The sequence below is a fragment of the Musa acuminata genome, chromosome BXJ3-8 (assembly GCF_036884655.1).
Source record: "Musa acuminata AAA Group cultivar baxijiao chromosome BXJ3-8, Cavendish_Baxijiao_AAA, whole genome shotgun sequence".
NCBI classification, from domain to species: Eukaryota; Viridiplantae; Streptophyta; class Magnoliopsida; order Zingiberales; family Musaceae; genus Musa; species Musa acuminata.
Genome location: NC_088356.1, coordinates 8,067,009 through 8,119,172, shown reverse-complemented (window position 1 = coordinate 8,119,172; position 52,164 = coordinate 8,067,009). Strand labels below are relative to the sequence as shown.

Sequence of the window (52,164 nt, the reverse complement as noted above, 5' to 3'; positions counted from 1 at the left end):
TATTAAAAAAATTACCCTAGAGAGATAAAGACTTTACAATCAATCAATGATGCATATAAATTAACAAAGGAATTCATATAAATCAACAATAGGATTGTTGACTAGATGTTGATATTTGAAGATGAGTAGTGTGTCACTAGGTGTGGTGTGCAAATTATGATAAAGAATATTATCCGGAGGTGTTGAAAGGTGTTAGGATAATTTAGTTGGTAAAATTTTTGACAGATTATCATAAAATCATGGGTCGAATCAAAATTCTATTGTTGTGGATAGGAAAGGTAATAGGATTGCTAATCTTTTGCCAGTTTGCTATGTTACCAAGGTGAAGTTTGTATCATTTTTTGATAATAATATATTTTGCTCTGAATTTTTAGTTAAAAAAAAAATAAATCATCAAATGAACTAATTTGATTTGATAAAGTAACAATTCATCAACTCGACGAGTAGAAATTATTGATACAAAATGTTTAAATTCAAATTAATAATATAAACTATTTCAAGTTCTTTTTCATTTTTGACATGAGATTAAATTGAAGGTATTGCATTATGACTCTAATATTTCTGACCCAAGGAGAATGACTAAAAATTGCATTCCAAACACACAGTGAAGCCAATGACAAATTTATGTGGTTCTCAGGAGAACATATTCGAGAAGCAGAATATTAGATTACCTGATAAGGGAGCAGAGTATCAACAGACAGTATCACTACGCTAATAACCAATCCCAGAAAGCCGATAAACAAAAGGCAGAATCAACCAAAATAAGCACTCCCACTGCAACTGGGTAAAAACACATACTAAGCTTTTAATCCTAAAGATGAATACCCCGCAATACGTTGAATAGTTGAAAGGAAGGATCAAGCAGTGGCAACTAGCTCTGGTGCCTTGATCACCTGTCCTGTTGCAGAGATATCTATCTTTGGCAAGGCTGTAGCACCCTTAGCTTTGGCATCGTCTGCAGATGATGCTAGCTTTTTCCCTGCAGCTGCAGAACTATCTTCGGCATCTTTGGCTGGTGCAGAGGCAGGTGGTGTTGGAGGTTTCATGTGTGGTGGGGGAGTATGCTTCAGCTTTATCAAAATCTGGCGCATCCTCGAAAGATCAGTGGGCTTTCCAGGCTTTGGTCCCCGGATTACGACCATCGAAGGCTTTTTCTCCTGTTCTTTCTTCCCTCTCTTCTCAATCTTGGCTATCTCATGGGGGATAAGCTCAGAAATCGCTTTCCAGTATTCTTTATCAGCACTTGCATGGAACTTCTCCTGGTTGGCAAGATACAGCTGCCAATAACAAGGAAATTTAGATAGGATTCAGATGATAATTCTTTTGATGCTAGTAGATGGATCAATTTAGGGGTACTATGATTTCTTACCTTCTCTCTTTCCCTGTGTTGCAACTTATTTGTTTCACAGTTCAGTTTCCTTTTCTCATAGAAAGCCTGCTTGTATTCTTCAGCTTCAGCAATGAGTTCATTTCGACTCTCCTTTTCCTTCCTCTCCTTCTCCTCAAGAAAAATAGCATTTTGGCTGGGCATGTCCAATGCATCAATTGAAATTACTCAAAGCTTTACTGATTGGAAAAAACAAAATCTGCTATAAGATTAAACAAACAAAAACTTCTTAAATAAAAGACCACCATTTTATTATTTGATCCATGTGCAAAGCCCAAGCCATTGAAAGGTGAGATGAACGGACCAAACTACATATGTCCAAAACATGGTCTACAAAAGCGATCAACAAATAAGGTCAGTTTAATATTGCGTGTCATCCTGAACATGGGTCATAACCACGAAACTAACTTAATTAGCATGTCATATCCTAAGCAGAAAAACATGTTGAATGACCTATCTTTATATTTTCAAGAAGTGGTTACAGCTTGCAGCATACTGGCACGCTGACGGCTGCACGGTCCTTAATTAGATGCAGGTGTTTAATAGGGTATTTAAAAATATAGAAATAGTAAATAGTTATATCAAAATATAACATCAAAACTTAAAAGAAATAAAACATTAATACAAGAATGTCAACAACAAAAAGTCATAATGTCCCAACCATTTAAACTAAAAACATTGAAGCTCCGAAAAAGGCAATACCTCTAGTTAAACTAAAAACATTTACATATCTATTTTCTCATTTCCAGTAAAGTCTTCTTAAGTCTTGTAGTATCACTCCTGATACCACTAGTAATAGTCAACTTACCTTATTTAAGTATAGCATTTATAGATCTCCTTCGAAAATACTACCGTCTTAATTAAAGTGGTACCAGTCAACTTACCTAATCTAAGTACCATTTATAGATCTTGAAAATATTCATACCACTTAGATAATTTCTCTTATTTTATTCGCTATCAAACCTACACTTCGTTGTTTATTAACAATTGGTTTTATTTTTTTATGAAGTCCATACAATCATTTTAGTATTCTTTTCTCTGCCACACAAATTTCCATACATGCTCCTCGAACATCCAACATTAGGATTCATAAAGCACCGCTGACCTAATAATTGTTTTATAGATATTTTTAACCTAAGGGGCATCCACTAATTATACGAAACTCTCAGCGCCCCTCTCTACTTAACTTTTATTCTATGAACAATATCTTCGTTAGTCAATTAATATATCTAAGATAGCTAAAATGCTGGGCACTTTCGGTCTCTCTATCATGTTGAATAATAAATCTAAGACATCTAAATTGTACATGTCATGATTGTACCTAGAAAGGAAACCAAATCCTCAAAAAGCATACATAATACTTGTCAAAATCATCAAAGGTTGACATACAAATTCCACACACTGTGGCATATATGTGTATGAACTTAGCAACGAGATACACTTATGTACGGAATGGCATATGTGTGTATGAACTAGTCTCGTAACCATGTTTTAGATGAACAGGTAATCACGATTACCTGGATTATTCAGATAGATTCTCCACCTACTGTGGCCTAGGATTTCTGATAACTGTCACCATTGTTTCACTCTGTACCTGGGAAATTCCAGGGTGCTTGGCTAACAAGAAGGTGATATCAGAAAGAGTTTCTTAAAATGAGACAGTCATACAATTAAAGCTAGTAATTGATGATATTTCGAATCATGTGACCTTCAAAGGATAATATGATTGGAAGATTTATGACATGGATCAATGAAACAGAGCTACCTACCTAGAAGAGATTGGAAATCCGGAGAATTGAAAAAGAAATCCAACTACAAGTTACATTAGACTAGATCTATGCATCAAAAAGACCCGATCTATAAATATCCATAACAAGTATAGAAGATCTCAGGAATTGGAGGCAAAAGAGAAGTAAAGAGCATTGGATCACCGGCACGACCGGATCTGAAGGGAAAGGCCCTCACCGGCGCCACTCCCGCAGGACGAACACCTCGTCCCGCTGCATCTGGTCCGGATCGGGAAGGATCGGGCCATCCGAGGTGAAGATCTCGCCGTTCTCCTCCACCCCATACGCTGGCGTGCCGTTGGCCAAGGGCACAGTGAAGGAAGACGCCCCCGACGAGAAGCCGTACGCCTCGGGAGAGGCCGGAATGCTGTCGCCGCCGCCGACGGCTGGGTGGTGGTGGTGGACGGGGACGTCGTCGGTGTGGAACCCGAAGACGGCGCCGCCGCCGCCGGAGGCGACGTCGACAGGAAACCCGGGGGAGTGGTCCATGGCAGGGTCGGCGTCGTCGGCGGGGGAGAAGGAGGAGAAGGCGTCGAAGCGCTGGGAGGGGAGGCGGGGGTCGTAGCCGAGGTAGCCGTCGTCGAAGGGGCGGGACGCGGCGGATCCTCCCATTACCACCTCCGCGTCGCCATCGTTGCCGAAGGCTTCGAAGGCGGACGACATCTCGGGATTCGGATCGGGTCCCTCTCGCGCCTCCTCTCCTCTCAAATCAAGATCTCGCGTTGGGGTATTCCTCTGCAGCAACTGCGTCTTGGTTTCTGCAAGGGAAGAGCTCCATCGGTAGTAGTTCATTCTCGGCGAATTTGCAGAAAACACCCTGTAAATTTAATAATTTCTTAAATAGCATCCAAACTTCCAAAAATTTTTGCAGATTTTTTTTTTTTTTTAAGATGCATTCGATCTTTCTCAGCCATCATTCTCTCTCGAACTCTTGATCACATCGATCGTCCCTCTCCATTAAACCCATCCAGCGACGGAGACATAAAACATGACTAGCGATGTGAGAATTGTTTAAAATTAAGATGTTTTACGAAAAATTCTCAAACTTAGGTTAAGCGAGGTTCGACAAGATTCATTATACCTTGACCATTAGGTCTAACAAGGTCTGATGAGGGATCTACTAAAAATTATGAACGATTGACGGGCGGATGTGATGATGATCTAACGAAGATAGAGATAAAATAATTTTTTTCAAAGTTTACATGTTCTACCAAAATTTTTTAAGCTTAATAGTTTATTTTACTAAAATTCACCTTTTTTTTTTCTCTAAAGGAATAAATAAAAAAAATATTATTTATTTTATAAAAAAAGAAGTTGATGGAGTTCATAACATTGCTTAATTTCACGATGGATGATGATTAATCCAATATCAATTATATGTTTCATTTTTATTAAATAATGAATATGTAACTTAATAAGCAAAATAAAAAGGATTTTTTTATTTATTTTATAGACATGAAATTTAAACAAATCAAGACACTTCACATTGCCAACTGTCTACGTTCGTTTCTGCTTCGCTTGGTCTAAAAGCCGAGGGAGGGAGGGAGGGGCGGAGAAAGTAGAAGGTTTGCGATGGCGAACAATAAAGCGAAGAGAGAAGAGGGGAGAGCAAGAAGGTCATCTCCACAACTCGTCTTCATCATCTTGCAACAACGGTGAATCGTGCTCTCCCCTTGCAACGGTGATTGGTGCATGTCTTAAATGTTCCTCTGTTTATCTTATTCTTTTGTTCTCTTTTCATCGATTATATAGTTTCAATTGGGGATGTGGGGTTTCTACAACTCATACAATATGGTTGTTTTTGTCCCTGTCTCTGATCTTTTAGTCATGTTTATGTTCTTCGAATCTTGACTAAAACCCTAAACCTATACTAGAGCCGCGCTTGAAACTCTGGATGAAGTCTAGTGACAACCAAGTTACATGGTATTATGGATGAAGTCTACATGTGGTCGTGATGCATGTCCTCATGAGGTATATTTGTTAGAGAATTGTATCTAAAGCTTTATAGTGGTCAATTTTGTGCGCTCTTATTTGTAAGAGAAGTGCGATAAGATGACAAACTTAATACCCAAACCTTATGACTTGCTTATCATGTGAAGAACTTGTTACATCAAATTGTTGTTGAGCTTTTAAGTTGTAGAAAAACGTTGATGAGCTAATTATAGATTATCCCCTTTAGTTTGACCTCCTTAGCATTATGGTCCCTAGACTTAAAAAATTTATATTGAAATTTCTATAGTTATGAACGTCTAGGTCCATTTATCTTAGCGTCATCGGTTTTACCGACGAAAACACGAAAACACTGAGCAAAAAGATAATTTCAATATTCTAGTTGATGGTGGTGAACGACATCAGTGGTGGCAGATGGCGGCACCGCTAGGGGCCACGAGTGGCTGCTATGGATGGGGAGAGCGATGGTGAGAGATGAGGGTTGCTCGGGAACTACATCGGCATCGATGTCGATGAAGAGCAGCGAAAGACGTAGTTGCATAGCAGTGCCACTCAGCAACTACATCGACGCCAACGTAGTTGCCAAGCAATGAAAGGGTCATTGATGTAGATGTCAAGCGACCCTTTCGCTACTCGGCAACTGCGTCGACGCTGATGAAGTGAGCGACCTTTCGTCGCTCGATAACTACGTCGATGCTAATGCAAATGTAGAGCAACGAAAGAGTCACTCGACAACTGCTTCAGCATCGACACAGATGTAGAACGACTCTCATCTCTTGTCACTGCTCTCCTCATTCACACCAACCACCCACAGCCCCCAGCGGCATCGTCGTCCATCATCACCAATGTCGCTCGTCACCACCAACTAGAACGTTGAAATTATATTTTTGCATATTGTTTTTGTGTTTTCATCGATAAAACTGACAGCATTAAGGTAAATGGACTTAAATGTTTTATATTCATAACTATAAAAATTTCAATATAAATTTTTTAAAATCTAGGGACTAGGATGTTAAGAAGGTTTAATTATAAAGAGTAATCCATAATTTGCCCAATGCTAATAGTAATGGAAGTGTTACTTGATTTTTAACCATATACTTCCATAATTTTTTGTCCCATTTGTATATCCAAATCTCAATCAATTGAAAAACAAACAGGATGCAGTTGTTTACATGATGTGATATACATAACAAGCTTTGCACAGTTGTGGTAAATTGAAGTATCAAATCTTATTTAAATCATGGCAGTATTTTGCATTTGAAAATTTGTTATGATACTTTTGGTGCACCTACAACCTATTTAATATGTATCTACTTCAAGTTCAAGATTACTTACATTCTTTATAAAAGATTAAAAAGACAATAATATCAAGAAAAAAAAGTTCAAATTTTTTACATGATTTTAACCCAGAGTTATCTTCCTAAGTGAACAGGATTTCCAAATTGCATTTCTTGGAAACCTTCTTTGTTTTCGTAGGATTGCTTCTTTGGTAAAAGTTTTGCATGATTGCATATTCATTTTTTCATTTTTTTTCATTTTTTTTGTAATAATAGGAATGGCAGAGACATTTGAAAAGCCCATATGGTCCTTAATGTAAGGCCCGATTCACATCGAAAGAGTCTAAAGATTAGATCGACTTATATGGTCCAATTCACATAGAGAGAGTCTAAAGACTAGATTGACTTATATGGTATATGTGAGTTCTAGCCAAGTGGGGGCTCTGTTATCATGACCCGGTCTAATAGTATAATTGTTAATTTGTTATATTAACTTCTTTGAGCCAATTATACAAGTCCAAAATGTTTACGGCTAGGATAATAATAATATACTCATTAAATCCTTCTTAGTCAATTTAATCTTTAAATACTCTTATTAAATGGAGTGTTACACTTAGACCTTTTTTGTTTAGAGTCAGTTTTGTCTTTAAACACTCTTGAGATATTAAACGGAGTGTTACACTTGGATCTTTATTTTTTCAGATGAAGTGCTTTTTTTTAAAGAGCAGCAGTGAGGTTAGTGCATCTAAAAGTTGAGTCAATCTTATAATTTTAAATGATAATTTAATACTATAAATTTTTGTTTCAATTAATATATTTTATAGATCAACCAATGGAAAGCAAGGCTAGAAGTAGAGGACAGAAAAGACTTCATGTCAAAAACAACAACGATAATAAAATCGTAAGTCCCAACTAAATGGGCCGACTCAAAAATGACTTTACGTACAAAGACCAGAAAGTTTGGGGCTTGAAACTATACTCTGATTTTTCGATCCCTCAAGCATTTCATTCTTAATGCCTACTGCTTATTTTCATGCTAAAAACTCTAATTCTATTTTCATATATCTGCTGTTCGTTTTTTGGGAAATTGTAATTTCCTACATTGTAATGTGCAGCATAAGTTCATGTGTTGATCTTCATAAACTTCAATGCTAAATTTGCATCTGTCATGATGAATGTAGCACTTGTCATTTCAATATTCAATAATTGGACCAATATGTATTGTTTCATACTTCTTTGTCTTTTTATTTGATTATATGCAAAAAGGTCATGGACCTGCATTATTTCTTGTGGTTAAAAAAAAAAACAAATACTTTGCCTTGACTTGCATACAGAACTTCTTCTAGGACACTACTGATTAAATTACTGAAAACCTGCAGCTAAGTTGTCTTAGTTGCAGATACCTGCATTAGGTGTTTGGTCTACTAAAAGGAAAACCATTAATCTTGCATTTAATTAGTTTAGACATATTATTGGAATGTATTATACAAAAGAAAACTTCCTGCAATTGGAAAGGGACAGAGTTAGGTCACACCATTGACAATGTTATGATTTGCTAGTATTTCTAGATATTATGACCATTGTGTCATCCTCATCTGATCAAATCCAACTAGTAGGTTGTAGCATATTTATGTGAAGTGCACTGGCAATCAAATAATTTATTTTCATGTTGATGAACACAATGTGATCATGCTCCACAAATAATTGCTCTTTTATATATTTCGTCAAGCTATGGGATGGGTTGGCATTGATGAGCTTTTGATAATTGAGCAAGAATCACTCCCAGGCTGTTCAAGTTGGCAATTTTATAACAGGAAATTTGCTGGAGCACATAGTAATGGACAAAGGTATGTCCCCATATGCTATTTCTTTTTGTCATACAACTTGTGGGTCTTCACTGTCTAGATTTTGCAAACAGGCTTTTCCACATCTGCTAGTCCTTAATAAACACAAGCATATTAGCTAGTTTGAGCTGGCTCTTGGCAAACATTTTGTGGAATTGGGGTTGAGCACTAGCTAACTTTAATTTCTTGCTGTTTAGTTGAGTAAAATAAAGCTTCTGTAAGTTGCTATGCTATCTATCATTGAAGGCTCTAAATCATGACTGCTGGACTTATCTGAAATCGAAACTTTAACTCCGATTAAATTTATTAGACATTTGACTGAAGTATAGCTAACATCTTTTCATGAATTGTGTATGGGAGTATACATGCAGAGGATTGTGATGCTTATGTCAACCCTATAAATGGTATATTGGCAAGTAGAATTTTCAGGGAAAGAACAAGAAATATGGTATTAACTATTAAGATTTTCTTTTTTATCTGTAATTTGATACTTTAGATTGTTGCATGAGAATTTTCATAGTTAAATTTCAAATTTAACAACAGAGTCCCAAAGGTAAAGACATGATGTTAAAAATTGGAAATGTCTACAGGTTAATGAGATTGTTATAGAGGTCTTTACATGGTTACATAATTAGACTTGTACACTTTTGGAAACAGAGAAACATCAAAACATTTATTCCAAAGTATTATTTTGCATTGATACAATCTAAATACACCAATGAGAAAGAATTTTAAAGAAATCACTAAATAAATTCAAGTGTAAAATAAGACATATGAACTGCTGAAACCTCTTCACCTCATCTTGAGCTGATGCCCTTAATTACTTATCTCAACAGTTCACCATGAACACATTACAGACCAATCATCTTCAATTAAACAAGCAAGGGAACTATTGCTTTGATTCATTCTCAGTTTACTTCTTTAGATGGCTTCAGCTTTCAGCTAAGAATTGTTTTCTTGTTGTTGATGCAGGAATCGACGATACTATATCAAGCATTATGAGCGCCCTTCCACCTTCTTCCTGAGCTAGAAAGAATCCAGTAGGCAACACCAGCGATGAAGAAACTCACGAACCAGGCGTTGTTGTAGGCCACAACGAATGCCCCCGAAGTGCTTGCCAAAATGCCGACTTTGTGAAGGAGGCCCGGCAGTATCGGTAGGATGCCCGCAACCAGAGCGGCCATTGCCGCGACATTGAATCCTTTCTGATAGTAGTAAGGGCCTCGCGGGTCGTTCGAGTACAACGCACTCATGTCCAGTTCCATCCGCTTCACCAGGTAGTAATCGGCTATAATTATGCCTCCGATTGGTCCCATGAGCGCGGAGTACCCGAGCAGCCAAGTGTAGACGAAGCTCTCGCTGGAGCTCAGCAGCCTCCAGGGCTGGAAAGCGATGCCCAGCAAAGCAGTCAAGAGGGCGCCCTTACGGAACGTGAACGCCGACGGGCTAAGATTCACGAGGGCGTTCGCGGGTGCGACCACGTTGGCGGCGATGTTGGTGGTAATGGTGGCGAGGCTGATGCCGAAGATGGCGACGATGGTCGTGGAGAGGCCCCCTATCTGGCCAAGGAGGTGGATGGGGTCGGAGATGACGCGGCCGAAGATGACCTCGGTGGCGGAGGTCACCGCCAGGCCCAGGAAGGTGAAGGCGCCCATGAAGACGGGGAGGCCGGCCTGGCCGAGGATTTGGTCCTTCTGGCTGCGAGCGTAGCGGGTGAAGTCCGGGATGTTGAGCGCCAGCGTCGCCCAGTAGCTGATGTTGGCGGTGAGCGAAGGGAAGAAGAGATTCCAGAACTCGGCGGTGGAGAGGCGGGAAGGCGTGGAAAGCATGCGCCCGAAGCCGCCGGCCTTGACGTAGGCCCAGCAGAGGAGGGCCGACGAGAGGACGATGAGGATCGGCGCCGAGTACTTCTCGAGCTCCCGAATCCCGTCCATCCCCCGCAAGATGGTGCCCATTTGGGCCAGCCAGAAGACCAAGAAGCAGGAGAACTCCAACGGTGAGGTGCCCAGCCAGGGAATGACGGACAGTGCGGAGGCGGAACTCTTGAGCGCGGCCGGGAGGAGGAGGAACACGGCCTGACCGCCGATCCAGGTCTCGATGCCGTACCATCCGCAGCCGACGAGGGCGCGGAGGAGGGTCGGGACGTGGGCGCCGCGGACGCCAAACGCGGCGCGGGCGAGGACCGGGAAGGGCACGCCGTACCGGGTGCCGGGGACGCCGGTAAGGACGAGGGGGAAGAGCACGACGAGGTTGGCGACGAAGACGGTGGCGACGCCCTGCCACCAGGCCATGCCGAGGTTGACGAGGCTGCCGGCGAGGTAGTAGGCGGGAACACCCACGACGAGGCCCACCCAGAGGCTGGCCATGTCCCAGGCGGTGAAGGTGCGGGCGGAGACGGGGACGGGGGCGAGGTCGGAGCCGCCGGTAGCGGCATCGGGATCGGAAGAGCACTTGGGGACTACAAGAAGGGAGGAAGGAGGGCGAATGGGCGCGTGCTTAAAGCTAAGGGGAGGCGTGGCGGTGGCGGGAAAGCATCGGCGGTCGAGTTTGATGGGGAGTGAATAGGAGCCGCGGTCTCTGGTAGTGGCCTCGGCGGAAGAGCGGGTGGAGGGATGGAGAGGAAGGTTGGAACGGAGACGGAGGCATTTGGACTCCATGGGAATTGGGCGTGTGTCCGTAAGAGAGAGATGGAAGACGCTGTGGAATCTAAAGTATGGGAAGTACCGCTGCGGCTGGAGGAATCCGAAGGGGGAGAGAGAGAGAGAGAGGATGGCGACCGGGAGATGTGGCTGACTCCCCTGTCAACGAAAGGGAACATGACAACTCATGGGAAGTTACGGGAATTCTTTTATGTGACGTAAGCACCAATGGAAAAAGCAGGAATAATTGGATCTGAGAGGAAGTACGGGAACGCTTTTCTCTAACCATGTGTGTGACTTCCAAAGTCATACCACGTGTTTTTCCACCATGCTGGTGCCACGTCTCAGCATACGCGTACGCCGAAAGGAATTCTACGGTAAAATGGAATCCAGGAAATGGAATCCAACCGACGACGGAAATGGAATCCATCGCCTTTTTACTCTCACTTCCGTCGTATCAGCGTCCTTCCACGTGTCAGCATGACGTTCTAAGGGGACTCGATACATGAAGTTCAATAATAGCAATACATCAACTAAATATATTTTCTATATTTTAAACTCTTAAATTCTCTCCGATTGTTTTTTTCGCCTTCGATCATATATTTTGAATGATGGAAGAACCCTATTCATGTAATACTAGAGTCTCACATATATTAGATTATAATTAGTATATCAATAGAAATATAAATAATATGTATATGTTACTCTCAGTACTTACGATACTATCCCAAGTGCAAAGATCTACTTATCCTAATGTGGAAAGAATTATATGAAAAAATATCTTAAAGGTAAATGATTATATTTTTAGTGTGAAAAGTCTAAATATTTAACAAAAAATTACATAATAATCTTATCAAAATAAAGAAGAATACTAAGCAAAATCTTTATGATGACTAAGACAAAAGTAAAGGTTAGTCTATGAGTAATCTCAAGTGAGATATTTATTTATGATATTTTTTTTATATGCATTAATTAATTCTGGTATCATGCACACTAGCTTGTATGGAGAAACTAGACAAACTATTTAAATTACTTAATGGATGTAATGTATTATATAGTTGTTCTAATAGGGGATATAATATATTCGGGTCAGGGTTTGAGATTTTATCTAATTCAGACTATCGATAAAAAATTAATTACATATATAATAATAGTGAATATATAAGATTTTGATGTTATACTGGCCATGGATCGATTGTCTAAATATCATGATTTTATTAACTACAATAAGAAGAGGGTAATATTTCAACCTCTAGGATTAGCAGAGTTTGTATATGCTGGTTTTGAAGAAAAGACATCAATGCTCGATAATAAAAGCAATAAGACTTTTAAATGATGGATGCACAATATATCTAGCAAATGTGATTGATACTAAGGTAGAACCAAAGTTTAAGCCAAAGGATATGTTGATTGTGAACAAATTCTTTGAAATGTTTTCAGATAACCTCCATGGATTGCCATTAGATAGGAAGGTTGAATTCATCATAAACTTAATGTCGGACACTGAATATACTTTCAAAGCATATTATAGAATGATTTTAGTATAAATGAAAGAGTTAAAGAGAATTGTAGGAGCTCCTTGATAAATGATTCATTTGCCCTAGTTTTTCGTCACGGAACACTAGTCCTATTTATAAAGAAAAAAACATTGGACAATGTGTTTGTGCATAGACATAGAGAGTTGAATAAGGTAATTATTAAAAATAAATATCTACTCTTAGAATTGATGACTTGTTTGATCAATTGTAAGGTGTATTTATATTTTTCAAAATTTATTTGAGATTAGAATATTATCAATTGAAAATCAAGGAGAGCATTCCTAAGGTCGCCTTGAAGACCATAAATGGGTACTAAGGCCGCCTTGAAGACCAAATATGGATACTTTGAATTTTTAGTGATGCCATTCGGTTTAATAAATGTACCAACCATTTTTATGAACTTAGTGAACAAGGTATTTAGGGAATATCTAGATAGATTTATGATAGTTTTTATTGATGATATTTTGATATATTCACACTCTAAGGAGGAACATACAAAATATTTAATAACAACTTTGAGTATTTTGAAGAAAAAATAATTATATGCAAACTTTAAGAAGTGTAAATTTTGACTAAAAAAGATAATGTTCTTTGGGCATAATATATCTAAGGAAAGGATCTCAATGAATCTAACTAAGGTAGAAGCAGTTAGCTGACCTAGGTTGACTACTATAATGGAGGTAATGAGTTTTCTTGTAAGTAGTTATTATAGACATTTTGTATATGGATTCTTCACGACAACATTATCTCTCACCCAATTGATAAGAAAGAATATTAAATTTGAATAGATTAAGGCTCTTGAAAATAGTTTTCAAAAACTAGAAAGAAGATTGATTTTAATTCTAATTCTTGCAGTACCATTTGGCTCAGAAGGATTTATGATGTATAGTGATACATCCAAAAATGATTTACGATGTATTTTGATGCATAATGACAAAGTTATAGCTTATGTCTCAAGACAACTAAAACATTATGAGGAGAACTATCCAACCCATGATTTAGAATCGGTAATGGTAGTGTTTACCCTAAAAATATGGCGATATTATTTTTATGGGGAGAAATATAAAATATATATTTATTATAAGAGTTTGAAATATTTTTTTACTCAAAAGGATTTAAATACAAGGTAGAGGAGATGAGTTAGCAAAAGATTATGATTGTGTGATCAATTACTATCTTAAGAGAAAATGAATGTATTTGCTAATGAATTGAGTAGAAAGTCAACCAATTTAGCTACTTTATCAATAGTTCAAAGACCTCTCCATATTAAAATACAAAAAATTGAATATGAGATGATCCTTAAAAGTTTAATGGGGAAATTAGCAACACTATCACTATAGTCAACTCTTTTGGAAAAAAAATAAAAAAGTTATAGGTTAACGATCCTTATTTGAATATATTGAAGTATAATATTAAGGCAGAAAAAAAAAATATATTGATGAAGGGGTAATCATATTTTGAAGTAGATTATGTATACTAGAGGACCATGATCTAAAGCAAGAAATTTTAATGGAGGCATACTCATCTCTATACTTAATACACCATAGAACAATTAAGATGTATAGGAATCTAAAAGAGCATTATTGGTGATCAAGAATGAAGAGAGATGTGATCCAATTTGTTGATAAGTGTCTTACATATCAACAAATCAAAATCAAACATCAAAAGCTAGCAGGTACTTTAAAATCATTACAAATACCCTAATGGAAATGTGTAGATATCAACATGGATTCTGTCATGTGTTTGCCTAAGACCAGCAAGAGACATGATGAAATTTGGATTATTGTGGATCGATTGACTAAGATAGTTCACTTTTTACTTATTTATGCTAATTATTTCATGGATCAATATGCTTAATTATATACCCGGAAGATAATTAGACTCCATGGTATGGTAGTATCCATTGTGTCAAATAGTTATTCTAGATTTACATCAGGATTTAAGAGTCTACATAGAGCACTGGGATAAAGTTAGCTTTAACATTGCTTTTCATTTTCAAACAAATAGTCAATTAAAAAGAATTATTCATATATTAGATGATATACTAAGAGCTTGTGTCATGAACTTTAAGAGTTCACGAAGTAAATATTTACTTTTGATTTTACCTACAATAACAATTACTAGGCAACCATTAGGATCACACCATGTGAAGCACTATCTAATAGAAAGTATAGATCACATGTTCATTAGGATGAGATGGGTGAAAAAAAATATTTGGGATTAGATTTGGTGAGAGAAATAACATAAGCAATAGAAAAGATTCATAAAAAAATGAAGGCAGCATAAAGGAGTTATGAGGATTTGGAAGAAATACAAGTTAAGTGCTCAATATATAGTACCATATGGAATTCTTAACTAAATTGGTGATGTGATATATAGACTAGTCTTACTCTCTACATTAGCAAAGGTGCATAATGCATTTCATATATCAATATTGAGAAAGTATATTGCAAAGGTGCATAATGCATTTCATATATCAATATTGAGAAAGTATATTTTAGATTCTTTTTATGACAGGAAGAACAACCAATAACCCTGGATGAAAATTTGACATACAAGGAATGTGTTGTACATATTCTTGGTAGAAAGGAGAAAAACTTCACTTTAGTCAATGTGCTACTAAGGAATCAGGTAATAGAGGATGGAAAAGGGAAGAAGAGATAAGAGGGGAAGATTGTAGTGTCGAGTCTCACGCACATTGAATTATAACTAGTATGCCAATAGAAGCACAAAAAATATGTATATGTTACACTCACTTCATTTGTGATGTCTATACTTGATAAATATGATAAATGACATACTTATGTTTTCAACGTTTAAGATTGTAATGTATGCTTTTCAAAAATATCATATTCGGTGTTCTATGAAATATTAGTTGAGCATTCATAAGCATTAATATTTATGATAAGCATAGCATAACTAGCCAAAGAGTGTTAGAGGACTTGAATATGAGATTAGGTTATGGTAAAAAACATGTATATAGTGATTAGAAGTAGTGATTAAATTTTAAACATAAGGAAGTTTGAGTTTTAAATATTATATTTATGGAGGATCATAAGCTAGTTAGCCATGGATGGAGTAATGAAAAATTAAACGAGAATACAAATCAAAGAGAAGTGTTATACTAAATGTTGAGATACGTAAGTGAGATTAAAGGATGAGTTTAGATAAAAATATCATCTTTGTCAAACCAAATTAAACTCAATTAAAGTTACTGTAACATTAAAATTATATTATTAAAAATAAAAAATAAAAACTTGAAATGAGACCTAATGAGATTGAACCCTAGACCTCAATGTAACCTCTTAAGCACCTTTACATTAATTTTGATCTTATCTTTTTACCAACATGATAACCCATGGCCCTTTCTCTCTCTTTTTTTTTTTTTTCAGTTATTCTCTCAACTTTTTTTTTTTTATGGAGGCTAAGAAACCTTAACTCTAAGGAAGAGTGAGATAAGAAAAACCCAATTTTTCTTATGGGTTTCAATTTTACAAATTATAAGCTAATCTTTTTAGCTACTTTCAAGTAACCTAGACTTTGAATTTATCTTTACTTTTTGGATATATTTTGTATGATTCTCTTATGATTCTAAGACTTCTAGTTTCATATTATATAAGATCGGTGCTTTGTCTCGATCTGAGGTACTCATAATCCTTTATTTTTTAAGAAGTGATTTTATTCAAATTAAATTGACCTACTTCGGGATATGATTAGACTATATCATTTAAATATGTTTCCTATGAGATTTGAAATTGAGTGAATATCATATCTATACACAAAGATATGAGGTTTATAAGTTTAGACATTCTCAACCCAATTTCAACATAATAGAATATGTGCTAATAGTTAAATTAGGAGAATCGTTTAGTCTCCAAATAATTTAGTTTTAAGTTAAATTTTGATATATACTTATTTTTATGTTTTTTTGTTTTTATAATATTTTATGATAATTCAAGATCGTTTGGTCAGCTAGAATAGTGACGTAAAATTTCTTTGCAAAATGGTGCAATGGATTGATTGATGCTAGCTAGTTCATCTGATTATAGAGTGAATTGTTAGAATATTTAGTGGAATCTATATAAGTTTTCAGCTTAATAATAGTTTATTTAAGAGGGATTTTATCAAAAAAATTTATGAATTATTGTAATAAATTATTATAAATTGATAATTCAAGAGGTAGGGCTCTTAATTAACGTATCTCATGACTTTATGCTATCAGTTTGATAGATGTATCGCTTCCTAGCATACTCAATCACTAAGAAACTTGGTCTTTCATTGGTATCATTATTTTTTTAGTTCAATATGGTAAGTATAAGTTTAATTCACTATAAAATAGTAATCGTATAAATTATCTTATGCATAATGTATCTTGAAAAATATGTTTCAAATGAGATGATCGTTATGAGTTAGTCATAAGCTTATGTATGTATTTGTAAGCATAAAATGCCATAAGCTTATATATGTATTTGTAAAAATTATAATAAAAATATCTTGTATACATGTATATACGATGACGTGCTATGTGAGAGTGTATAGATATGTTATGAAGTACAATGCATATTATAGACTATGATATGCAGTGTGGAAGTGCACATATATATTATGACATATGGTATGAAAGTACACGTATATATTATGACGTACGGTGTGACAGTGCATATATGTATTATGACGTACGGTGTAATAGTGCACGTATATATTATGATGTACAATGTGTGAATGCACGTATATATTATCATAACGTGCGATGTAGAAGTGCACGTATATGTTATGATACGAGACATTAAAATTCATGAATTTGCTATATTTCCATATATAAGCATTCTGAATTATTTCAACATAGAATTTTACATCTTTATTTTGTATATGCTATGTTATAAAATTATTATAACACCCTTGATTAGTTTTACATCGGAAGTGGGTAAGATTAAGATTGACTTATAAGGGTTTGATGAGTGTATTATTATAAACTTTAGCTTAAACATTTTGGCCAATGGTTCGGACCAAACGAAATTAATAAGCTAATTAGTCCATCATGCTTGGATCATGACATTTTGGTATTAGACTTGACCTAATATTTAGACATGGTGAGGGAGCTCAAGTAGGAAAGGACTACCCGTGAATCGAGTCAGAGGACTCCTCATATCATGGAGCCACCATTGGGCTATGTCTCATATGTACCATGCTAGAGTTTCATCTTGGTTATGTTAGCCTTTAAGTACGAAGTATGAGAGATTGTAACACCCCCGATTAGTCCAAGTAGGTAAAATTAAGATTAAATTATAAGAGTTATATTATTATAAATTTTATTTTAAATATTTTGATCAGTGGATCGGACTAAACAAAGTTGATAGACCAATTAGCCCATCCTAGGTCATAATAGTTATGCTTACTAAAAAAGTCATGGAATTATATGTTTATTATTAATTGTCTTATGACGATAATTTTAAAATATGATATACATAACACTTGTAAACCCATATTACCGTAAATATGAACTTTATAATTACTCATTCGTGTTATATAACACAAAAGGAAACTCTATCAATTTTATTTAGTTAGTATATTTTAATTTTAAGATTGTCTATTTTATACTATATTCCTATCGACAACACTAATAAAAAACTCACGTAATCTGAGTAGTTATATATACTCAATATAGATTTTGTAGGAATTCATACTTAGAAAAAACTCACCTCTAACCAAGTGTTATCTAACGAACTCAAACATCTTCCTTGACTAGGCTTCCATAACACACGTAACCACATACATTGTTACGCCTTCCAAGTCGATTCAAAATCTAATGCCATGTAGTAACATTCTTACGCCTTCCAGCATTGTTCTTAAATATTCAAGCATTAGACTAACAACACAAAAAAGAAAAAAACATTAAAATGGATCTATCATGGATCAGAAAACACATCAAAAGACATACTAATAATTGAACATAAAATTTTTCTACAGGCATGTCAATGATGAATAAAAGGTTAAAAGTCTACTTAACCTTCCAATATCAAAATTAATGACCCCTTTGACAAGTTTTCTCAGTGATGAATAATCAGGGTGCCGAAGGCCAAAAAAAATGACTAGACCTATGTACAGTTCTTCCATCGACATGCCAACTCCCGCTACAAAGCTGCTGCTGTTGCATCTATCTGATTTGGTTTCAGTTTTTACGCTACAGAGTAGGCTCGAATTACCTCAAGTATTGGTGCTCGGCACAACGGGCACTTGCCTTCAGCTTGAGCCAACTCGTTTGCACACTTTGAACATGTACACATGTGCCCACATCTGATGGAAGAGATCAAGACAGCATAATGATTAAGCATTTGTCACACTCGAATTACATGATCTGTTTGACCTGGGTAAGAGGAAACACATACCTGTAAAGAAGAGAATCGATGTGACTATCACAGCAGATGCAACAAGTCCCTTTTCTCACGTGACACCATCTCGATACATCCTGCGAGTACTCTTCTTCCTCCCCTAATGAAAAATAAATGAAAATTTTCAGCAACAACACAAGAGTCTGTGAACCACAAAACATCTGCTCTAATGCAGTGGGAGTACTGAACAAAAAGAAGTCCATTAGCATGAATATTAAGATACCGATGAAGTTCCACCATGTCCAGACAGATACAATCCGATGTCATGGGCACCATGTAAATAGGAAAAGGAATGCATTCATAGAATAAAAATCTTATACATGGTCAAGGAAAAGGAGAAATTTTGGAATTTGATGGAACATGGGCACTACAATTGATTGGATAAGGTGTCATTTGTACACCAAGAGGCCTTTACATGTGAGTGGATCAATAAAATGCTAGGTAACTTTTTTCCATTACGATACACACAAGTTACCATGACTTTGTTTCAAATATAGACATCCCAAGAACTCCAATTGCAGACATGTGCATCAGCTCACCATCATGATTTCTGTATTATGGTTTGTTTGTTTAATTTTATCATGCGACTTTACTCGATTTGCATATCTCCATGTTATGCTCTGTATTTTTCAACTTGTTCTGGTCTTGATATAATTCTTCATCAGGTACCAGACTGATGATTTTTCACAAACAACTTTCAGTGAGGAAAATCAAATTCATGCTTCGTTGGATATGCCATAAGAGCCGCATCAATCTAAGATTTATCCTCGGTCAACTAAAAGAAGTGCTCTTTCCATTTAGCATATGTATCTCCCCCTTTGAGCTTGCATCATGAAGGCCTACTGTGTAGACAGATTAATTAGGTAACTCTATTGATCATCGAAATGTAAAAAAGAACTAGGATCATCATGTGCTTAATAGAATCAGATCAAATTATTGTACCATTAGATATTCAATAGAATTTCTCATTTCAGAAAAGAAATGAACTTATCACAAAAAGCTTCTACAAACCTTGTCCACTGGAACACCGAATTAAAGCTGCTGAAACTTCCTGTTTGACTGCACGCTGCAACTCAAGCTGCATATCGAAGCATGCCTCCAGTATTTGTTGCATATGACTCATTCCCTCCTGAAGCCTAGCCATATCAGCCCTTAAATCATTAATAGCATCCCATTCCTGAAAAAGTAATGGTTTCAGATTAAACGTTAAGTATATAATTCATCTTGATCAAGAAGAAGATTCTATAAGCATTGAAATACATTTTGGGACTAAGGCAAAACCAGTGCCACTTTGATTTTGTTCAATTGAAGAAAAACTACGATGCAGTCATCAGAATAACCAAACAAGTAGTCAACCCCAAATTTCAAACATAAAATGATCCTAAATTGAAGCTACAAGAAATAAGACAACTCTCCAGTGGCATAAGAAAATTGTATCACATAATGTTTGATTGCATGATTTAATTTAGATATATTTCAGCTGAAAATTAAGAACGAAGATATCACAAGACTAAAAGCAAGAAATTATCAAAAGATTAAGAGAAAGATATATAATTTCTTCCCTTAATCACCACATTGAGAGAGAGAGAGAGAGAGAGAGAGAGATGCTTACTGAATTATGAATGTTCCGTCGAGTCCAATTAGTATGATGCAAATTTGAATGCCAAAGTGGCTGTGGCGGTGGCATCGGTGGAGATGGCAGCATTGGCGGGGTCTCGTCAATGGAAATTTGCTGGTCCTCAATCATATCATCTCTCTGTTGACCCTGATCTACCTCTTGTGAATCAGATACAGATTCCGTTCTCTGTAAATCCCAATCAAATGGATTATGTTCTTGCCGTCGAACATAAGACTCTATTAGTTGGTCTAGACTCTCACGAAACCCACTGCGAAGAAGATTAGAGACGCTTCTCCTGCAGAATAAAGACATTAAGTTAGTAGATAAGAATATAATAAGTAATCTCGTTTATATATGAGTAGACTATAAATGATCATTAGTTACCTGCTTAAGAGTTCCCTGAGCTCCATGCTATATACATTATCATCATCAGGAAGAATAAATCTATTAACTCTTCTAATAGAAATGGACTGTTGGCCTTGCAGAGGAGGTAAAGATTCGTCGTGCCAAATTGGGAGCGTCTCTTGAGGATCATCTTCTTGCCAATACCCATGCACTTGATGATGTCTATTTTCTGCATCCCCTTCAGGTGTTTCATGAGGCTGTGCATGGTCTATATTTTCTTGCCAATTCCCGCTATATTCAGCTTCACTACCATCATGCCATCCACTAAACCTATCTTCAGTAGACTGTTGCCAATCCTCTTCCCCAACTGCATTTTCCTGCCAATTTTCTACTTGACTTGTGAATTCTGTCCATTCTGTATTTTCACTTTCGGTGCTGTTTTCCGTCTCAACAGTTACAGGTGTCGTTGTTGCTTCATATATCTCAGAAATTCCAGTATCTGTTTGGGATTCATCAAGGTTGTTTGTATCATGACTGTCAAATGCATCGGATCGACTGTTTGCTTGACTGGACATGACACTCTCTTGTCTGGAGTTAAGTTCTTCCCTAGTGTTAACAAACACAATTTGTCATCCTTTTAGCAATTGTATTACCACTCCATGAAAAGAATGAGGAAATGCACAGTGAACTCCCATATAATAGATTTAATAAGCAAAAAGCCATACTAGAGGTTATAAATTGACTTAACTGATTAGAAAATTTTACTGTTTCCCTTTTGTTAAATGTGCATTTTCATTATATTTCACTACCTTTTAATATTTTCACACTCTGAAATATGAAGTACAGCTTATTTTTTGTGGACTCTTAACCCTTTTAACTCCATTTAAACTACATTTAGATTGTGCACAGGTTAGTTAAATGTAATCAGCTAGACGCTGTGGAGTTAAGCCATGTTATACCAGAATAGTCCCCCAAGGATCTAATCCAAAAGTAAATAAAGTGCTTTGTTGCTGGAACAAAATAGCCAAAGATATCTACAGAAGAGTTACAAACCATATATATACATAGGCTAACATGTTTTAATTCATAATTAATTATTATACATTGAAACTGAACTAGACCAGATACCCATGAAAGGGCTACTGCTCTTGATGATTTGATGGCTGAATCCCTCATAGAGTTGCTCAATTCAAGGGAAAAATTCTACCGAGGATTAATTAAAGAGAAAAATAGACTACTTTATTACTGGAGAACAAGAGCAAAATAGGCAAAGATGTCTGTAGAAGAGGTACAAGCCATACATAGAGACTACTGTTATTCTAATTTCTAATTAATACAAGTTGAAAATTGAATTGGACGTAAATACCATTGAATGGGTCACTCTTCTCTATGATCTGATGATTGACTACTCAATTTCTTCTGATGTCTGTTGAAACAACAAGGAGTTTGTGCAACTCCTGCTTAGGAGAGAAATTATCTGACTTGTTTAGGAGTCTAGAAAGATGTGTTCAACTCCTCCCAGGATCTAGAGAATCATCTGCTCGTGCACATGGCTGGAAATGGCCTCATTGTCCTGATGATAAATTAGTCCATTCGGGCTAGCGGGTGGTCATGTGTGACGCCCCGATTTAGTCTCACATCAGAGGTAGACAAACACTATTATTGATGAGTGTACTACTATTACCTTGGGTTATGACAATTAGTATCAGAGCCAACCTAATAGGGATATGGTAAGAGACTTAGGTAGGAAATGGCTACTCATGGACAGGGTCAGAGGTCACATCACCACAAAGAGCCACAACTGGATTATGTCTCATATACAAGGTCAGAGGACACATCGTTGTATAGAGCCACAACTGAACTATGCTTCATATACACAATGCTAAGATCTAATAAGGGCTATGCTCGGACCTTGATGTGGATGTCAAACCCTTTAAGTGGGAAAGATTCTGAGGCCCTGATTTAGTCGATCATGATTGATTTATAAGGGCTTGATAAGTCTAATACAATTAACTTAGGCTTAGCATCTTGGACTAATGGTTCAGGCTCACTGAGATTCACGGATCAATTACCCATCAAGCGGGTCGTGACACCCTAATCCACCAAGCTTGCTATAACATCCTACTATGCTATCCAAAATGGCAATTATCATACATAGATTAGTAACACTACCCACATTAGATGGTTATCTCATCTATCTGACGATGACAAAAAAAAAAGGTTATTCAAACCCATTTAAGTACTGCCTAATTTATATATCTTGCATCCTATTTGTATCATGCTAAAACTAACTGCTCTCAAGGACCTCATTAAACTTATGTTCACGTGCATTTTGCTTTATCCTCTACATAGCTGACAACAAGGTTGGGAAAGAAAGGTGGCATTAGATATAGGATACTTTACTTCGACTAGATAAACAAGACCCATCTTATGATGTTACAAGGTAATTGAGATAATAAATTTCCTTTTAGAAAAGAATACATATGGTAACTTCTTAAAGTTATAAAAATCATGAAACCTTCAGGGAAGAACTATACTGATCCAAATCCATAGAGCATAGTAATATTTATTATATTCTGCTTTTGCTGTTGGTATATTATTATCAACAAGTGATATCCATTTCACAGTGGCTAATAATGAATTGGTTATTGAAGTTTCAGTTGCATTTCTCACAATATAAGTTTTGATAAAATATGTACTAGGCAAGATTTAACCAATTCATACAAACAGGATTTGTCTCAATTATGAATCCAGATGTAATAAGAACATACTTGACGAATCAGTATGTGTAAAACAGCTTACAGTAACTATTATGAAAAGAAAAAAATACCTTAATCCAGATACAGGATGGTGCTGCCTCAGTTGACCTAATTCTCTAGCTGCAACAGAAGAGCGTCGCTCATCCTCAGTTGGTCCAGAATTTCGCAAGAACCTTCCTCGAAGCAAGGACTGGATTATGATTGCAAGAACAATTACTATGATGATAAAACACAAAGTATCAAGATAGCTAATCATAGAAACATAAGATTGCAAAATATAGTTCCCAGTGACGTCAAAATAAAAGAATGTAATGCCAGATAATTTCTGATGGTATTTAACCCATAGTTACAAGTCCCTAATTAAGATCAGTTCAAATGTCTGAGTAGCATGTATTCATGTAATAATTTTCTAACAAGTTAGCTCTGGCATTTCCAAATTAATAATAATAATAATAATAATAATAATAATAATAATAATAATAATAATAATAAAGTCATATAAAGTTTGGTCCTGTAGGAGCAATGTCCTGTTATTTTAGGAATTCAAATAGTCAACTTATAATTGTCCAGCAGAAGGAACTTAGATTCAGAAGAAAAAGGTAAGAGATTTTTGTTTCGACAATGCAACTAGTAAAAGAATGTTCCAGCATAAGTTATCATTATTCTAGACATAGAATTTTACTGAACAGTTGTAGCTTTTATTTTGGCAGGACCATGTAGGCACTTAGTTCTTGAACCATTGCAAAAGACATGACAAAGTAGGACTCTTCTTTGTATCTTCAAATCACACTTTGAAGCTTTTAACAAAATTTAAATTCAGCACCCGAAAACCTTTTTCCCAAGATGCATCACAGACTAATCTACTTCTAAGTTTTTCCCCATGCTAGATCTATTAGACAGGATTCATTTTATGGTGGTCAAATTGGAAATACATAGTGCTATTTTTAATTGTTCAATTTTCACAAAGGAATCCTCAGCATTATGTAGCTAAATGTTTCAGTAAATAGGATACACTCCAAATTGGGCCTAAAAGAGAACATAAGATTATTGGAAATCACAAAATGTTTGAAGAAGTCACTGATGCCTACTCTTTAACAAAGATTTAGCATTTTGCAAGGAGTACAATAATTTCAGATTTTACTGCAAGATTTATTTGAGCAATAAGCGCAAGCATTATTTCGAAAGTTGGATGCTCGAATTAACTACGTAATTATACTCTTATATAGAAAGTTGGATGCTTACATTAACTATATAATTATACTCTTACATATTAGTAAAGAAAATCATACACCTAGATTTTTATAAATTTAGATAAGTGTGTGAATCATAGGAGTCTACCTCAGACAATTGTTCATCGTTTTATCCTGGTGACAAGTCATGGCTCAAGGTAATAAGATCACATGGTCTCAGTAAATAGAATACAGAAGTAGGAGAAGAGACTACGATGAAGAGATAATACATCTGAAATGAACTTAAGGAAATCATATTATAGTGCCTCTAGGTTACTTACAGACTGTAGAACATTATTAGCACTATTTAATTAAGAATGGGACATTCAATTAACGATAATTTAATATTCATAAAACTAATTTAAGTGTGGACTTCCAGATGAGTCTGTAATCCTAGAACTCACTGGGTCCAAGAAGGAAAAAAGAAAATAAAAAGTATATTTTGCATATGTTATCTAACAATAGAGTAAAGGATAAAATATGAGATTCTAGGGTCATATCTGACAAAGTCTTCTCAGATATGGAAAATCTACCTCCTACAGAAGGTCTTCTAATTTTCAATTTTGAAAACAAGAAAAACAACCTTTTTTTTCAAACGTCACTCTTGGAGTGAACCAGAGGATGGATTAGTACATCATCAAAGTCAATGCTGAAGATTAGATGGTAAATAAACCCTACTATCAACCTGAAATATGAATATCTGTTATTGTGAAACATATATGCAAGTAAAATATGTTTATATGTGCCAGAATTAATAGTAAATATGCATGAATTAAGATGATACAGAACTATCTGATATTTGGATGCCTATACGAGTTCTTCTGGAGCCACAAAATTCAATTATATACTCCAAATATCAAATGTTCATGTTCACCCTTAACACTAAAGTAAAGCTCCATTAAGATATTTCCTGAGTATATTTACAAAAATTTTAATATGTATGAAATAACTGAGTTAAAGCAGGTGAAGTCACTACTAGGATCATTTTCTGGGATATCACCCAGATGCCTAAGATATACTCCAGGTATTAAGCTAGATCTAAACTCAGGTTGCCATAGGATATGGCAACTATGGTCCTAGAGTTTGAATCGACATTTGCTAATACATTCTGGCTGTCAAAATGATTCAAGATGTCTTATTTATTATATAACAAAAAGGAATTATCTAAAAATTGACCTGAATTCGACTGCGATAAGCAAAGCAAGAAACTGCTCGATGCTCTGACAAGCCCTGAAGCTCCCTCTCCCTCTCTTGCACATTTCTCATAACCAGATCGTGCAGAGCTTGTCTACCGCGTAACCTTGGCAGGTGTCTCCGGGCTTGCTCTGAAGCATTGCCATGGTCTGTTGCCGAACGAGATCTCTCGATCTCTCCTGTTCTGCTACCCTGGGCATGCCTCTGCTGGCTCACCAGCTGCACTCTCTCCCTCGCCAGCCGCACACGCTCCCGTTCCGTTTCTCCAAGCCAGTCACTCCTAGGGCTCTCTCTTCGTGGCAAGGTTCGCAAGGCAGCGTCCGCTGCCACAGCGGTGCCCATCATCCATCCACGAACTATCTGCCTTACTCTCTCCCTCTCGCCATCCCAACCGTCCCCAAGATCGGGCGACTGCTCTCTGCTCGACTCCCTGTCGTCCGTAACCTCTCTCTCTCTGTCTTGCGCCGTGCTTGCTAATCCCAGTGGCTCGTTTCCCTCTTCGTGGTGTTCATTGTTTTCGCTCTCATTACTGGTGAGATTAGCGCCGTCGATTGACTCCGCAAGGCTACGGCTTTCCGGACCATTCCGACTGTTGTTGGCCGTGGCCGCGGGGGACGGGGCGGGTTGGCTTCGCCGCTCTCTGACCGCGGACGATGCGCCCTCGAGCTCCCGCCACCTCTGGAGAACGGACGAAGCCCGGGCGGCCACAGGGCGCTCGACGGTCGTCTGCGACCGCCGCGACTCCCGTAGGAAGGAACTGTCGAGCATAGACACGGTGTGGAGCCGCGCGAGTGCCATAAGCTCCGACTCCCGGTTCCTCCTCTCGATGGTGGTAATCATCTCCTCAGCCTGGCGTGCCACCCACCGGCTCAGGATCCGCGAGTGGCGGCGCGCGGCAGCAGACGTCTCCGCGAGGTCGTCCCCCGCGACGTCCGACCTCCTCCTTCGTCGAGCGAGCTGGTCGGCTCCGTCGCCGCCGCCACCGGGTGCTGGGTCGTCCTCGTTATCAACAGCCGAAGCAGCGGAGCTACAGGAAGCCAGGGCGGCGGTCATGCATCCGTCTATGTGGCCGCGCACCAGCTCCTCCAAACCTCGTCGGAATTCCTGGTCAGCGGTGTCCTGCTTCTGCCGGAAATCCGCCATTCCCTACACCCACCTATATCCGAAGTCAAAAAAGCCCCAAAAAGAACGCATCGAATCCTCTCACAAACCCTGATTTGACCCAATTCGATGGTTCTGCGGATCCATCAACACGGAAAAACAGGAAACAAAAGCCTCAAAACGATGCAAAAGGCGAAGAGATCTGTAGGCATTTTTAAAGGCACGAAAGGGGCTTCTTTCCCTCTTGAGGTCGAGAGAAAGGGGGGAATGATTAAGGAGATCCCACGAAGAAAGAAGGGAGGAGAAGGAAGAAGACGAACAGAAGCGGCGATTTGGAAACAACGGACGGATCAGAGGGGTGGAGAAAAATAATGACAATAATAATAAATATTATTCGCGTCCCACGTCGTGGCCGGAAGCGAACAAAAAGATCTGGAGGGCCGGATCACGTGGCGCCATGTCGATCGGACGGCCTGCATGGCCCCATCCCGTGTTGAACCGATCTTTGTGTATCCCGTACCATCGGCTGCGTTTTTTATTGGCTCACGACGACCCTTCGATGGGGATCCAACGGCCGGATCGAATGGCTCGCATTGGGTCCATCCGTATGATCCGTTGGATTTGTGGTAGTTGTTCTTTGGGTTACACATTGAAGGGTTGGTGGTATGGTGGAGAAGGACCTTCTTTTACTCCTACGGCACGTTTTTAGTGCAAGGTTGCTCGTTGAATGTGATATCCAAACTTCTTCTTCATGTTAATTTGCATGTCGGGGCTTCTAATTCTTGTCATCTCCTTCTCTAAACACGAGAGAGAGTGAGAGGGAGAGTTAAGATGTTCATCCTTGAAGTTGTAAGGAGAATGAAGAAGATGATGCAAGTTTTCTTGCATATAGTCCAAGATGTTGAACGAGGAACAGTTTGAGTTGAACATGGACTTTGAAGGAAGACAGCATAAATGAAACACTTAATGTTTTATGCACTTGAATTGTAACTTCTAGAAACCCAAAGTTCTGGTTTCTATCTATGTGCAATATGCAGATCAGCTAATTCATCCTATCAATCAATCATACGAGCTGCTTTCTTGCAAACTTTGTCTTCCTTGCAACATCCACTTCCTGTTTCCTTCTCAATATAAAGAAGCTACAATGAGCAAAATCTTCCACAAGAATGATAGGGAATCAAGCTATCACTATAATCTTGAATATGATAATATCTCCTTTTTGTGTAGACTATACTAATCTGCATCATGATGAGGAATGCTCATGAAGCGAACAAAAGGATTTCTGATGTCTGCCTTTTAGACCTTGCTCAACATAAAATATTCAGCATGATGAAAGATTGTGCTTTGTCAGGAAGTGATCTCAAGGAGTCAAGATGATAACAAGATCATCGCTGCATGCTTCAATTATCACGGGAGGGAACTGAATGCAAGCTCCACCGTTCCTTGTTCCTCCTCGTCACGTGGCACAGGAGCTTGAGGACATGGCAGTGAGCAGCACTGGAGATAAGATGGCAGCACCTCTCCCGCGGACCTGCTTGATCGACCTCACCTTCCATGTCCAGGAGCGTGAGAGATTGCATGATCGGAAACGCAACTTTGCATGTCCAACAGTAGTCTACTGCCTACCGTAGCAGCTAAGCCTTTTTTATGTCTCTCCGAAGCCTAATACACGACTCGATATCTACGGAAAAAAGCTATCATATCCTTATCTCTGTCACTGTGTATGCGTCTTGGAAGTACACATTTGTACATGTGTTGTGTTTGATCCCTTTGGGATAGGAGCAGACGAGTGAGTAGATTGTGACTGGACCTCTGCCCATGCTTTGATCCATGAGTTTGTAGTCTTTCTTCCAGCATCTATCTTCCGAGAGATAATAGGTAAAACTTGAATAGAATGAGAACGTAAAGATAAAGTAAAGCTCAGTGTTTCTGAGTCTCCACGAGTGAAGAAGGCTTGTCGGCGCTGTCAATGTAAATAGTCTGAGAGCATAGGAGAGAGGAACATGAGAAGACCCGGGGATCATCTCATGGTGGCAGAAAAGATAGGGTTCTTGGTGTGGATACTGGGAGTTGGATTGCTATCCGTCCTTTTCCCTTCACGTCCATCCACCGTGTCCACTTCCTTCCCCCCCCCCCCACTCGCCGCACAGGGCTTTCAGCAAGCTTCTCTTCCCTAGGTGCCAAAACTGCGTTAAAGATGCCACTCATGGCATCCATCACGTAGCTTTCGTTGCTCCTCGTCTTCTTTGATCCCTTAAGTTCTTTTTCTTGGACAGTTCTCCCTCGAAACCTTGTGGTTATCTCTTGGGGTTTGGGGTCTTGTGGGTAATGAGTGGGTTCTATGACTTTTGAGATTGCACTAAGGTTGATGGAGATGGTGATTCATATTCCATGCACGTTGTCCCCCGAACCCCATCATCATCCTCTACGGTCTCAGGAGAAGCTCCAACTCCCAAGAATCCAAGACATAAGTCTGAAACAACACGATCCACTTCATTTTGGGAGCTTCCTGAGGAGACTGGAATCAGCTGAGCCATCTCTCTCCTGGATTTGGACTCACAACTATGGCGTTGCTGATGTCTTCTCTGCTGAAAGGAATAACTGTAGGGCCTTTGTTCCCACTAAAACTCCCTCACATTTTGCCGGTTCATGCACTGCTGCTGCTGCTCCATCCAAATTGTCCACCTGTAACAAGTCAGATACATAACAGCATCAGTCGGTGTGAGTATAAGCCCATCTGATATGTGGATTGGGCCTCATGATGTTGTCATTCCGTCACGCACACGAGTCACGTGACGCACCAACCTTGGACTCATCGATGTGAATCGGGTGCGTCTTTGACCGAATCCAATATACATCGCCCGATTAAAGATGGACAAGGTCGTCAACATCGATCGAACGGCCAGACTTTCACCCGTTCCGTTTACCTGTCTTCCACTGTGGGCAAGTACGGGCCCCGCAAAGCAGGCATAAGTGGGTAGGAAGCTAAGGTGAAATGACGTTATTCTTGCCACCGACGTCTGATTAATCATCTTATGGCGACGTGGTGGGCCCCTATTCCGCACTTCGGCTATTAAAGGTGTTTTAGGATTCCAGTGATGCCAACACACGAGCGACAACCCATCCCGAGTCGTTCTTAGTCAAAAAGGCCACTATGTTCGACGCGGCATCCGCAGACTCGTCTCCCGTTCTGCAGTCCACCGACGCGCCGTGACAGCCCACGCCATGCCTCCTCCACTACCTTTGTTTGTTATTTAGCTCTTCGGAATCTTCGATCAAACCTCCTTAATTAGCGATTTCTGTTTTCTGTTCTTCGTAGTTGCTGTTCCTTCCGGCCCCAGCCGCGTCAGGGCGAGTCTCCATCCACCATCACCTCGATGGCTATGGCGATGCCGATCGCTGGCTAATTGATGAACGCCCTCGAGAAGTCCGTCATCGCCTGCCCCTCCATGGCTCTTCCCTTCATCTTTGCCTTCCTCTTCCTCCTCTCGGGGGATTTCAGGGCGGCGGGGACAGCGGCCGAGTGCGAGGGCCGCTGGATCTACATCCGCGAGCTGCCGAGCAGGTTCAACACCGACCTTCTCGCTACTTGCGACGACTTCCCCCTCCTCTTCGAGCTCCGGGAGCAGCAAGAGAAGAGCCTCCTCCCCTTCATCGCCAACCATGGATTGGGGCCTCGCACCCACAACCGCTCCCACTCCTGGTACCGCACCGATCCCCTCTTCATGGAGCTCCTTTTCCACCGCCGCATGCTTGAGTACCCCTGCCTCGTCGCTGACCCTGCCGCCGCCGATGCCGTCTTTGTCCCCTACTATGCGGCCATTGCGGCCCTCCCCTTCCTCTATTCCCCCCACCAATGGAACTCCTCCGCCCTCCATGGCCGCGACCTCGCCGATTGGCTCCGCCGCGACCGCCCGGCGATCTGGTCTCGCCGCGCCGGCCATGACCACTTCCTCGCCGTGGCCGGCGCCGCCTGGGACTTCGACAACGACCCTGCCCAAACCACGGTGTGGGGCACCGCCTTCCTCGGCCTCCCCGAGTGCTACAACCTCTCTGCTCTAACACTCGAGTCGCGTGCCTGGCCTCTTCAGGAGCACGCCGTCCCGCCCCCGACCTCCTTCCACCCCGCCACCCTCGGCCGCTTCAATGCCTGGCTCGCCCGCGCGCGCCGCTCTCGTCGCCCCGCACTCATGCTCTTCGCAGGCGGGGCTGCCTCCAGCAGCGGTCGGCCCAACATCGCCTCGAGCATCCGCGCCGAGTGTGAGCTCCGCCGCGACCTCTGCGACATCGTCGACTGCTCCAGGGGCGCCTGCGCCCACGATCCCGGTCGCTTCATGCGCCCCATGATCCGGGCCCGGTTCTGCCTCCATCCGCCGGGCGACACTCCGACGCGCCGGTCCACCTTCGACGGCATCCTCGCCGGGTGCATCCCGGTGTTCTTCGAGGAGGCGTCGGCAGCGAGGCAGTTCGGATGGCACCTCCCACGCCGCCGGTACAGTGAATTCTCCGTGCTAATACCCAAGGAGGAGGTGGTATTCAGGGGTCGGCGGATCGCCGACGTGTTGGAAGCGATACCCCGGGCGCGGGTGCGGCGGATGAGGAATGCGGTACTGGAGCTGGCGCCGGCCGTCATGTACCGCCGGCACGGGAGCTCCACTGCGCTGCGGGCGCGGAAGGACGCGTTCGATCTGGCCATCGAGGGGGTCCTGCGGCGCATCCGAAGGCGGGTGCAAGCGATGGAGCAGGGGACGAACCCGCTCGTCCTGGTCGGTGAGGATGAGGAAGAGCAGCATCAGCAGCATCTGCAGCCGTCTGATAGCTGATCGAACGGTCCAGATACGTCTCTTTTCTATATTTTGGAATTTTTGGTTTTTTGACCAAAACGAATTGAATTCGGATTTCAACTACTTGAACAAAAAAGTGATTTCTGAATAGGAGTGATTGAAACCATTTTTTACAGTGATTTTTATTTTTTTCCTTTTAAAAAAAATTGAAAGACATTTTCATTACCTCAAATGCACTAACCAACTGAATTTTTTTTTAATTATTTTTAAAATGACTATATAGAGAGGAAAAAAAAGGTGATTTTAATTATTTTTAATGATATTTTTTAACTTATTTTTTTTATAAAAAATATAATTTCATTTCGAGTTAGTGAAATTTACAGTAATATTGATGAAATATAACGACACCCATTTGGGGTGAAAAACCTCAATTTACTGACACGTCAAGCTTTACCTACCAATCATGTCGTACATTAGAGTTAGTTATATAAAAGAGTGTGGAGTTAATTTGGATAACTAAAAGATAACATGTCGTTAGCTAAGTCAATATATGCCACTTGTGAAGTCCATAAGAAGTGGCATTATCTTTTACAGCGTTTAAGAATGGTGAGGTCCATTTAACACAGTCTCTTTCGATGCCTTAGAAGGAATGAGCAGTCCCAATCTGTTTTAGTGCCTCAAAACTATCCACTGTTTTGGATGAATCCTTTGTTGCTCTTCAAAGATATCAACTTCAATTTCCTTTGTAACGTTTATAGAAGGTTGAAATTGGTTTATAAAAGGGTTTGCTATCCCTAATTTAATGAATTAATGAATTAATCACCTGATTGAGTTAAGTACTAAGTATGGCATGGTGTTCGATTCGAAAGGAATTATATACATAAGATCAAAGTACATTGATGTATTCTGGGTCTCATGCTATAAGGAAGATGTGAAGTTAAGGCGCATTTTGGATCCTTGTATTTTATGTAACATATCACCATCTAACATGATGAGATATTGACACATAATTTGATGAGTCCGAATCATAGATCTAAAATGCATACACTCAAGTTAATAATATTCTATCTATCGAACCCTCTTAATTTAATTCAATTATTATCTCACTTTTACATACTTGGGGCCATGTTGCTAGCTATCTCATTATCATCTTCTATCATTTTTCTTTTATGCATGACAAAAAATATTCTTTCAGAAATAACATAAAGCTGATGCATAGTCCATAGCAGTCAACACGGCTTGGTTCAATCCCGGGTACATAAGATCATCCATGTTGGCGCTCGGGGGGATCATCGTCCTATGAGGTCGGGCTCTGGCTTCTAGGTTCGGAATCTTCCTTTGGCTGGCCACCTCCTGCTGTGTCCCCGGTCCCTACACACAGGTCGGGGTCAGGAAGGGGGCTCTCGACTTCAACCCCTATGAATATTTTGTTAGAACTGGGTGGAAAATAAGCCAAGAACCGATCACCTGTTGTCGGTCCTACAATGAGTGTTTATCCTTCCATTAGGGGACCGATCGTATCTGCCATATTCATTACCGTCGACCCATCGGGCGGCCGGCTTACTTCTGGAGGCTATGTGGGGTGTTCTCCTTGCCATGGCGTCGGACGACGGTGTTGTACTTGGTGTCGTCCCGACCTTCACAAGATGGCTCGGTACTCGGTCGACATTGTCCCGATCTTTGCGGGATGGTGCTGTACTTGGGTCGTTCCGACTTTCGCGGGGTAGTGTTGTACTTGGTCGGCGCCGTCCCGATCTTCGCGGGATGGCGTTGTACTTAGATGGTGTCGTTTTGACTTTCGTAGGATAGCACTGTACTTGATCAGCACCATCCTGATCTTCGCGGGACGGCGCTGTATTTGGGTGGCGTAGTTTATTATGCTAACGGGATGTTGTCGGCTATGTTTAGTGGTTGGAGGGCAAGTTACCAAAATGTATCCTATCAGCCTACATATACTCTTCAACTAGAATGATGATTGTTTGAGTTGCTTGATTGAAGTGTTTCTATGATTCCATGATATCATGAGAAATAGCTAAAATTATAGTGCCACCAAAAGATGACCTGTCTCTGTTATCTACTAAATCATTTTGTTCAGTGCCACCAAGAGATGAAATATAATACTTAATTACTAGATGTTAGAAAACAACAACTATGCATATGTTTTAGCTAATTAATAATGTACATAAAATTCATGTTTTTGCAAAAGAATGAGACAGTTGGTTGATAGTATGAGTGCATATAATTAAAAGATTTATGGTTTTAAGAAGAAAACTAAACTTACATAAGAACATTATGTTCAGTGTTATAACCAATATTACTTTTAATATAATACTGAGAAATAAATTGTAAGGATGAGAACTTAAAAGTGATTAGTAGCTTCAAGATAGATTCTTCATATACAAAATTTGTACCAACCTACTTGTGTGAGGAGGATAGAAGAGGCCACCCATTCAATGCACTCAATTTAAGATGCCCACATAGAGGGATGTCAATTACTTTGGTGACCTAAACACACAAAATAATTTTGTGTATTCAATCCAATCAATGATTTTTGTTATATAGATAAAATTCTTCGCTTTACATTGAATTAAACCACATGATCGAGCGTTTGTATGACAGTATCAATTGTTTAACATGTTAGCTACGATATTGCGTAGGGTCGATAAACACAATTTCTAATATCCATCACTAGTGATTAGGACTACATCAAAAGAAGAAAATTGTATTAATTTGTAAAGGGTTTTCTAAGGTAATTTTCATAATCGAATCAGACTAAATATCAAGTTCATATCATTGGTTGATTGATGTGTCATTCAAAAAAAAAAAAAAAGTTGATTAAAAATTAAATTTTTAATATAATAAAGAGCGATGACAGAAGAGTAAATAGTATGTTGAGAGGATTAGAAAGTTTTAATTATTAAAAAATATTTTTTTTCATTCTTTAATTATTTTAAATGTCTTTTGTTATGAAACTTAACGTCGTGGCAGAGGAGTCGACATGATTTGGTTTCGTCCCGAAGGTGCAAGGTTGCCCTCACGAGGATTCGGTGATGTGGCGGAAGAACCAAGTCGGGTTAGGGAGCACCTCATCGGTCAAGCCGAGGCGAACCTTCGCTTCTTCCTGCCAAGGAAGGTTAACGTCAGGAGGGGAATTCTCGATCGACTCATTCGAAGTTTAAGTCGGCTCAAGATGGTATATAAGTGTTTGAGGTGTGTCCCCTTATTAGTTGAGAGAAGATTGACTTTTATACATGTTTGTCGGAGGAACGGTCGTACAAAGCTCATTAATGATCTATGATAACTCAGGAGGTCAACCCAAGCTTTCTGCATGGCACGAGTTGACCTGCACGGCACCGCGCCATGTATGGCAGTATCGCCTCGATCCAAGCGACATGAGGATGACTTCCGTCGCTCTCATATCCGAACTTTGTTAGTACATGTGCACCATGAATGACGAGGTGGCTGTCATTCATTGTCATGTAAGTCGTGTCAAAATATGTCCTATCATATTTAATTCTAAAGAAAAAGGTTGAATGCATCTTAAACCTTATAAATCACAAATGATCTGATTCGTGAATCGAAAAGATGATCTAGGTTTTATAACTATACCTTCTTTCTATCTGCTGTTGCTTTACCTCGTTTCTTTCATACTTGCATTGAGTAATGGTTTAACATTATTTTATGTAGATGATGCCAAGAGTGGTTAAGGTTTGCATTAGTTTTCTTCCCCATCTGATCGAACCTGTAAAGAAGCTTCGGTGTACGTGCAGGGCTTGTCGGGTTGACCATATCCATCTATTATTATCCTTATCATGCTGCTTCTCCTAACTCAATCTTTAATCTGTCTCAAGAGATATCTTATTCTATTCCCCATATAAATAACAACTATAATGTTTAGTCCATTGCATGAGAGAGCATTGTCGTCATCTAAATCATTTCCCGGTTTTGAAGTTGACGATTTCGATTTCTGAATTTTAGGAATCATAATCGAATCATAGAGGATTGGTTCTTGATATGGTTTGGTCCCAACGAGCCATCGAGCTACTTTTGTTACTGTTCTAATATGATTCGATGTGGGTTGGAACCAAACTGTGATCAGCACTATGGTGATGAAACCGTAGGAGGTCGAGCTAGATGAGTCTATACTATGATCATCGTAGAGCTGAAGCTTTCCAAGCATCCGTCATCACCTTCACAGTTGTCTAATGCCATGAACTGGACGTCGACTGTGGCAGCTGAGCAGTGACATATGTGATGAGCATTGTTTGCGGACAATGATTTGGCTGTGCCGATCATCTGGCAGAACTGTGTTCTTCGAGCAGGGTTGGTGATGCAGCTGACAGCGCCATTTATCCTAATGTCTTGTCGGTGGTGAGGACAGGCAGTACCGGAGGAGGATTCGGTGGTGAGCCGAATCCAGAGAATTCAATGGTGGCCTTCGCCCGCTTGCTCTGCTCCTGCAAGTTGTCGTGCTGGTGCTTGGCAAGTGGCCCGGGCGACTGATGAGGGCACGGCCATGGGCGGATGATTGGGTCGCAGGGTGGGGCGTCCCCCAGAATCCGCCCTGGTCGAAACGATTCGGCGTTGTTCCTGCTCATCAATGATCTTCTGTGCACAGAGAGAGAGAGAGAGAGAGGACAATGGCTAGACATAGTTGAAGGTGATCATGGAAGATTGGACAGCAACAAGCATTGGGTAGCAATGTGGAGATGCTGTTCGAGACTAAAGAAAGACTCCCGCGCAACCTGATCGAAGTTGTGATTAGGTGATCCGACAATGATGCATGTTGATTGGGCCTACCTCGATAAGCTGCGATTGGACAGGGGGGAGAGAGAGAGGCGATGGAGGAGAGCATCTTCTACAGCGCTCGCCATGGCCACACATGAGGCGTGCAGTGCAGTGGACCGCTTCGGAGCTGCGTCAGTGGGAGTACAGCGGAACGGGTGAAGTACCCTTCGGCTTCAAAAGTTGAAACGGCTAAGAGGGAGCAGGAAGACGGAGGGAGGAGGAGATCTCCCTCGTGATACCCTCTCGGTTGCGGCCTATCGAGCGAGGAGAGAGAGGGAGGAAGGCCAATCAAATCCCTCCGACTCTCTCTCTCTCTCTCTCTCTCTCTCTCGTTGCTGCTTTTAAGCGACTCTTCTTTTCTCGTGCGCCGCGCGTCACTGCACTTCACCAACCTCTGTCCCTCGCTCCTTCCCATACGCATCCATCACCACTTCCGCTTCTCTCTCTCTGTGTATAATTCTCTACAGAGCTGTCTACTCTTCCTTTAGGTCTGCAAGTTCTCTTTCTTGGTTCTTAAACCTGAGGTTGCCCTGGAGAAGAGGAGAGCTCAGTGGTGGGGAGCAATGGCGTGTGGGAAGGATGGGGAGCAGGACCCTCGCATTGGAGGGATAGCGGCTTCCATCCGCGTCGTCCCCGACTTTCCCAAGAAAGGTACCTGCTTTCTTCCCAAGACTGCTTCTGTTTTCCGCCATGGCGTTCCTCCCCCTGGTCGTCCTCATTGCTCTCTCTCTCTCTCTCTGTCTCTCACTCTCACGCCATTTTCTTTATCGATTGTTCTTCTTGTTCTTCATAAACATGGAATCTGTTCAAATGTTTTCTGAACCCACGCTCTATTGTCTTCTTTTTCCCCCTAAAATGGAAACTCCTCGCTCTTCTTTTGCTCATAAAGATGGAGTCTCGATGCCTCTGCTTTCTTGAACCCGTTCTGCAGCCTCGTATTCCTTTCTACTTATTTCTGCTCTTTTCCTTAAAAAGATTGGATCTTGATGCCCGAGATTTGACCTTGTTTAAAATCATGCATCAACAAATGGTAGGAATCATGTTCCAGGACATCACCACCCTGTTGCTCGACCCGAAAGCCTTCAAGAACACGGTGGACTTGTTCGTGGAGCGGTACATCGGGAAGGATGTCTCCGTTGTCGCTGGTAACTTTCTTGATCTCCCTGTCTTCATTAGCTCCGTAATGTCAACATACATGCAGATCTTTACTTGTTGCTAAGAATTAGCCATGGATTTCTTCCTTGATGCTACCAGTTCTTGTTGCCTCTAGTTGTTTGTGAAAATGTCGGTCCCTTCCTTCATGGAGAAACTTTGGGTATGCTTTTTGGTGACTGCATTGCCGTCTCAGTGGCCATGTTATCATGGACCACCTTGTGATCAGCTGACTGCCATCACTTTTGGTCTCCATTTCCAGCTCTGTTCGTGGAGCTGGCTGTTTGATGCAGACATTGGTCCCCTGTTTTGATGCAAACTGGTGAAAGAATTGCTACTGTTGGATGGGGCCTCTATATTCTGTTTCTCTGTTGTCTGTGCTTTACCTTCACTGTTTGGATTTGGTTGGTACGATTGTGATCAGAGAGTTGAACAGATTTTTTGTTCCCTTAGCGCATTTGTTGTGTCTTGGTGAAATCAGATTTACAAGTTTTCTTTTCTGGAACTCATTTGATCCCAAACAGAGTTTTAATTTAGCACTTTATATTAGCACAAATAACATCCTGTAATTTTTTTATTTGGTGTGTGTGTTCCTATCAGTAGTTTAAACTTGATCTTATATTTTCTTATTTATGCAATGTTATTTCAATCGAATCATAGTTGTGGCTACATATTGCATGTGCACTATGCAGTTTTGAAAAATGATTGTTACCATTTTGTAATTATTTATGAAAATAATAGGATGTGGAGTGGTTAGATCAGATGTTGTATCACAGCTTTGACGTTGTGAAAGCCTGAAAGGCAACCGATGCATTTGTTAATGTTGAGTTTTGAGAGGTTCGATGTACACAACCTTATCCTCGCTAGCAAATTCTCAATTGAAGATCCCTTTTAAGTCCGAAATATGCTTTGATGTTGTATTTTATTGAATGATGAATACGCTTTTAGCTACACTAACTGAGTACCTAATCTAAATTTACTATACTATATGACTACATCACTTGGAAAAGTAAGCATGGCATATCAGTGGGAAGATATAATCTAATTCTACTGAATAGGATTCCGAGGTGCTTGAGGACATGACCCTACCCAATGAAGGACAAAAATTTTAATTAGTAGATTCCATCTACAATGGAGCCAACAGTAGGGCACCACGTCAGCATCAATCACTTTGACCATTCATCGCATTACATGTCATGAGGCACAACAATGAAGAATAGAGTTCACATAGTGGTTAACGCGAGGTTTATTGTCAGATGCTATCCTCCTTGCCTTGCAGGAGGGTCCGCTGAATTTTCTTTAACAGCAAAGCATAGTCTGTACGGTTCAAGTATCAGCTGGTTTATGTCTTGTTAACTGTGAGTGTGAGAGATAGAAGGAGACCAAAGCCCATTGGAAAAGCATATAATATCAGATTGTGTTTTGTCTGAGTTTGTGCACTTCCAAATGTTCATTCTTATGGAATCCACTCCACTCTTGTCTAAGTTTGTGATCTTGTATCTCTGTAATTGACCTTTTGTTGTCTTGTTCATCACATAATTCTTTTGCTCATTTAAATACTTACCTAAAATTGGATAGAAGATTGAAAAGGTGAGTGTTCTAGATATATAATTATTGTGAACCTCATGTTTTGTTGCTTCTCCTCTTCTACATTTTATGCTTTAATGTTCCGATGTTCTATCAGATGTAGATGCTTCTTCTTTGGATATAATGCTGGAATCCATGCACAATTTTAAACATCTTTATGATAGTCTCCTTCCTTGTGACAGGGATTGAGGCTAGAGGCTTTATATTCGGTCCCCCGATTGCTTTGGCAATTGGTGCAAAGTTCGTTCCCTTGAGGAAGCCAAGAAAGTTACCTGGTACTTCATTTTCTGTTGAGTATGAAGATTCATCTAGTTGGAGGATCTCTTGAGTATAATGGGCAAGTTACATTGATCATATTTGGTTCTATTTATTTTGACACTTAAAAAAAACAGCTAATTATTTCTATAGTCTTCATGTAAAATGTAGATTATAGAAAATTACTAAATAATGAGTGACTAAAGCATCCTAGTGAACAAAAAGGTAAAATGCCGTAGGGCCTTGTTTGCGTAGTCACAAAATTTGTATCGATAGAATCAGATGCGATTGTTACTATTGGTATTGACACAGGTGGTAAGATCAGATAAATGGGATTAGGGTCACTCAACAAAACAGTTAAAAATTATAAAAGAATTAAAAATAATATAAATATGAGAACAAATATATCAAATTCTGAAGATAACATTTTTACTATAATATTATTTTTACCTTAAAATTATATAAAATATCTAACTTTTTAAATTGTATTTAAATAGAATATAAAAGATGAAAAATATATACAGATGAATATGAAAAAAATAATGAAATTTAATTAATTCAAAATAAATATGACATTTTGCTAAGAAAACTACCTGTGTACCCTAATTTAGAACTTATGTTAGTTAAATAATTGTTGTACATGTTATACAAAAGATCCTTATTCAAAGTCAATTTTGTAGAGAGATGCAATATGGTCTTCGTATGCCTGTAATCCCATATTGGATTACTGGAATTTAACTTGGTTCCACTTTATAGATAGCAGATTTGAATTTATCTTCAGTTTCTTTTCCTCCATGTAATAGATTATGGTCTTTTATATACTGACACAGGTTCTTCCTTATAAAATGTGTAGGTGAAGTCATTTCAGAAAAGTATGTTCTGGAATATGGGACTGATTGTCTTGAAATGCATGTCGGAGCAGTCCAACCTGGTGACCATGCTTTGGTTGTTGATGATCTGATAGCAACTGGGGGAACTCTTTGTGCTGCCATGAATTTACTTGGTGCGTGTCATATGTTGTGTATGATATGTTTGTTCTAGTATAAACTTATGATTATATATCTGATACTTTCACATTTTAGATGTTCATGTTCTAGCATAAACTTGGTGTGGATAATATGTTGTACATGATGTTGTCTTTGCTGCTTTCTTGATAGTTAACACAAAGATAGGTTGGACATTCATAATGCATGTTAATGCGACCTAGATCCTTGGTGCTTATCTTTAAGATCAGATAGTTTCTTAGACTTTTATTTCCAAGCAAGATATGCTGAGGCCATGAATAATAAGATATATCCATCCCTTGTGCTTGGTTAGGGAAAGTTTCTTAAACAGAATTTACTTCCCTCAGATCAGTTTGCCAACTTGCCAAAACCTTGGAAAAATTAAAATGCTATGTCGGATAATGCTCTAACCTATGATTCTCCATGTGACAGAAAATGTCGAAACAAATACATTTGCCGAAGTTCTATGTATATATCAGAAATTGTCATATGATAAATCTTATCACAGTTGCCAATGCTGCAGCATTTGCATTTCCTGGTCTAACTTCTACAATCAAATTCTTCTTTTGCACTACACTAGCCCTTTTCTTCTTTTTGCTAATTTTGATATATCTCAATCACAGAGCGTGCTGGGGCTGAGGTGGTTGAATGTGCATGTGTTATTGAACTTCCAGAACTCAAGGTGCGTTAGATGCCTTATTCTCTTGATCCTGGATCTGTTTTCATGCTTGCTTTAAGTTGATGTTCTAGTTCATGATTATATAATTTGCTGCAAGCTTAAAGCTTATCGATTCAGAACAAGGAAGAAAGCAGGTTATAGATAATTTGTTTATTCCAAAGCAACATCTATGATCGATATCAATAATAAATAGCATAAGCACAGGAAACATACATCTTTTACCCATGTGATCTGTCACTAATATTTCTTGTGTGGAAATAATCCATTAATCACTGGCTGACCTACACGGTTACTATCCACAGACGACATTTATGTGTTGATCTAAAAGTTTAAACCGATAGACGTGACATGGTTTGGCATAGTATTTAATTAGTATCAGTTCACCAAAAAAAATAAGTTGCTAGATCTGGTTTGTTAATTATATTCTAGCATAGGGCTGTTGATTGTATTCTAATGGCTATAACCTATCACTGGATTGATTTTGTGATTCGGAATTCATGTGCAGGGTCGAGAAAAATTAAATGGTAAGCCATTATACGTACTGGTGGAGTCGCGTTGACGATCCTTCTTCTTCGTATCAGTTCGTGTACATTAGAGGATTTTATCTCCATTATCACAAGTTGAAGCTGGCTTCTGTTCTTCTCAGATCTGTAAACTTCAATTGGTTCATGCCTTGGCTTCCTTCTTATGCTCCCCATTTTTCTCAAATTTGCTTTGGGACACTGCATTTTATTTGAATAACCATTTGTCATCTCCCTGTTCTCAAACTCATTGTGATCAACTGTCATGCATTTTTCATCAATACAAACCTTGGAGTACTTGTCATCTACAACTCATTCTGTGTGCTCTTAGAAATGATATATTGATGAACATTGTGTTCTTCATTTTACCATGAAATTAGGACATACTTAATAATGTTGATTAGGTTTAATTTGGATGTGCCCTAGATAGTTAAGAAGGTCCTCCTCAAAGGTATGACTCAATTTGAGTGGATGAACACCATGACAGAGCAGTAAAGCCATTTACTTATTGGAACAGCTTCTTTCATGGTACATAGGCAAAGAGTGCCACATTCTGCTCATGCATGGCAGCAGACCTCGTCCTCCAGCCCCACCACGTGGGTGCCGTCGTCCGCCGTCCTCTTCTCCTTATAGACGTAGCTCCTCGCGGCAACCACGAAGACCACCAGGTTCACCACGCTGAGCGCCGCCAGGAGCCAGTAGAAGTCATAGAGCTTCCCTTTGTTGAGGTCGTCCGGCAGCCACGCTCCCTTGCCGCTCTCCCCTGTCACCCGGTGGACGATGGTGACAAGCGCCGAGCTCAGGAAGAAGCCGAGCGAGAGCGTGCTGAGGAACAGCCCGGTGCTCATGGTCTTCATCCCCTTTGGGCACTCCCTCAGGAAGAAGTCCAGCTGTCCGATGTAGGTGAACGCCTCGCCCGCCCCCACCAGGAAGAACTGGGGGATGAGCCAGAAGACGCTGAGGGGCACCACGGCGGCGGCGGTCGTGTCGGTCCTGGCGATGGCGAGGCGCTTGCGCTCGGTGAGCGCGGCGGCGCACATGGCGAGGATGGAGAGGGCGAGGCCGACAGCGATGCGCTGCAGGGGAGTGAGGCCGTGGGGGTTCCCAGTGAGGCGGCGGGCGGCGGGGACGACGAGGCGGTCGTAGGCGGGGACGGTGAGGAGGATGGAGCCAACGAAGAAGACGGTGAGGGAGCCAGCGGGTATCTCGAAGGAGGAGCCGATGCGGCGCTCCATGGTAGTGGCCTGCGACACAGAGAAGGTGGTCATCTGGGCGTAGACGGTCCAGAACATGATGGTGGTGGCCCAGGTGGGGAGCATCCGGATCACTTGCTTCACCTCCTCCACGTCCGTCAAGGTGGAGAGCCGCCACTTGCTTTGCTCCACAGCGGTGTCTCCTTCCACGACGGCCGCCCGGTCCAAGAAGCTGGAAATTAAGTGACAGGAAGAAGCAGTCAAAGGGACAGGAAACATGATCTTGCAAGAATGAACGAAGACTAGGAGGCTGACTGGCTTGCAGAACTGATCTTGTCATTCGTTCATGGCTGTGCAAGGAAACGCACGTCTCAACGAGACAACGCCATCAGTCCATGCACGACCACGAGAGAGAGAGAGAGAGAGTCAAACAACTTGCTTCAACCGGAGAAAGGCATGCTTGTTGTTAGGTTCAGAGGTTTTGGAAGCATTTCTTTCTTGCTTTCTGTCGTCTTCTACCTTTTACATTGGTTGGGTTTTCTCTCACTTTCCGATTGCCATCACTTGACATTGGCTAAACTTGCCTGTTTAGAATTACGAATTGAAAGGTGGACAGCCAATCAGTACTATGAAAGGCCATGCGTTCTTCACAAGCAATGATCGAGTGTTTGATGCGTTGAAGATGTCAGATTGATTTAGTTTAGAATTAGTGCATACTGCATGAAAGAGTGAAGGATGGAACCAATGAGCAACCTACGTGTGTCACATTTTCTTTGAGTATAGCCAATTGGCTTCTGCCATGTCACCATATATATATATGCATTGGAGGAAGGAGGGTGGAAGCGTTACCGGAACTCTTTGGTGTGAGGCAGCTTCTGCTTCTTCTTCTTCTTGCTGCTCTTCTCGCCGGGGGTGCAATCTCCTCCGGCGGCGTCGATGTCGTGGAGCATGGAAGGGTCCGCAGGCAAGTCGAGGGCCCTCTTCCTCCACGCGCCGGTGACGACGGCGGCGATCTGGGTTAGCGGGCTCCCCACCAGCCTCTTAAACCGGTACCTGCTGGTGCCGGACAAGAACACGGCCAGGCCGAGGACGATTGCCACGGCGCAGATGCCGTAGCCCCACCGTCGGCCGAGGTTGTCCTGGATGTAGACCAGCACGGTCACGGCCATCAGCGATCCGATGCTTATGAAGAAGAAGAACCAGCTGAAGAACCGCAGCATCTGCTTCTTCTCGGCTCCGTCGCCCTCGTCGAACTGGTCCGACCCGAAGCCGGACACGCTCGACTTGAGCCCGCCCGTCCCGAGCGCCGTCAGGTAGAGTCCCAGATACAGCACGCCCATTTGCGTCCCGTTCGCCCGCACGCAACCGCCGGTCAACGGATCAGCGCACGCCGGCGGCCTCAGACCCGGCGCAGCCGTCGATATGGTCAAGATAGTTACCCCCTTCAGTACAAATCTCAGTCAGTAGCAATCTACACATCGCAGCTAACCCACGGAGAGGGAATGTAAAGTGCTTACAGAGGCTTGAACGGCGGTGAAGATGGCGATGGTGAGGTATCTGAAGACATAGATAAACAGAGTATCAATAAGCGAATGAAGACGACAAACCGAGTCTTACACGACCCGTTCATGATGAACGGAGATGGGGAAGCGAGGGTACCGGCCGAGGAAGGTGTCGGCGACAAAGCCGCCGAGGAGGCAGAGCATGAAGGAAGTTCCCAGGAAGTTGGTGACAGCGTTGGCGGAGGCGGCACTGCCGAGGTGCATGGTGGCGGTCAGGTACGTCACCAGGTTCACCGCGATGCCCAGTGTCGTCAGCCTCTCGCACAGCTCCACCCCTTTCCCATGTGCATCACAGTGCTGTGAAGTCACTACCAGTTCAACAGAGACAGGCAACGGAAAAGAATAACTGTAGTCCGACCTAAGATCATGGAGGCGCAAGTCCAGCCGCCGGTCTGTGACTTGACAGCGGGGCGGCCCTTGAAGTCCCATGCGTCGGAGAGGGTTTCTCCCTCTCTGCCAGTCTCAGGTAAGCCAGCCATGTCCTGCTAGAATTCTTAGCTTAAGATTTAGACGCGTAGATAGAAAGAAGAAGAGGAGGTTTACCATAACTTATAAGCAGGTGACAAGGGCAGTTTGGTCTTTGCACATTCTTAATGTATTAAGGTATTAATTAATGCCATGGCAAAACTATACACTTTGAGCGTATAAGGAATGTCACGATGACATCCTTTACGATCACTCCAAGTCAAGATCACAATCTGCTGCTACAATGCACCAAAGAAACATGAAAACCACCAAAGAAGACTTGCTTGAAGCTTTCAGGATTCCTCCATGCACAGCTACAATGGCTTATGCTATCTATGGATCATATTGTGGAACATGCAAACGGCGGAATCTAAGGAAGTCGGCAGTCTAAGATTAACAGTGCGGAGAACAGTTTGCATATCCTTTTAGCTGTTGAAGACCACACTCTAAGACAAAGGAAATATATGGTGACGGGGAAGGATGGCAACGGCGGCCGACATAAACTCCAAGGCATGGCAGTGTCATGCAACTCCGTCTACCACAAGAGTTAAGAGCTCATGACTCGCGCGGTCGTTCCATGTACTTGACTCGTCTGTTTGCTCCATGATGTTGCTCGTCGGCGCACACCCCAAGCTATCCAACAGTGGGTGAAGGGACGAGAGGAGAGAGAAGGACTAGCCAACAACACCCAAGTGGTTCCTCTTCTGGTCTTACAAATGAAATAGATGGCTCTCTCTGTCCAATTCATTGGACATAGTCGCTTGAGAGGGTGCACGTACGCGTTTTCTCACTTCCTCAAGCAAGACCTCATGCTCGTGAGAGAGAGAGAGAGAGAGAGGCTAGGAAGAATCCAAGATGATACAGTCCACAGCTTGTTTGCATGTCTTTCTTCCATTACCACCTAACGAAGAAAAAGAAAGGACAACCATAGTCACAAGTTAACACCATATCGATCAATGAAGCTTCATCTCTGTGTGTATTTATATATATATATATAGAGAGAGAGAGATGAACAAGTTGGTGAATAATTGACTCTTTAAGAGTACAAGCCATCCCCATCTTGTCACTAAGTGCCAATATCCATTCTGTCATGTCCTACCAGACAACCTAATAGTTACAGAATGCACACAGTCAAAAAGATTTTGGCAAAGCTAGCCAATGTGGCTCCTCCAGAATGATGTAATGATGCACTCAGATTATATTGTTAAGATAATATTGCTATAACCACCATTATTGAAGAACCCACTGAATGAAATTACACACAAAAAAATCCTCATAAATTGTCATCATCTTCATCCTAACAATATCTATCAAAGCCACTTCAGTAGCCCATGAATCCTACTTTGGATGTCAATCTCCCCCTTGCCATGGAAATTAACCTTCTTCCAAGCCTATAATTCTGGTGATCAATCGATCAGGTAAGTAAGAGAACATCCGATAACTTCAAATATAGTTCAGCACTGAACAACAGGGATGATGATGAGTTATCTTCTCACTCGGTAGATAAATCAAGCACCAGTTTAGCATTCATTGTGATATATCTTTTGGTAAGTTCCTCCAGAATGATTCAAATCATGCTACTTACAATAGCATGATAAACCACAAGGTTCATAGATAATAGGGTAAAGTCATATCTAAAGAGAGGCATAGTTCACAAGAACTGAAACAAGCACAATGAACCAAAGACTGCACATGTTCTCTATCAGAAAACAGAGTAACTTTTGGATCATCCAACCCGGTAAATGTTCTATAAGAATCGGGACACTGTCATTGGGTGGAGTGGCTTGTCACGTATCTTATGTAGTAAGTACATAAAATCCCAGAAAAAATTTCTGAGGTGATTCAGTCACCTCAGGAATAGGATATCACAGGAAAGAAAAGTATTAAAAACACCATATTCCAACCTTGAAAACGAAGACGAGAACAGTGTAAGCAACAGTAGCAAGAGGCCGTAGCTTTTACAGACAAGATTTTCCCGACAGAGACATGAATAGATACGACAAGTGACAGGCTACTCAATCTATGTGCAGCTTTAGATTTTGTGTGGTAGAATCCCCAATGCCAAGTGAGCCCACAGGGATCACAGGGGAGGGTTCACGGAAGTCAAGCTTTTGTCCTCCGAACCTCAGGAAGTTACACGCAAAACATGATACACCTCCTGGAGAAGAACGGGAGGAGGACTGTCGCATTGACATTGAAGGTATTGTTCTTTGAGATGCATACGTGCACATAAAAAAGTAGATGAGCTTAACTTGGCAGAAGAGTATTTGTAGTATTTCAGAAGGGTGAAAGATTCACATAAACATAGATGTTTGGTGTCAAGCTAGAGGAAAACATAGTTAGACATGATGATGACCTTCGGCCCATTACATTGTATACAAAGGAAATAGATAGCGTCGTAAAACAAACATCATATAATTCACTGTGACATTCTCGCAAGGACGTCCATTTTGCACAGTGGACCTTCTGATACACCAAAAGCGACTCGTAGTTATGGAGGTAATGTGATCCTACGGTGACTTCTACTTGAAACAAGGAAAAAGGATCGAGATCTGCAAGCTCATGCATGGCAGCAGCCCTCCTCCTCCAGCTCCACCCCGTCGACGCTGTCGTCGGCTGTCCTTTTCTCCTTGTAGACGTAACCCCTTGCCGCCGCCACCACGAATACTACCAGGTTCAACGTGCTCAGGACCGCCAGGAGCCAGTAGAAGTCGTAGAGCTTCCCTTTGTTGAGGTCGTCTGGCAGCCACGCCCCCTTGCCGCTCTCTCCGGTCACCTTGTGAACGATGGTGACCAGTGCCGAGCTCACGAAGAAGCCGAGCGAGAGCGTGCTGAGGAACAGCCCGGTGCTCATGGTCTTCATGCCCTTGGGGCACTCCCTCAGGAAGAAGTCCAGCTGACCGATGTAGGTGAACGCCTCGCCCGCCCCCACCAGAAAGAACTGGGGGATGAGCCAGAAGACGCTGAGGGGCACGACGCCGGCGGTGTCGGTCGGGTCAGTCCAGGCGGCGGCGAGGCGCTTGCGCTCGGTGAGCGCGGCGGCGCACATGGCGAGGATGGAGAGTGCGAGACCGACGGCGATGCGCTGCAGGGGAGTGAGGCCGTGTGGGTTCCCGGTGACGCGGCGGGCGGCGGGGACGACGAGACGGTCGTAGACGGGGACGGTGAGGAGGATGGAACCGACGAAGAAGACGGTAAGGGAGCCGGCGGGAATCTCGAAGGAAGGGCCGATGCGGCGGTCCATGGTGGTGGCCTGTGACACGGAGAAGGTGGTCATCTGGGCGTAGACGGTCCAGAACATGATGGTGGTGGCCCAGGTGGGGAGCATCCGGATCACTTGCTTCACCTCCTCCACGTCCGTCAAGGTGGACAGCCGCCGCTTGCTCTGTTCCGTGGCAGCGTCGTCTTCCACAATGGCCGCCCGGTCCAAGAAACTGAAACGGCAGAGAAAGAAGAGCCACTTTAATCGATTTCCTTCTACTCTCCTTAAAAGCAATTGAAATTTGCAGCCATCACAATGGTTAATGTGCATCATGAAGATTTCATCAGGCTTTTGTTGAATCAAGTACGTAAAGAAGTGATTCTATAGAGTTCATCATGTCTTGATCATTGCCGTGTCTCGTACTACTTTCTCCTCTACTTCTTATCATAATGAAAGTAAAGATCATAAAGCATGCATGCACAGCCTAGCTCAATCTTTCAACATGATTCAAATCCTCTTGTCTCTTCCCCTGTTCTACAGAGTCGATAAAAGAGAGAATAAAGAAGACAGGACAAGTATCATCTACCTACCGATCTACCAACTCAGTCATCCTGGTCATCATCATTCGCATGTTCTACACCAACTCAGTGAAGGTTGTAGTTGTTCTACAAGAAGATTCACCGGTTGACCTCTAACTCACAGTCCTTTTCACCCTGCGTTGGGTGGAAAGAGTTGCAACGTTGACAGCCGATGCACGCACTCGTGCATCAGATGGGTATTATATTGGTGAAGTTGGGGAAAAGCACAAGCTATAAATATCCCCCATCACGAGTTGGCAATGATCAATGATTAAGCATTGCATGGATTCTTTAGCTGGCTGATTGATACGATCGATGTTTAGCTCAAGCAAGAACGGGGAAAGAGATGGGAAGAGAAATGAGTTACCGGAACTGCTTGCTGTGTAGCAACTTCTGCTTCTTCTTGTTGTTCTCTGCCCCGCCTACGTTGGAGTCGAGGTCATAGAGCATGGACGGGTCCGCCGGCAAGGCGAGGCGCCTCTTCCGCCACGCGCTGGCAACGACGACGGCGACCTGGGTCAGAGGGCTCCCCACCAGCCTCTTGAAACGGTACCTTCTGGTGCCCGACAATAACACGACCAGGCCGAACACGATGGCCACGGCGCAGATGCCGTAGCCCCACGGGCGCCCGAGGTTGTCCTGGATGTAGACCAGCACCGTCACCGCCATCAGCGAGCCGAGACTTATGAAGAAGAAGAACCAGCTGAAGAACTTGGTCATCTGCTTCTTCTCGGCTCCGTCGGTCTCGTCGAACTGGTCGGAGCCGAACCCAGAGACGCTGGACTTGAGCCCGCCCGTCCCAAGGGCCGTCAGGTAGAGTCCCAGGTAGAGCACCCCCAGCTGCAGACCGCTCGCCCGCGTACAACCACCGGAGTAGGAGCCGTCGCAAGCCGGCGGCCTCAACCCCGGCGCCGCCGTCGATATGGTTAAGATGGTCACCCCCTTCGATCCATACCGAGTTTTCAGTCAGCACAAATCGGTTTCAACAGAGTGCGGTACAACGAAACAGCGATACCGAGCAATGCTTACAGAGGCTTGGACAGCGGTGAAGATGGCAATGGTGAGGTACCGGCCGAGGTAGGTGTCGGCGATGAAGCCACCGAGGAGGCAGAGCATGAAGGAGGTGCCCATGAAGTTGGTGACGATGTTGGCAGATGCGGCGCTGCCGAGGTGCATGGTACCGGTCAGGTACGTCACCAGGTTCACGGCAATGCCCAGCGTCGTCAATCTCTCGCACAGCTCCACCCCTGTACAAGTTCAGTTAAGCCTTCCCTTCTACTGTCTCAGAACAAGAAGAAGAATAAGGGAAACGGGGTGGTGCCGGACCTAATATGGTGGCAGCGCAAGACCAGCCGCCGGTTCGGGACTTGACGGCGGGGCGGCCCTTGAAGTCCCACGCGTCGGGGAGGGTCTTCCCCTCTCCGGCAGTCTCAGGTAAGCTGGCCATTTCCCCACCTCTAAGGCTTGTACCAAATGCTGGCAACAGGAAGAAGGTGCGGTAAGGCTGCAAGTGGCGGATGGGAATGGAAGGAGGACCAATGTAGCCACTTTATAGGAGACTTGAAGGGCATTCTGGTCTTCTGCCTCCAAATCATTCTCTGCATGATTGCCCTCACTTCATCTTCATCTTTGAAGGGACTAAACAGCATACAATTCATGTTCAGTATATAATGAGCATGGAAGATTTTTGCTCAGTCCATTAAAATATGGCTTAAAAGATAACAAGAATCATTATCCATCTTTTATTAGAACTAAAACAAAGCCAAGATTACAATCTCAACATTCAAAATAAAATTTTCAATTTATATTTCTTTGTCATTTTTTTAAAATGAAAATTTTGTATCACTTTAGAATGTTGATACACATCTATTTTTGTATCATTTTATACTAAATAAATGGAAAGAAATATAATATATACTTTGACTAAATTTAACAGTGATATGCCATAATTTGTCACCCCTTAATGACAATTAGTTCATGGTGGCAGATGTTTTTGTCGTAATTTATCTACACAAATTATTAATATTTTTGTCAGCACAATGTTCTCCTAATCATTACATGCACAAGGTCCAATGGAAGGTCGAGGATGACTTCCCGAGTTAACTCTTTCGATGCTTAAGTCAGTACTTTCGAGGGTATCATTTTTTTTTCAATTTGAACAAAAATACACTTATACTTTCACCTAAATGATTTGATCATACATGTTATTTAAAAAATATTATTTTTAATAATTAATTATTATAATTTTTAAAAATAAAAACAATACTAAGAATCATCCCATAATGATTCTAAGTTGATTGTTAATTATCGATTCTTTGAATAACATATGTGACAAAGTCATTTCAATAAAAAAGTAAAGATATTTTAGTCCAAAATAAAAATAAATATGGGAAGCATCATCCGATAAAAAACAATATTAGAGATTTTGTTTCCATTAAAATATCCTATTATAAGATACTCACTTTTTCTCTCGGTCTCTCGGCTTTTCCACTGCGACCCGTCAATCTTACGTGTCCAAACACATTTTGTCTCAAGTGACCAAATTTGATGATGCATTCTTATGAACTTAGAAAAGTTGATGGCAACCATTGGAGAGGGAAGGGAAAAAAAAGGTTCACATGAGGCACAATAAAAATTGAGTTTGTCACGCGTAAAGTCTTCGTCAAAGTTAGAAGCACATTAGTGCAAATGCTACGAAGGTCCCACTCCAATCTCCATCCCATACTATCTTTTGATCTAAAGATTCCATCCAACATATAATTCATCTTCTAAAGTGAATCATCAGAGATACTGTATCATATAGACACAACATATTCATGTAACTAATATAAAATAATTGACACGTTACATCATATGCGCATGTGTGTAAGCTCATCCCAATATCATAACCTTTTCTATGATATGATGAGAAATTTTGGAAAGTAAAATTATAATGGTACCTAATATTAAGATTAATAAGTTGTAACGAGAGAAATATTCTCTTTTCATATGTGTGGCTCGACACGTGATAATATATGTGGTAACACAATAAAATATGAGAATGCAAGACTCGACCTAATAATAATGAAATTATTTACTATAATGAAATACTTTTTTTGATTGATCTAATAATCTAAGTTGATTATTATTTACTTTTTTTTTTTCATCATTTTCGATTATTAGCTTTAGCATGATAGGTCAAAAAATCCATCTGACTACGATTTTCATGTAGGTTATATATCTAAGTTCACCTTAACTCTCGAGGAACATTAACGATCATATTAGGCCCAAATCGAATTTGACTAATTTGTGAAGAATTTGTTGTGAAGACTTAATAATTCATTTATTAAGATAATGT

General features: G+C 40.9%; 7 protein-coding genes across 8 annotated transcripts; 2 read left to right on the top strand and 5 right to left on the bottom strand.

Moving 5' to 3' along the window:
• Nucleotides 1-644: 644 nt before the first annotated feature.
• On the bottom strand, nt 645-3,948 carry LOC135643969 (clathrin light chain 2-like). Its single transcript, XM_065161291.1, has 3 exons — nt 3,353-3,948; nt 1,370-1,523; nt 645-1,277 (listed from the first exon to the last, which is right to left on the bottom strand). The coding sequence occupies exons 1-3, from the start codon at nt 3,835-3,837 to the stop codon at nt 858-860; spliced, it is 1,059 nt and encodes a 352-aa protein (XP_065017363.1). The 5' UTR covers nt 3,838-3,948; the 3' UTR covers nt 645-857.
• Nucleotides 3,949-8,890: 4,942 nt separating this feature from the next.
• Nucleotides 8,891-11,334, bottom strand: LOC103993273 (purine-uracil permease NCS1-like). Its single transcript, XM_009413277.3, has one exon. The coding sequence runs from the start codon at nt 10,900-10,902 to the stop codon at nt 9,235-9,237; it is 1,668 nt and encodes a 555-aa protein (XP_009411552.2). The 5' UTR covers nt 10,903-11,334; the 3' UTR covers nt 8,891-9,234.
• A 7,011-nt stretch (nt 11,335-18,345) lies between these two features.
• Nucleotides 18,346-27,393, bottom strand: LOC135646184 (uncharacterized). Its single transcript, XM_065165450.1, has 7 exons — nt 25,939-27,393; nt 23,605-23,723; nt 20,814-21,380; nt 20,424-20,724; nt 19,823-19,988; nt 18,809-18,911; nt 18,346-18,716 (listed from the first exon to the last, which is right to left on the bottom strand). Exons 1-7 carry the CDS (start codon nt 27,097-27,099, stop codon nt 18,599-18,601), a joined length of 2,535 nt encoding a protein of 844 aa, XP_065021522.1. The 5' UTR covers nt 27,100-27,393; the 3' UTR covers nt 18,346-18,598.
• A 2,783-nt stretch (nt 27,394-30,176) lies between these two features.
• LOC103993275 (probable xyloglucan galactosyltransferase GT19) lies at nt 30,177-32,014 on the top strand. Its single transcript, XM_009413279.3, has one exon. The coding sequence runs from the start codon at nt 30,468-30,470 to the stop codon at nt 31,878-31,880; it is 1,413 nt and encodes a 470-aa protein (XP_009411554.2). The 5' UTR covers nt 30,177-30,467; the 3' UTR covers nt 31,881-32,014.
• A 3,890-nt stretch (nt 32,015-35,904) lies between these two features.
• LOC103993276 (adenine phosphoribosyltransferase 4-like) lies at nt 35,905-42,138 on the top strand. 2 transcript variants are annotated; one of them, XM_009413280.3, is made up of 6 exons: nt 35,940-37,280; nt 37,664-37,774; nt 39,551-39,643; nt 40,477-40,626; nt 41,251-41,309; nt 41,812-42,138. In XM_009413280.3, exons 1-6 carry the CDS (start codon nt 37,193-37,195, stop codon nt 41,863-41,865), a joined length of 555 nt encoding a protein of 184 aa, XP_009411555.1. In that variant the 5' UTR covers nt 35,940-37,192; the 3' UTR covers nt 41,866-42,138. The 2 variants fall into 2 exon arrangements, with proteins under 2 accessions (XP_018686039.1, XP_009411555.1); XM_018830494.2 differs by lacking the exon at nt 39,551-39,643 and having other exon boundaries at nt 35,905-37,280.
• A 175-nt stretch (nt 42,139-42,313) lies between these two features.
• Nucleotides 42,314-45,107, bottom strand: LOC135645563 (protein NRT1/ PTR FAMILY 6.3-like). The gene is made up of 5 exons (XM_065164063.1): nt 44,941-45,107; nt 44,680-44,857; nt 44,538-44,577; nt 43,870-44,462; nt 42,314-43,252 (listed from the first exon to the last, which is right to left on the bottom strand). The coding sequence occupies exons 1-5, from the start codon at nt 45,059-45,061 to the stop codon at nt 42,385-42,387; spliced, it is 1,800 nt and encodes a 599-aa protein (XP_065020135.1). The 5' UTR covers nt 45,062-45,107; the 3' UTR covers nt 42,314-42,384.
• Nucleotides 45,108-47,446: 2,339 nt separating this feature from the next.
• LOC135644088 (protein NRT1/ PTR FAMILY 6.3-like) lies at nt 47,447-50,361 on the bottom strand. Its single transcript, XM_065161521.1, has 4 exons — nt 50,154-50,361; nt 49,857-50,074; nt 49,195-49,769; nt 47,447-48,481 (listed from the first exon to the last, which is right to left on the bottom strand). Exons 1-4 carry the CDS (start codon nt 50,272-50,274, stop codon nt 47,608-47,610), a joined length of 1,788 nt encoding a protein of 595 aa, XP_065017593.1. The 5' UTR covers nt 50,275-50,361; the 3' UTR covers nt 47,447-47,607.
• Between the last annotated feature and the right edge of the window lie 1,803 nt (nt 50,362-52,164).

Bases quoted from the DNA above. Each gene is read 5' to 3' on its own strand.
- LOC135643969 (XM_065161291.1), bottom strand. From the start codon at position 3,837: ATGTCGTCCGCCTTCGAAGCCTTCGGCAACGATGGCGACGCGGAGGTG. The intron at 1,524-3,352 runs GTGAGGGCCTTT...GGACATGCCCAG, and splicing joins GTCCTGCGGGAGTGGCGCCG to CCAAAATGCTATTTTTCTTG. The intron at 1,278-1,369 runs GTAAGAAATCAT...TGTTATTGGCAG, and splicing joins AACACAGGGAAAGAGAGAAG to CTGTATCTTGCCAACCAGGA.
- LOC103993273 (XM_009413277.3), bottom strand. From the start codon at position 10,902: ATGGAGTCCAAATGCCTCCGTCTCCGTTCCAACCTTCCTCTCCATCCC.
- LOC135646184 (XM_065165450.1), bottom strand. From the start codon at position 27,099: ATGGCGGATTTCCGGCAGAAGCAGGACACCGCTGACCAGGAATTCCGA. The intron at 21,381-23,604 runs GTATTTTTTTCT...TGTTAACACTAG, and splicing joins CATCCTGTATCTGGATTAAG to GGAAGAACTTAACTCCAGAC. The intron at 18,912-19,822 runs GTTTGTAGAAGC...ATTTTTCATTAG, and splicing joins TCGGTGTTCCAGTGGACAAG to GGGAGGAAGAAGAGTACTCG.
- LOC103993275 (XM_009413279.3), top strand. From the start codon at position 30,468: ATGAACGCCCTCGAGAAGTCCGTCATCGCCTGCCCCTCCATGGCTCTT.
- LOC103993276 (XM_009413280.3), top strand. From the start codon at position 37,193: ATGGCGTGTGGGAAGGATGGGGAGCAGGACCCTCGCATTGGAGGGATA. The intron at 37,775-39,550 runs GTAACTTTCTTG...TCCTTGTGACAG, and splicing joins GGATGTCTCCGTTGTCGCTG to GGATTGAGGCTAGAGGCTTT. The intron at 39,644-40,476 runs GTACTTCATTTT...TAAAATGTGTAG, and splicing joins GAAGCCAAGAAAGTTACCTG to GTGAAGTCATTTCAGAAAAG.
- LOC135645563 (XM_065164063.1), bottom strand. From the start codon at position 45,061: ATGGCTGGCTTACCTGAGACTGGCAGAGAGGGAGAAACCCTCTCCGAC. The intron at 44,463-44,537 runs GTAAGCACTTTA...TTTGTACTGAAG, and splicing joins TCACCGCCGTTCAAGCCTCT to GGGGTAACTATCTTGACCAT. The intron at 43,253-43,869 runs GTAACGCTTCCA...CTTAATTTCCAG, and splicing joins CCTCACACCAAAGAGTTCCG to CTTCTTGGACCGGGCGGCCG.
- LOC135644088 (XM_065161521.1), bottom strand. From the start codon at position 50,274: ATGGCCAGCTTACCTGAGACTGCCGGAGAGGGGAAGACCCTCCCCGAC. The intron at 50,075-50,153 runs GTCCGGCACCAC...GAACTTGTACAG, and splicing joins TTGCGCTGCCACCATATTAG to GGGTGGAGCTGTGCGAGAGA. The intron at 49,770-49,856 runs GTAAGCATTGCT...TATGGATCGAAG, and splicing joins TCACCGCTGTCCAAGCCTCT to GGGGTGACCATCTTAACCAT.